This window comes from Haliotis cracherodii, unplaced genomic scaffold (genome assembly GCF_022045235.1).
Source record: "Haliotis cracherodii isolate W230 unplaced genomic scaffold, xgHalCrac1.p SCAF_10, whole genome shotgun sequence".
Classification (NCBI taxonomy): Eukaryota; Metazoa; Mollusca; class Gastropoda; order Lepetellida; family Haliotidae; genus Haliotis; species Haliotis cracherodii.
Genome location: NW_027266265.1, coordinates 8,373,262 through 8,434,209, shown reverse-complemented (window position 1 = coordinate 8,434,209; position 60,948 = coordinate 8,373,262). Strand labels below are relative to the sequence as shown.

The 60,948-nt window shown below is 42.1% G+C and overlaps 1 protein-coding gene across 1 annotated transcript; it reads left to right on the top strand.

The window, feature by feature from the left end:
* The first annotated feature begins 4,287 nt into the window (after positions 1–4,287).
* LOC139454034 (ankyrin repeat domain-containing protein 27-like) lies at positions 4,288–54,802 on the top strand. Its single transcript, XM_071235519.1, has 27 exons — positions 4,288–4,523; positions 6,439–6,590; positions 9,744–9,881; positions 11,679–11,738; positions 12,248–12,338; positions 12,863–12,946; positions 13,787–13,881; positions 14,852–14,911; positions 15,169–15,225; positions 15,832–15,974; positions 16,889–17,019; positions 19,438–19,516; positions 26,904–26,969; positions 27,986–28,073; positions 28,429–28,524; positions 30,523–30,712; positions 33,428–33,567; positions 33,888–33,980; positions 34,764–34,872; positions 37,362–37,516; positions 38,105–38,344; positions 39,310–39,453; positions 42,457–42,651; positions 44,792–44,911; positions 46,267–46,425; positions 49,362–49,461; positions 52,733–54,802. The coding sequence occupies exons 2-27, from the start codon at positions 6,486–6,488 to the stop codon at positions 53,170–53,172; spliced, it is 3,378 nt and encodes a 1,125-aa protein (XP_071091620.1). The 5' UTR covers positions 4,288–4,523; positions 6,439–6,485; the 3' UTR covers positions 53,173–54,802.
* The last annotated feature ends 6,146 nt before the right edge of the window (positions 54,803–60,948 follow it).

Sequence of the window (60,948 nt, the reverse complement as noted above, 5' to 3'; positions counted from 1 at the left end):
TTTTTCTGGCGTTTGGTATTTTGTATTGCGTATACACGATATAGATGTCGTTGTTACACTCTTTTGAAAAATCTAAACTTTCGAAATCCCCCATTTATATTCCGAGTTGGGATAAGCCTTGGAACCTGTTTTGTGTTTCAGTGGTCATCACCTCCCTTATATGACATTTTATTTCCATCCATGTTCATTCTGCTGGAGAAGTTGTCCACTACCATTTGTAACCGAGTCACAGTGAGTGAGTGAGTTAGGTTTAACGCCGCTTTTAACAGTGTTCCAGTTATATCGCGGCGTGTCAGCTTAATGTGGGAGGAAAGCCTGAAGTGATGCAGGTCTAAGACGTTTACCACTTCGGTGAAACCCACGAGCATGGGTATGGTGCTGACAAACCTAGAAACATAATCGGGGCGAACCGGGATTCGAACCCACAATCATAGGTTTCTGGCGTGCCCAAGGGACGCAACTCTGCACAGCGAATCGCGGCGCCTTAGACGACTGTGTGACGAAGTTGTATCTAATTACAGAGTCGGCCTAATTTACAGGTGCGACTACAATACCAATACAATACAATACAATACAATACAATGTAGTTTATTAAAGTCTCACCATTTGTACAGCAGGGGTTTAAATAAAGCATTTTAAATATCTAAAAACTTAAAAGTACAAATGCCACCCAAGGGGGTTACGAGAGACTCTATCTTACACAAATGCAAGAGCTTTATAAAATAATGTAAAATGAGATAAAATTATAATCATAGTCATAATTTAGGAATATAAATATTAAGAATGTAAATGATAAGATAAACAGTTAAATATATTGTTAAATTATGCATAAAATAATTTTCTACGCATAAACATTTTGAAGTACATGCTTCCTAATAGTGGTAAGTTACAATGGTTATTTAAAATGGTGATATCTACAGGTGTAGGATAGAACATATTCTTAAGATAAGATGTACGAATATCGTCATAAAAGGGACAGTGTAAAAGAAAGTGGGTTTCGTCTTCAACTTGGTCTGTACAATATTTACAAAAGCGTTGTGTAGCTGGGATAGGAGGGGAGCAGTATCGGCCCGTTTTAATCTCCAATTTTAGGGAACCACATCTCAGGGAAGCAAGTATCCATCGCCGGTATCTTATCTTGGGAGTCGAGTGTCTTTTTTCTCAGCATTCCTGATGTGTATCATCGTATAATGGTTCATTCTATTATGTCTGTTTGAAGGCGATATCAAAGGCGCCGCCCTGCAGACACAGACAGTGTCGTCCGTTTCGCTTGAACTACCACCCCATTTCCCATTATCCATACACAAATAACTTTGATGCGGTGTCAGTGTGGAAGGAGTTTGAATCACGTCCGTCACTGGCCACAGAAATCCTTAAAGTATAGCAACATTCTAGAAGGCCACTGCCGTTCAAATAACCTAGTGATGCATGCAACTCTCGTCAACAACGGCTGTCAATCTGTCTGCTTCAGCTACTATACAATCCTCCCTGTCACAACTGTCGTTTAACTGTCTTTTTCAAAATTTTAATTGTAAAATCTTCGTTATCATACTGACGTATGTCGTATACAGTCATCTTATTTGATAAAAAACACATGACTAATATTATTGGTCGATCAACTGGATGTTACATTCCTTATATCAGCTAACGGTCCTGTTTGTGAACATATGCTCTAGACATAAGATTTAAGGACTAATAAAATCAATTTTGAGACCGTACAGGCAAAAAATAGAAATACAATATGCTTTTGCATCATCTGTTCTGTTTTAGATGATGGTTATTATATGAAATTTTATAACGTTAGATTAGCAAGGAGATACAAAGTGTTTTATGATACTTGAGATTTTGGAACATGAGCAATAAGATTAAGCAACATAAACATGCATAAAAGGGTATAGTTGGTTGGTTGGTTTGTTGTTTAACGCCGCACTCAGCAATATTCCAGCTATATGACGGCGGTCTGTAAATAATCGAGTCTGGACCAGACAATCCAGTTATTAATGTCATGAGCATCGATCCACGCAATTGGGATCGATGACATGCATCAACCAAGTCAGCGAACCTGACCACCCGATCCCGTTAGTCGCCTTTTACGACAAGCATAGTCACCTTTTACGGCAAGCATGGGTTGCTGAAGACCTATTCTATCCCGGAATCTTCACGGGTCATAAAAGGGTATAGAGAAAATGGGGGAAACAAATTGAAATAGATCTTAATAAAAGAAATATTGTACTTAACAACTTGCCTGTGCACAATCGGTTCCCAAAGATAGGATATTGCATAGACAACACAAACATGTTGGACTATTTTGAGTTGTTGTAGACTGACGAATAGCAAGTGTTATGCATATGCTTCATATCCACATTACAAATTCAGGTACACCACCTGTGTGAAGCATTATGAAGCTGGGAACTGAGATGCCAAGTATTATCTGCATTCACACACGGAAGCAATATAATTCTTGTGTGTATGTCCTTTCCTCTGAACAATGCAACACTCAAGTATTTTAAATTGTAGTAAATATAGTCATGAATAAAACTTGGTAACTCAACGTTACTTGGGTTGTCTCCGATAGATATGATTTTCAGTTTATTAACAGCTTTGATTTATAGGGATTATGTAATGTAGTCACTTTAGAATTGTATATTCTGATTATTTACTAATATATGTTATGGAACTATTTGTGGCGAAAATATTTTAACAACTGTTAAATCTTGGAACTATTTTGACAGCAGTTCTCATCGTAAAACATTCCATTCCCTTACTCAGCTATAATATATGTATTTTATTCTCAGGGTCTAGAATCTGAATCACACATAAAAAGCACACGTCAATATACCAAAATTAGTAAACTACGCCACTTTCTTTCAGCGTTTATATCACGCGATAAACGGTCTCATTTCAACGGTCACCGTGGACGTTTTCACAATCGGGATGTACATTTTAGTACGTTTCAGTTCAGTCTATTATTATTAGAAATGCTCAACATGAGTGTAAATAGTTACTGAAGGATTTGTGTCAAATTCATACAACGTAGTGACTCTTGGTCACTGAACAATCTCATTAAAATCAGATCTTAATTATCCCTATCGCTAAATAAAGATCTGAGGACATCCCATTACGGGCACGTCAGAACGACCTTTCATCCAACCAATCAGAGCGTCTCTTACCAGATCATGAAAGTGACAGTCGTAATGTGTTTTCTAATCATGCAACCACGAAATATTTAACAGAGTGTATTCCGAACGACAGTTACCAGTTTTATGATTATATTCATACAATTTAGGCCATCTAGGGATAAGCCATTCCAGAATGTTCTTTTTATCAGTTTTAAAATTATTAATCGAGAATACGTCAAAATATGTTTCGAAGCGTAGTCGTCAGTTTGAAACTAGTGTCGTAAAGCTCGAGAAAGCTGCCTTCTGATTGGCTAATGTCGATTTCTGGTCAGTCATTTCATTGATCGTTCGCGAAAGGTTGTTCTGGCGTGAACCCTAATGGGATATCCTCAGATCTTTGTTTAGCGGTAGCGAAAACTAAGATCTGATTTTAATGAGATTGGGTCATTGAATGCCTTACATGCAAATTGAGCTGGGCCTCAGGCCATTTTCGGGTAGCTGGAAACGAAATGTTGATACCGTTTATCAACGGTTTATCAAAATACTAAAACATCCTGTCTGTTTTACTGACGACAGTGAAAAATACAAATGCATATTCAAAATGTGATTACATTTGGAATACAAATGATTGAGTTATGGCCACAAGAAATTTGGTTGAATACGGTTGAAGTGCAAAGGTCGAATCAAAGTCGAAATTTAATATTTTGCAAAAAAAACCGGAACATATGTGATTTGGAATAAAAAAACTTCAAATTGTATTTTCCCGTTGAACTATCAAGAGTTTCCCTTGATTTGTCAAACACATTCAAACACATTAATATCTTTTTACATTTATTTGTTTATCTATTTGTTCATTTGACGCTATATGGCTGAAAATAATGACGATGCGACGTTAAGTTTTAATTCACTTACCATTCATTTATTTATCGACACAAAAATATCTTTATTGTGGTACACATGCATAACCAACAATAAGAGTAACTTCCCTTTGAAAATAATGCTCAGCGCGTGACTCTTTCGCAGACTGGTTTGCCTGTCCTAGAGCGCTTACGCTTATCGCCGCTCTGTGCAGTCTCTATTAGGACAAGGGCACCAGTTGAGATTCTTTGGTTACCCTCCGCTGTGAGGAGCTTGATATTGGGACAAAGTTCAGATACTGTTTTATTTTCAGTAACCTCCCTTTGGTAATGATATAAAGATACCGCTTAGGCGAGTTGGACCAGAGTTGCACGAGTCAAGCAACTGGCGATGTAAACATGGAAGAGGGTGTTAGTGCTTTCCGTTAGCAGTTTCCGGGTGGATGTGTCAGAACATCTCGTCAGCGAACACCACAACAACAGACAAATCGATGTATAGGAACAAGACCGAATACTCAATCTATGTGGAACGTTGCCAAGAAGTTTAGTGCGTAGTTTACGTAGTTATACGGTGCCAATTTCCTCCCTAACTTACTAATCCGGATAACTTGTCAGGTGTAACCATTAATTAATTCAATCTAGTTCATTTAAAATATACATCGAAATATAACAGGCGGAGTTTCACTTGTAAGTCAGTCTTAGTATTAACTACTTTGCGATGTTTCAGTCGTATCACATATCCGAATTTTTGCAGTTATTCAGGGTTTCAATTTTTTTTAACTTTGAGAACGGTTTATTGCCCTGAGTCTTTATTTAAATTATAATTATTTGATCCGAGGTAGAATAGGTCTTCAGCAACCCATGCTTGCTGTAAAAGGCGACTATACTTGTCGTAAAAGGCGACTAACGGGATCGGGTGGTCAGACTCGCTGACTTCGTTGATGCATGTTATCGTATCCCATTTGCTTGGATCAATGCTCATCAAGTCAGTCACTTGATTATCTGGTCCAGAATCGATTATTTACAGACAGCCGTTACATAGCTGGACTATTGCGGCGTTAAACAACAAATAAACAAACAAACAAACTTTATCGATGTCCACTGTACGTTCAGTTTCAAGTTCAGTTAGGCGCAGTTAAATCTACAGTTAACACAACAAACAAACAAACAGAATTTCAATCTTGACTCTCAACCAACAAATTTGGTGAGAAAACGTTAAGGTATAGATCTACCTCAAAATGAAACATTTTGGCTTCGGACAAGTGTGCAACAAGACCAATATTGTAGAGACTATTTCCGCATATAGGAATAAGAGCAGCTATAGAAATCGGCACTAGTCCTACAGTCATGCTGTAACCGATTCAACAACAAGCATGGCGGCTCCATAGAATGTTTACTACGTCATCAGATTTGGTACATGCGTGTTACATGATCACTTCTGTACATGTGTATGGTGTCACAGTTGACGGCACAGTTAACCCTTTATCTTACATGTCCCTTCTGATGAAAGTCAAAGTGTTGTTTTAGCTACTCTTAATTTATTACTGTAATACAGTTGCTAAGGTAAGCAGTTTGTGTATTTACGGTTACTTAGTCAGTGATCTTTGACAATATAGATTGGTTTTTTTATCTTTTATACATGTAGTCGCCCATTGATAACCTGTGAACCTATTACCATGTTTTCATTATTACATTGTTCTTGTGTTATGAAACCCCTGATCATTGGAGCACAGCTCCGTGACAGTGCAGTTGTGTTAGGGAAGTATAACTATTGTTGGGACTGCCTCCGTGGTCTAGTAGGAGAGTGTCCGCCCGGAGAGTGGAAGGTCCGGGGTTCGATCCCCTGCTGTATCATACTAAAAGATGGTACTTGTTGTTACCCTGTCTGGCGTTCTGCATTAAGGGGCTAAAACAAGCACTGGTCGGCTTGAAGTCAATATACTGTGTCTGCATGGGGTATTCATGTTAAACTGCGGCATGGTATCTCAGTGGGCTAACACTATAAATCGGCATCATTCTGGACTAATAGAAGCAACCACACACATGTGCATGAACATTGCTATATTATATAAGTGCAATAATGCTGGACACACTGTTAAACCCCATTTCACCTCACCTCACTTCACCACCATTGTTGATGAGTGTAGGAAATAGATTATTAATTAACGGACATTATTTTTTTATTCAACACAGACAACAAAATACATGATCTTTAACTAGCTAACCCCGAATATTCTGACTACTTCGAAAATAATATTAACTGTTGAGTAATATGGTTCATGAATAAAAAGCTTGCTCAGGAGAGCCTCATTGCTCCAGTTTTATGTCAGTGAATAAAGACGAGCTTCAGAACCTGTGGTTCTCTGGTTTTATTACTATTGGTGTTAGATTGATTTTTCATCATGGAATTTAAATATGGGAATCGAGGAACATGTTCCTCTAAACCACTGATGTTGTTACAGATTCAAGTTATTCAACATGAGCGCTATGACAACTCGGACCTGCCAGTATGAGTGACAAGTATGATGAAGATCTGTACGAGAATCCTTTCTTCAATGCCCTCCAACGTCAGTTCCCAGACATCCTCAACAAAGCAGCTGCGGATGATTGGCTGGTAAATATAGAGGGGCCATATAACTACTTAAAGGGTGAAAATATCAATTCTGAAAAACACAGTTTTGTTTGTAACCTGCCTCCCTCGAAGGTTTGTTCAGCAGGTTTAGGGGCAAGTTACAGTCAGTTTGTTGGAACTGATTTTGGCATTCACACAGCATCAAGTTGCATACATTTTGGATCTTTGAGATCTCTGACTATTGTTTGGAATTAGTGATTAAGCAGCCTTATGTATGGACTTTGACCATGGCATCATTTCTTTTTGAAACCATGTTTTTGGAAATCTCAAGGATATCATATCATGTATATCTCCAGGAATTATTTTTTACACATGGCCATGGGTCAAGGTCATCTTCAAGGTCATAGCATTTACTGACTAACTTGGGAAGAATTTACTGTAGGTCAATGAACTTGGTTCATGTCTTCCTTTGGCATTTTGGGTCAGGGCCAAGATCAGAAAAGGTCCTGGGTGACCTGTCTTTAAGGTGAAGGTCACAGTGAAGGTCATTCATCATGTATGTTTGCCACTCTGTTTCACTCTGCTTTTTTTCTGTACCATAAAGTGAACTAGTCAATGTAGTCAAGGAAAATATCTGTGTGTAATCTGTTGTATCTTTGCCACTACATGTTATACACCATTTGAAAGGTCTAATCCTTCTGTTTATACATATGAAAGTTATGCTTATCACATTATTTAAATAATGCATTTTAAAGTTAGTTGTAAATAAATAAATGTAAGCTAATACATTCATAACATCCAGATTAAGGACTAAGGAAGCGAAAATCAGACGATTTTCGGCAAATATAAGATGTCATAAAATCCACTTCCCTATTTCTTTTTTATTTTCATTGTTTACGTAATCGGAAAATTATTATTAAAAGAAGTATTTCATAGTATCTGTCATCACCAATTTCCCGATAACAGCTGCTTTCCGCTCAGCAACATGAAGTAATACCTCCGTTTTTAAATCTTCATATGAATAACACGTAGGTCAAAGACTGCCTTGTGACACACCAGTAGAAAGCTTCTTCCTTTTTGTCTACACGATAATAACTTTGTCTGGAATCTTTTCGTAGCTGTAACATGCAATTTTATTGGATGAAAATTGGTTTCTAATGATGCTTTCTTGCCAAAATCTAATGCAAGGTTCGTGATAGGTCAAATTTTTGTCACGTGACCTAAGACAAGCCAATCAAAATACAGCAATTTTACCATCCTCATGTATGATGAATTTCATATTTTGACTAAAGGTTTTTATTAAATCGTGTTAGTATGAACATTATTTTATTTTGCTCTTTGATATATTTGATATGGACTTGTCGAAGTGTGTGTCCGAGAATTTTATTTTCAATAACATTGCGCAAAATAGTGAATTATTTTTTAGTCTATCGATAAAAAATGATAAATTAAAATGGAATACGTATTTCAGACATTGTGAAATTTGATAGATTTGATAATGATGAATGATCTGACAGGTAGGGTCATAAAATTATATACTATTTTGACGTGTCTATGAGTCGTTTATTTCTTATATGAGATATCAGTTGATAAAATGTACAAGCTGTAAAAATATTAACCCCTATTTAAATAATGATGACGCCCGCGATAGAATCCGACTTCGGTAATGTTGGACAAGTCCATTTTATGCAGAGGTGGGTATTTTGGTTATATTCTCACAATCTTCACCTGTACCTTTCTCCCAATAACCTGTCAAACATACAACGTCATCAAGTTGCGAGCGCATGTTCAAATTTCCAGAAATGACATCATGATAGAACAATGTTTTATCATGAAATAAACCACGCTTCGCTGTTAATTGTTCTTTTCGATTTATCTCGTAGTTAGCTTATATCAATTCTTAAGCCATCCCTGACAAGTAGAGCATGATTTTATAGTCAACCATGCATTTCAAAATTATTTTACTCAGGTTAAGTGTGGGTGCTTAGCATGAGTTCTGTTTGTATGTGGCCATACCTTGGGAGTGATCCCGCTTACCCGCAATTACCATTTTTTTTACCAGTAAAATTAGGTTTGGACCCGTAATTCATGTGACTGCCAGCCCTTGTGGACTTGCAAATAAAGTACCTTATAAATCAGCGATATCCATATTTTTAGTGCAAGGAAATAACATTTTACTTTGCTTCAAGGTTAAATATATATATTTGTTGCCACTTAATCTCGAAATATTCAAAAACAAGAGAAAATTGTTGCTGAAGTTTGTGTGAATGACGTGTAGATCTCACTAAGTTACTTCAGCATGTGTTCAGAGATGATGTCATTGCATTGAACACGATGTTCAAAAAATTACAACAAGGTAATTTTGACATTTTTTTTATTTGTTGAAAGTTGAGAAAAAATTAGAGGAGACTGGTAATTTTTAGAGTTGCCAGTCCACCAGGACTGCCAGTTTCAAAAGCCAGCAGGAACACTGCCTTGGTCTGCAGCTCTGAGCTAGAGAACTTGAGAAAGAAGAGGTTACGCCGGAGTTTAAAAGTCTAACATTGTTGAAACTGAAATAATGTTCAAAATTGGGTTAAGACAAACTCACCAACTTACTCTGTAGTAGGGGTGTCACGATAAATCGAAATATCGATATATTGCTATTGGTAAGCACTTAAAGTCAATAAATCGATTGTTAAATAATTTCCCGATCAATAGTATCGATTTCAGTTGGGAATATCGATAGTTTTGATTGTATTTACCATATCAATAAAATACATGCAATGCTGATCAAATTTGTTTTTCTTTTGATCATGAGTGGTAGTAATTTACACATGGTAATGTGGAAGTTTCTTTTTCCTAAATTATTAGGCTAAAGAAAAAACAAATCAGTTAATCTCAAACTTTATTTTTATTTGTTGTTATGGTTATCACATTCAAAGGAAACTTCAGTTCAAAGGTTTAATTCAACTCTAAAATCCATCTAAAATGATACACTGAAAACTATCAATATTTATCGCAATAGTTGCTTGCAATATCAATAGTCATCGCAATATTTTCTTTCAATATCAATAGTTATCGCAATAGTGATTTCCAGACCAATAGTCACCCCTACTCTGTAGAGTAGGACATTCTCATTTCTGTTTTGCTGACAGTGTTCTCTCAACGAAGGCAGGTTTTATCCTCCTCCCTGTAAGTCAAGTTGTGTTCTAGGTGTGCATCCCACAGTTCAAGAGTGTGCCGAAGCAGCCAGTGAACCCGGCCGATGTCGAGGACCACGTCCTGGTCCCCCGGGGCGGGGCGGAGGAGGCTGAAGATGCGCGCCAGCTGTACCAGTCCTTGTCCTCTAAGGTGGTTACTGTTTCTCAGTATGGGTTAGGCTATGTGTCTAACACGCTGTTTCTTGTTATACGGTGTGACTAAATTGGATGGGATGGACTGTATGAAGGAAGAGAATGTATGGATGTCAACTTCCTTTTTATGAGGAACACAGTGTTTCGGAGTATATGCTTAACAGTAAATTAGCGCTGGTAGTTGATAGCAATGGACAACTGGAAGCCAGGCCTTATTCACCTGATGAAGGAGTTTATACTGCAAAACGGTCTTTTCCTCATTATAAAGAAGTTGACATCCATAAATTCTCTTCCGTAAGTGTATCAATTCTAAATGCCTTTCAAAGACATATCTTTATATCTCTAGGAATTTCTTTAACACATTGACCTGTCATGTCTAGGGTCAAGGTCATTCTAGGGGTCATGGCCTGAAGAAAGGTTTGTATAAACTATAACTCAGGAGGCATTTACTTCATGTCAGTAAAAAAAACCAGGTACATGTAATCCTTTGGGCAGGCCTGATGAGGTTATGAGTGACCTACATATAAGGTGAAGGCCACAGAAAAGTTGACTCATGACATGTGTTGGGCAGGTCTGATGAGGTTATGAGTGACCTACATATAAGGTGAAGGCCACAGAAAAGCTTTTTATTTCTGTCATGTTTATTTTGATTGAGTATGACAAGTGATGACCATCTTTTGATATCAGAAGTAGGTCTCAGTGACCTACTTTCATTGAGTAGCAGATGCAGAGTAATTTTTAAAAACTATCCTGTGGATACAGTCTGTCTGGCCGCGTCATATCAAATGAGGTTAGAAAATGGCACTTGCTGATACCCTGCCTGGTGCTTGACATTCTGTGATATAACAAAGGACTGTGTGGCTTGGAGGCAGTAGACTGTGTCTGAGTGGGGTATCCATGTCCAACTGCGGCATGGTATCTCAGTGGGCTAGCACTATAAAATAAGTCTGGACTGGAATTATATAAGTGAAATCATCTTGAACACAGAGTTAAACCCCATTTCACCTCACCTCTTTTTTAAACCATGTAGTGCTTGGATATTTCACTGATGTCATATCAAGTATATCATCTTAATAACCCATGGAAATTATTTAGGAACTTTGATATGTCAAGGTCATCTTCAAGGTGGTCTAGTGGTAGAGCGTCCGCCCAGAGAGCGGAAGGTCCGGGGTGTGACCCCCGTGTCATACCAAAAGACGTTAAAAGATGGTACCTGTTGCTACCCTGTCTGGCGCTTGGCATTATGGGGCTAAAACAAGTGGACTAGCACTATAAATCGGCATCATTCTGGACTAGTACAAGCAGCCACTAACACACACGTGCATGCAGGTCACAATATAAGTAAAATACTGTTTGACTAAACATTAAACCCCATTTCACCTCACATTCGGCATCAGTCCGGATTAGTACAAGTAGCCACACACACACACACACATGTTTATGCATGTCGCTATATAAGTGCATTAATCTTGGACGCAACATTAAACCCCATTTCACCTCACCTTCGATGTTAGTTAAATATGATGAAATTTAAAGTTTGTTTACTGCCTAACTCAAGAAAGGTTTACTTCAGGTCAATGAAACTTGGTACATGACATCCTTAGGTTAGGACCAAGATCGGAAAGGTTGAGAGTGTAAGGTCAAGGTCACAGTGAAGGTCATATGTATAGTATCTTTGCTGTTTTCACTTAAATGCCGTTTTCTACAGACTTCTCTTAGTATTTTCTTTATATTTCATTCCAGGACTGAGATTATGAAGGGCATGTTCTGTTATTCTCTTCTTCTTTCATTCTAGGACTGTGAGATTGTGAAGGGCAAGATAGTCACAAAGCAAGGATATGAAGTTTCACAGGAGGTAAAGAATATGTGTCCAGATATGTTTGTATGTATCTTTGTTGTTTAATGCCACACTCAGCAATATTCCAGCTATATTGATGGCAGTCTGTAAATAATCATGTCTGGACCAGACAGTCCAGTGATTGACATCTTGAGCATCGATCAAAACAATTGGGATACGATGACATGCAGCAACCAAGTCAGTGAGTCTGATCTGATCCTGTTAGTCGCCTCTTACGTCAAGCATGGGTTGCTGAAGACTAATCATAACCCAGATCTTCACGGGTCGTCCAGATACATATCCCGTTGAAATTGATGCCATAAAGCAAGCAAAAGCTACCTTCTGATTGGCTAATGTAAACTTCTTGTTAGTCATTCCATTGTTCGGTCAAAGTTCGCGCAAGGTTGGTCTGATGTGACCCGTAATGGGGTGGTCTCAGATCTTTGTTCAACGGTAGCGAGAACTAAGATCTTGATTTTAATGAGATTGAGTTTATATGTGTGTCAAACTGTTACTTTTAACTTCAGGTGGTGATTCTGTTCGAGGAGACGTTTCACACAGACAATGATGAGAGCTACAGGGTGGTGTGTGTTGACAGATATCTCAACTCCAAAACCGGTAAATGAAACTCACTGATGTATATTGTCTTGTGATGTTGGAACATGAGAAAGTTGATAATATTTCATACACTGTAGATGCTCCTATGCTTGTTGTAAGAGACAACCTTATGTCTCAGGGGTCATGTTGGTTAACTACATGGGTGGGGTGAGGTAGCATCGTGGTTGAGGCGTTCCCTCGTTACGCCGAAGTCCCGGATTGAATTCCCCACGTGGGTACAATGTGTAAAGCTCTTTTCTGGCATAAACCCATACTCAACAACTCACTGATAACATTAATCATTTACCCCCCATTAACCCCCTCATTCTAGGTACGAAAAACCCGCCTTATACACAGCGATATATGGTACTCATTTCGTTCATTCATTTACTGACACGTCAGATTGTTGGAATATAGTTGAGCTGGTATTAAACAACAAAAAGACAAAACAAAGATGCCATAACCATTTTAATGTTAACAAAACCCGAAGATATTATGTTTTTTATTCAGATTTTTTTACAAATATTTTGTTCTGACTGTTGTAGATGCAGCTCCTCCAGAAGAGGGCAGCACCATCAAGCGACCTACGTCGTACGAGCAGTGCATTGACCTTCTGTGGAACCATACTGGTACGTTATTCAAGATTACCACGTGATGGTTGAAAACTCTGAGCAGTCCCCTCTGTATTCCGTGACCAAAAGATCAACATTCTGTGGTCAATTTTTGTAAATTCTGCAACCAAATTTTTATAATTCTGCACACATTCTGCGAGCATTGATCACCTGTTTGACATTTTTATGATAAGCTATAATAGCTTATTGAAGTGAATCTGCAAATCACTAGTGTAAACATAGAGACATGCCCATTCAGGAAGCAATGATACAAGCGTCAACTTCACCTCAAAACAAAATATATCCCCCTTTACACATTTAAGACCAGCTATCGACTCACATGTGAAAATTCTGCAGTGTATTTGATGAATTCTGCCGCAGATAATTGCAACCCTTGTTAATCAAGGATGACATCCATATGTACTTCTTAACTTAATTTGACTCACTCACTCACTCACTCACTCACTCACTCACTCACTCACTCACTCACTCACTCACTCACTCACTCACTCTGTAAACAATCGAGTCTGGACCAGACAGTCCAGTGATTGACATCCTGTACATCAATCTACAAAATTGGTATACGATGACATGCATCAACCGAGTCAGCAAGTCTGACCACCTGATCCCCTTAGTCGCCTCTTACAAAAAGCGTAGTCGCCTCTTATGGCAAGCATTGTTTGCTGAAGACCTATTCTACCCCAGATCTTCATGGGTCTGTATCCCAATGACATGGATCATTTCCCATAATACGAATCACTAGATTGCCTGGTTCAGACTCTATCATTTAGCTGGAACGCTGCTGAGTGCAGTGGTTAACAGACAAACAAACTAATGCTATGTTATCTTCTGCTCCAGGAGGCTGGAAGGCCAGAGACAACATTGACAAGATGCTCAGCACCTTCTCCATGGCCTTTGACCAACTGGAAGGTCAAGGTCTCCGCAGCATCATGGTCAGTGACAGTGAAAATAAAATAGAAAAAAAATAGTTTGATAATTTCAAAGGGCTACTCACATTAGTGCAAGGATGCATTACATGCTTTGCATAGACACCGACATTAATTTGGTGATGCATTAATTTCATGGTTTACAGTGTATAGTTTATCATTTAAGACATAAACGACTTGTGGTTGTTGTTTATCGTACAATAAACTTTGAGGGACGTGCACAGTGTTTTATTGTACGATAAACGAGAACCTTGAGGCGTTTATTTCGTATGAGATATCAACATTATGTACAGGCTCTTTAAGAATGTTGATAAAATGTACAAGCTTTCAAAATATTTATCCAGATTTTGATAAAGATGACGCCCTTAATAAAACTCTGACCTCGGAAATGTCATGGGTGGCCCAGTCGTCTAAGGCGCCACGATTCGCTGTGCAGAGTTGCTTCCCTTTGGGCACGCCAGAAACTGATTGTGGGTTCGTATCCCGGTTCACCCCAATTATGTTTCTAGGTTTGTCAGCACCATACCTATGCTCGTGGGTTTCACCGAAGTGGTAAATGTCTGAGGCCTGCATCACTTCGGGCTTTCCTCCCACATTAAGCTGACACGCCGTGATATAACTGGAATAATGTTAAAAGCGGCATTAAACCCAACTTACTCACTCACTCCCATATTATATCACAATCCTTACGACGATTATCTACCTTTTCTCCTAACACCGATTGTCATATCTCTCCCACATTTGGATGCGATCATTAAGGCCACTGGAAAGCCCAGCTACATCTCAGGAGAACAACTTACTAGACACTTCTCTCTCAAAAAAAACGTTATCCAATATATGATGTCATCAAGTTGCAGCGCATATTCCAATCTCTAAAAATGACATCATGAAGAACATGATGGTGAAACAAAGCATGCTTCGTTCTTCATTGTTCTTTGCGGTTTATTGTGTTGCTATCTTATATTATCTCCTACAGGATGCAGCAAATGCACAGTTCACCAAGGTCATGCAGTATGTGCTGAAGGATTCTGTGTTGGTGAGATCCCCTTTTATTCAGTACTGGTTCCCTGGCGTGACTATTTGGGGAATTTAAAGTGAAAGAACACAAGGACGTGTTGTTGTTGAATAGTTAAGACCAAGACACCGAACGCATTGTGAAATTCATGTTGTCCTAGGATAAGACATTTCCTTGTGCCCATAAGTGATGCATCATTTTAAACTTGGTTAAATTTTGTCTTAATTTTAATGATAAATTTTAGCATTATCATCCAGATTCATCCATTTTGTTTTCAGAAAAGAACAGCCCGCCATGATACTCACTATATGGAAAACATAAAAATTGCAGTTGAGGTGAGAAACATATGTTTATGTCCTTACTTTTGTGGAGTTATCAAGATAATATCACCTAACTCTCGGCCTTGTTCTGAAAGTATCATGTCATTATACCTCTTCCTTATTTGTTGGTATACACAGCCATTTGGGGTTTTTTTGCACTGTGCTGTGTGGATTCCAGTAAGTGGCAAGTGAATGGATCGGGTGGTCAGACTGTGTGACTTGGTGGGTTGCGTGTCATCATACCACAACAGCATGGAACGTTTCTAGTACTATCAAACACTGGATTGTCTGGTACAGGCTCGATTCTTGTAACGCCATCACCAAGTCATTGATCCATTAAGAAGGGTACCGGTGGGACAAGCATGGGTTGAGGGGCCCAATTATAACTGGGAATTCCCCGATGATGATGATGAAGATGATGATGATGATGATGATGATGATGATGATGATGATGATTTTGGAGTACAATTAAATCTCATTAGTCTTGACCATGACAGTCTGGAAAGCTGCCTTCCAAATGATCCTGTGAGGAATGTATGTATATTCATTCATCTGGAAAGATATTAATATAACCAGGGTATTTACTTGGGACAGTAAAGTAATGCCTATATCCGGTTTCAGACATACTACATGCATGCAGTGTTTAGGAAATTGTTCCGTGTAGTGACTGCATGCATGGGTTCGGAGGATGCAGATGTCAACAAACTGACCCGCAACCTGACCGAACTGACCCTGCAGGACCTTGGCATCAAGAAGGTTTTCAGGTGGGTTGGACATGTGATCTGAGTTAACTTGCAAATGGTTCTGTCATTAGGGAAAAAAATATCACCATTTACTGTTGGATCCTCTCCTCCTTTTTCTGAGACACCTGGGATCTGTTCTACATACTGATTATAGCGCTAAGATGACCGTAACTCCCATACTTTAACATTGACTTGCGACTGTTGTAGCTCAATGATATCGTTGTGGACCGGGGCTGCTGTGTCCACCCCTGTGTCCATCCCTGTGTCCATCCCTGTGTCCACCCCTGTGTCCATCCATGTGTCCACCCCTGTGTCCATCCATGTGTCCACCCTGTGTCCACCCTGTGTCCATCCCTGTGTCCATCCCTGTGTCCTTCCCTGTGTCACCCCTGTGTCCGTCCTTGTGTCCACCCCTGTGTCTACCCGTGTGTCTACCTGTGTGTCCATCCCTGTGTCCATCCCTGTGTCCATCCCTGTGTCCATCCCTGTGTCCACCCCTGTGTCCACCTGTGTGTCCATCCCTGTGTCATGTGACATCTCCCTTTTTCAACATCCTGCCTCTGCAAATGAGTCTCAGGCAGTTTAGGGGCTGACCATTTGATATTGGGGCCTGGGACATGCTCAAAAAGACAAATCTGTTCCTGATAATGCTGTGGTAAAAGCAATTGGCTCAAAGGTTTTGCAAAACAAAAGGTGTTCTCTGGACATGCAGGATAGTGTGTTGAAGGTGAAGGAGACTGTCTGGCTTCTCCTTTTAGAGGAAGTGTTTGTTTGTTTGTTTTGAAGAACTGAGTGAAAACATATTCTCTCACTAACAAACCCGCCACCCACTTTGTTTTAAGGGCAGATATTTGAGAGGAAAATGAGATCCCTGGTGGCCGTTATCCAGTTAAGGATGATAATTGTGAGAGATGTATCTGATTTGTTTATTTCAGTAAGAATGTGTCCTTGGCAAAGGTTGAACTGTCTCGGTTGAACAACTTCACAACTCCTGTGGGCCGACTGTTCTGTGTGAAGAGAGTGGTGGCTGCTCTCACCAAGCCAAGGAAGGGATCAGGACCCACAGGTCAGTGTTAGCTAGATGGAGACACACAGGTCAGTGTTAACTAGATGGAGACACACAGGTCAGTGTTAACTAGATGGAGACATACAGGTCAGTGTTAGCTAGATGGAGACACACAGGTCAGTGTTAGCTAGATGGAGACACACAGGTCAGTGTTAACTAGATGGAGACATACAGGTCAGTGTTAGCTAGATGGAGACATACAGGTCAGTGTTAACTAGATGGAGACATACAGGTCAGTGTTAGCTTGATGGAGACACACAGGTCAGTGTTAGCTAGATGGAGACACACAGGTCAGTGTTAACTAGATGGAGACATACAGGTCAGTGTTAGCTAGATGGAGACACACAGGTCAGTGTTAGCTTGATGGAGACATACAGGTCAGTGTTAGCTAGATGGAGACACACAGGTCAGTGTTAGCTAGATGGAGACATACAGGTCAGTGTTAGCTTGATGGAGACATACAGGTCAGTGTTAACTTGATGGAGACATACAGGTCAGTGTTAGCTAGATGGAGACATACAGGTCAGTGTTAGCTTGATGGAGACATACAGGTCAGTGTTAGCTTGATGGAGACATACAGGACAGTGTTAGCTTGATGGAGACATACAGGTCAGTGTTAGCTTGATGGAGACATACAGGTCAGTGTTAGCTAGATGGAGACACACAGGTCAGTGTTAGCTTGATGGAGACATACAGGTCGGTGTTAGCTAGATGGAGACACACAGGTCAGTGTTAGCTTGATGGAGACATACAGGACAGTGTTAGCTTGATGGAGACATACAGGTCAGTGTTAGCTTGATGGAGACATACAGGTCAGTGTTAGCTTGATGGAGACATACAGGACAGTGTTAGCTTGATGGAGACATACAGGTCAGTGTTAGCTTGATGGAGACATACAGGTCAGTGTTAGCTTGATGGAGACATACAGGACAGTGTTAGCTTGATGGAGATGTACAGGTCAGTGTTAGCTTGATGGAGACATACTGGTCAGTGTTAACTTGATGGAGACATACAGGTCAGTGTTAGCTTGATGGAGACACACAGGTCAGTGTTAGCTTGATGGAGACACACAGGTCAGTGTTAGCTTGATGGAGACATACAGGTCAGTGTTAGCTTGATGGAGACACACAGGTGAGTGTTAGCTTGATGGAGACACACAGGTCAGTGTTAGCTTGATGGAGACATACAGGTCAGTGTTAGCTAGATGGAGACACAGGTCAGTGTTAGCTTGATGGAGACATACAGGTCAGTGTTAGCTAGATGGAGACACACAGGTCAGTGTTAGCTTGATGGAGACATACAGGTCAGTGTTAGCTTGAAGGAGACACACAGGTCAGTGTTAGCTTGATGGAGACATACAGGTCAGTGTTAGCTTGAAGGAGACATACACGTCAGTGTTAGCTTGAAGGAGACATACAGGTCAGTGTTAGCTTGATGGAGACATACAGGTCAGTGTTAGCTTGATGGAGACATACAGGTCAGTGTTAGCTTGATGGAGACATACAGGTCAGTGTTAGCTTGATGGAGACATACAGGACAGTGTTAGCTTGATGGAGACATACAGCTCAGTGTTAGCTTGATGGAGACATACAGGTCAGTGTTAGCTTGATGGAGACATACAGGACAGTGTTAGCTTGATGGAGACATACAGGTCAGTGTTAGCTTGATGGAGACATACAGGTCAGTGTTAGCTTGATGGAGACATACAGGACAGTGTTAGCTTGATGGAGACATACAGGTCAGTGTTAGCTTGATGGAGACATACAGGTCAGTGTTAGCTTGATGGAGACATACAGGTCAGTGTTAGCTAGATGGAGACATACAGGTCAGTGTTAGCTTGATGGAGACATACAGGTCAGTGTTAGCTTGATGGAGACATACAGGACAGTGTTAGCTTGATGGAGACACACAGGTCAGTGTTAGCTTGATGGAGACAGACAGGTCAGTGTTAGCTTGATGGAGACATACAGGACAGTGTTAGCTTGATGGAGACATACAGGTCAGTGTTAGCTTGATGGAGACATACAGGTCAGTGTTAGCTTGATGGAGACGTACAGGTCAGTGTTAGCTTGATGGAGACATACTGGTCAGTGTTAACTTGATGGAGACATACAGGACAGTGTTAGCTTGATGGAGACACACAGGTCAGTTGACATTGCACTATGGTCACACCAATGAGTGAACGCCATGGTCACACCATAGATAAGTGAACGCCATGGTCACACCGTGGATGAGTGAACGCCATGGTCAAACTGTGGATGAGTGAACGCCATGGTCAAACTGTGGATGAGTGAACACTGTGGTCAAACTGTGGATCTACAGAAAACAACTTTTCATGAGTCTCCGACAAACGGACCCTGCAAGGATTTGTGAAATTACAACCTTGTATTTTAAATTGCTGTTTTTGTTTTTTTCTAGGGCCAGAAGACATGATGACAACAGATGACTTTCTTCCAATTTTGATATACCTCATTGTGAAGTCTGAAATACCAAATTGGTGAGTCACCCAATCAACATCCTCTGGCATCACTGTCAGCAAATGCTGCCTGACTTTACCTGTGAATGACCAGTTATACTTTATAGGTTATTATCAGAATATTGGCAGTGGGAGTGTCCAAGAGCAACTCAAAGACCATTCAATATTTCTTGTTCTAAATTTACACAGATATCACCCTAGCCCATCTTCTGGAGGCAAGGGTGTTAACCGACTATAAAAGTCCAGTTTCCACCCTTGCCGAACTAGGCTGGAATTCCGTTGGCTAACGAGTCTATGCATGGTCCAATCAAAATCTGAAAACGAACTAAACATCCGGTTCGTAAACAACATGGATTTCAACATTCAGGTTTTGGTCAACTGCAGGATTTGCAAAGCATGTTATATTTTGCACTTCTTTTCATGTGATATGAGAGATGGACTCTATTACATTAAGTAATACGTTACCACTGTTATACCGAGGCTGTTGTCCCCCACAACTGCTCTTATAGCGAAATCTTCCACAGAAATCTCAATTACCTCATGCAGCACGTGCGTAGCCACCTAGCTGCCATGTGACACCCTTCACTCTTGTCTCTTCGCTTGTCTTCGCAAGACGTATCCATAGACTGCTCTGCATTCTACCAGCCTCCTCCTTGGTGATATTTATTACTGTTTCTTAGTCCTAAGAAAACTGTAATTTACGGGGCGTTCGTTATACGGCGCTTAGAAAATTTTCCCGCCTAAATTTTCCCGCCTTTTCTTTTTTTCGCTACTTACGGGGTGTGGCGGCGGCACTTTGTGTTTTCCGTCTACCTTTAGTGGTATTTTGTGGGGTGTTTTTTTGCATCACCTATGAATATATATATATCTATAATATATGTATTTTTTGTATTCGCTATTATCGTTTGTTTTTCTTCGGAAAATCTACGTTTGTGAATATGTTTGGTGTGTGTGTTGTAACCATGTTTTGCTTTTTGTTCAAAGAACAATGTCTGACATGGAATTGGATTTCTCCAGCACCCCGACTACTCCTGCTGCTAGGCGCTGCGGCGCTTGTCAGAAGTTTTTGTCGTCCCGGGATCCCCACGATCGATGCCCGCGGTGCCGGGTCCCTTGCGAGGACACCCGGTGCACCCTGTGCGAGGGTCTGGGGCCTGAGGATTTTGCGCGATACAGGCGCTACGTGCGTTCTGCTATCACCCCTGAGCATGGCCGGTTCGTCCGGTCGGGCGCCCGTTGCGGGCACTACCTCCTCGGCGGCGGATCCCTTGGCAGCCCTTGGGCTGTCCGGGGATTCCGTCGCGGCTTTGTTGTCGCAATTGGTGGACTCCAAACTGGCGGCCTTATCTCAGGATAAGGCCCTGGTTGTTCCGTCCCCGGCCCCTTCGGTGGCTGCGGGTTCGGACGCGGGGTCTACGGGTACGGCGGCGGCTACCGTAGTCACCGGTCCTTCCCCCGAGCCGATACTCCCGTTATCGACTAAGGACCGTGTGGCCATGGTGTATGACCTCTTTGAGGACATGCCATGGCCCCAGCCGGTACCCCGGGGAATCCACGGCTCGGTGGGTTCCTCCGAGGTTTTCGACGAGTCCGCCGACAAGGCTTTTCCTGCGTCAACTTTGTTGCGCGGGATCAAGCGGTCTCTGGAGAAAGCCTTCGCGGCGGCCTCCGGTCGGGGACTCCCGTTACCTCCTCCGTCGTGGAGAAAGGGTTCGTTCCCGGTGCATGACTTGGCCTTCCCGGAGTCAAGTCCCACCGCGGAGGCCCATGTGGAGAGGTTGGGTGTCCGTGCCTCACCTGCTGCTACAGTCACTCAAGCGACTTTACAGCAGATGGACACCCTCTCTCAGCACTCCATGCTCGCTATGTCACATGGCGACACTTACTTGGCGGCGGCGGCCAGTCTGGTCGAAGGTTCCCCCACGGACCGAGACCAGCGCATTTACAACTGTTTGATCGGTTTGAATGCGATCCTTGAGTACGTTGCCGGGGCTTCGGCCTTTCTTTCCGGCACGTGCCATTTTTTGAGGCGGCAAGCGTACCTTGCCTCCTCTGGGTTGGACGCCGCCAACCAGGAGGTGTTACTTTCGCAGCCTTGGTCTGCGCAGACCCTTTTTAATAATCGGATCCCTGGTGTTCTAAAAGAACAGCAGTCTGCTTCATCTGCCGCGGCTTCGCAGCATACGTTGGATCTGGTTGGGTCTCTGCACAGACGCCTGGGTTGTGCCCCTAAACGGAGTGCCCCTCAGGATGCTGCGGTCGGGAAGTCCAAGGGGTCGGTGTCTTCTTCCTCCGGGAAGAGGTCCCGCTCTGAGGGCCCCGGTAAGGGCAACCTGCCGCCCTTTCGGGGGAAGAAGGGACACTGGGGGAAGCCTAAGCCGTCTCGTGACGGTAAGGGCTCCTCCAAATGACTCTCTCTTGCAGGGTTCGTGTGCCAACAGCGCCAGCTTCAGTTGGCCCGTAGGCGAACCCGAGTCATTCAGCCCTGGACAGTTGCGTCTGCCGCAGCCTGTCAGGCCTCCCTTCCCTTCCCCTGTCGGAGCCAGACTCCAGACTTACTGGGAGAATTGGGAACAAGTGTTCGACGACCCGTGGGTGATCAACACGATTCGGTACGGCTATCGGCTAGATCTCAAAGCGGATCCGCCGCTCACCGTCGCCCCATTGGAAGGTTTCTATTCGGAAGCCGATCTTCCCATCCTCGCCGATGCCATCGGCAGTTTGGTGGAGAAGAGGGCGGTGCGGGAGTTAGTCCTACCAGAATTAACTCCGGGGTTTTACTCAAGGATATTTCTTGTTCCCAAGAAAGACAGTGCCGAACTCAGAATGATTCACAATCTGAAATCGTTCAACGAGTTTTACCTGCACAAGCGCCCAAGTTCAGAATGTTGACCTTGGCGGACCTGAAAGCTATGATCATGCCGGCCGACTGGCTCGCTTCGATCGACCTGAAGGATGCTTATCTGCATGTTCTCAGGTTTGTCTTTCAAGGCAGGCACTACGAGTGGGTTGTACTCCCATTCGGTCTTTCATCCGCTCCCTGGCTGTTCACCCGGTTAACCACCCCCATAGTGGGGTTCCTCCACAAGAGGGGTGTCAGGTACTTCGCGTACCTGGACAACTCGCTAGTGGCCAATCGAATGACGGACGCCCAATCACGCCATCTCGATTTCGCACGTCGGCTCTTGGAGCAATTGGGGTGGATTATCAATCTCCCCAAGAGCGAGTTAACCCCCTCACAGAACTTGCAGTTCATCGGAGGTCGGTTCGACACGGTGACCCATCGCCTCTTTGTCCCCCCAGACCGGTGGCACAAGATTCAGGCGATGATTGCCAAAGTCTTAGCGGTGCAACAGACTGTTCACTTTTGGGAACAGCTGTTAGGGCTACTTGTGTCAGCCCAGGACTGCACCGAACGGGGTCGTCTCCAACTCCGCCCGCTGCAACGGTTTCTAATCCAGTTGTTAGCACAGGAGGAGAACAGTGCGACCGTCGCCCTCCCGGATCGGCTCCGACCGCATCTGGAGTGGTGGACGGTCCCTTGCAACGTCTTATCAGGTGTCTCTATGCGGCCCTTCCGCGCCACGTTGAACCTGTATACAGACGCCTCTCTAGTGGGCTGGGGCGCCCATCTAGAGGGGGAGGGGAGCTCGGGGCTGTGGTGCGTAGACGAACAAGGTCTTCACATCAATTGCCTCGAGTTCAAGGCAGTGATAAACGCAGTCAATCACTGGAAGCATCGTCTCGTCGACGCCCGGCTCATGCTGGCGACCGACAACACGACGGTAGTGTCCTATGTGAACAAACTGGGGGGAACCCACAGTCGCTCGCTACTCGATCTCGCGTTCGAGTTTTACGCTCTGGTGGACAGTGTCCCGTGCCAGGTACGCGCCCGTCACATCCCAGGTGTGCGGAACGTACTGGCCGACGCTCTATCGAGGCCTCGGGATCCGAGCCCCACGGAGTGGATGCTAAACCCAGTGGTGTTTCAGTGGCTGTGCGAACGTTTGGGTCGTCCGATGGTCGACCTGTTCGCAACCAGGTTCAAAAATCAACTCCCGTTGTTTGTATCACCAGTCCCGGACCCGAGGGCCATCGATCACGATGCTCTCGCGTTAGACTGGACGGGCATGGACGCTTATGCTTACCTGCCGACGGCGTTAATACCACTCATTCTCAGCCGGCTCCGAGGAGTTTGCTGTCGAATGTTACTGATCGCGCCCATGTGGCCGAACAGATCGTGGTACCCCCGACTTGCTGGCCCAGGCCACGCAGTCGCCACTTCCACTGCCTGTGAGACCGGATCTGCTGATCCACCCTCACACCCGTCAGCTTCATCCAAACGCAGGGCAGTTCAATCTGCACGCGTGGATGTTGTCACCGAGCGTCTGAGGAGTAAAGGTTTTTCTCGTCGGGCGTCTCGGGCATACGTTAGTATGCATCGTGATTCTACCCAGAAGGTGTATAATGCACGTTGGGCTATTTTCACGAAGTGGTGTTGCAAACATCACATTCATTCGCCAGATAAGGTATCTGTGCAGGATATTGCTCGTTTCATGTCTCACTTACGAGAGACCCGGAAACTCTCCGGGGGTTCCGTTGCTACGGTACGGGACGTTGCTATGGGTACCAGTCTCTCAAAAGAGCCGGTGATTCGGGGTATTATCAAGGGTTTCAAACAGCAAGATCTTAAAAAGGGCCGCCTTCGGGCACCGGCCTGGGATCTCTCCTTAGTGTTACAATCACTAACGGAGGCTCCGTATGAACCCTTGGGTAGTGCTTCGTTCCGGCATGTGACTTGGAAAACAGCATTTCTTCTCTCCTTTGCCACGGCGGCACGAGTGTCGGAAATACACGCACTCGATGTCACCAAAGTACGATTCGATAGGGGCGACGAAGGAGCGGTCCGCCTGGGCTTGCTCATGGGCTTCGTCGCTAAGAATCAGAAATTTGGCCAAACGGAGAGAGAATTCACTGTAAGATCCCTCAAAGAAATCTTACCTCCTGCTGATACCGAGGACAGATCGCTGTGTCCGGTTAGGGCCCTTAAGTATTATCTTAAGGCTTCGAATGAACGCAGACAAGGGCGTGACCGTCTGTTCATATCGTGTAACCCTAATCGCACGGTTGACATAACTCGCAACTCGATTGCGTTATGGCTTCGTTCTGTCATCAATCTGGCGTACCGGTCTCGGGGGTTACCGGTAGCGGGGTCAAACCCGCGCGAGATTAGGGCGCTAGCGGCAACATTTGCCCTACACTCCAATATATCTGTTCACAGAATATTGCGGGGTTGTTACTGGCGTTCTGACTCGGTTTTTGCCAATCATTACCTCAGACAGGTCTCTGATGAAGACGTGGAGGGTGTGCACCGTCTTGGGCCGCTGATCGTGGCACAAGCGGTCATCTAAGGGGTGTGCCCGTCGCAATTCCGAACTCCTCAGGCTTCAGACCTTGCACGGTGGTCAATCTGGGTCTACTCCAACGTTCCCACAGCCGTGGGTACGGGAGTGGGGGTCCCACAAGCCAGCGCGCTCATCCACAGGTGAGTGCGGCTTTCTGTGTGTTTCTTTATTTGGATTTGACAATTATTAACCTAATTGTCTGTCGTGTATTGCAACCTTGTAATACATGCTTTCCAATATTGAATTTAGGTCACGCACCTATTACACACGCTTAAGTAGGCTTGTTCTCGGGATATACGGTCCGAATGAAATTAATTTCCCTCTTTTCGACTGTTTAACCTGATCTAAGATTTAGCTCACACGGATACTGTGTTCTCATCCACTGCGGCGATGAAATACCTATCCAGTGGGGCCGTTTGGAGTCACCAATCGTTTTGGCAATGACGATTGAGCCTTACGGTATGCGCTTAACAGTGCTTTGGTATCCCTATATGGTAACGCCAAGCTGGTAGCATGCGCATCGAGTGCATCCGCCTTGTTGTTTACTTCCGCTGGCCGGAAGGAACACGAGCAGTCAGGTTTCGGGTTGTAGGTGCTCCCCACCGCCTACTGTGGTAGTCAGCCTCGGTATAACAGTGGTAACGTATTACTTAATGTAATTTGTAGAATTTTCCTATTCGGAATATTCTATAAGTAATACGTTACCACTAGGCTGCTGCCCGCCCGCCCATCCGTCCCCCGAGCACTTGCTCTCGCAAGAGACAAGAGTGAAGGGTGTCACATGGCAGCTAGGTGGCTACACACGTGCTGCATGAGGTAATTGAGATTTCTGTGGAAGATTTCGCTATAAGAGCAGTTGTGGGGGACAACAGCCTCGGTATAACAGTGGTAACGTATTACTTATAGAATATTCCGAATAGGAAAATTCTACAAGATTGGTCAATAGGAGGGACATAGAAGTGACATAAATGGTTATAGCCACTTGTGGCGCTACGTTCGAACCTAGAAATTCCATTCTAGTTCAGCAAGGGTGGAAACTTGACTTTTACAATCAGTTAACTCCCTTGCCTCGGGGGGAGCACGGATTGCCCAGTCGTCTTAGGCACCGCGATTCGCGTCCTCTAATGGGCCACGATTTGCTGTGCAGAGTTGCGTCCCTTGGGCACACCAGAAACCTATGATTGTGGGTTCAAATCCCTCCCACATTAGGCTGACACGCCGCAATAAAACTCTTAAAAGCGCCGTTAAACCCAACTCACTCACTCACCCCTTCCCTCGGGAAGATGCCCTAGCCATGAACTGGTGCCTTTTGCTCTTTAGGACATTTTTGAAATATATATAATTCTTTCGAATCCCCTTTCTCTATTACATCATAGCCATAAATTCCTAGTTTTTTTTACAACAGTTGGACTTATGTTGAAATGAGGGGAGAATTTGTTTCTGGAGCATAACTCAAAGACCATTCAGTACTTTGTGATCAAACTCTGCACATGTCAGTTTTGCCATGATCTGGCAATTTGCTATTTATGAAATTTAGAGAATTTCTCTTTTCCAGTTTCTTTGACAACCAATTCCAATGAGTGGAGTGTTAATTTCCATAGCAGAACCCATAAATCATTTGTTGCAAGAAGCAAAGTATTAGTCGGTTGGTTTGTTGTTTAACGCCGCACTCAGCAATATTGCAGCTATATGACGGCGGTCTGTAAATAATCGAATCTGGACCTGACAATCCAGTTATTAATATCATGAGCATCGATCCACGCAATTGGGATTGATGACATGCATCAACATGCGTCAGCAAGCCTGACCACCCGATTCCATTAGTCACCTCTTACGACAAGCATAGTCGCATTTTACAGCAAGCATGGGTTTCTGAAGACATATTCTACCCCGGATCTTCACGGATCAGCAAAGTATTTAGAAAAAATAATAACATCATTATTATTCCCAGATTCCCCCTCTGTTATTACAGTTCATCATAAAGATCATCTTGATGTTTTCAGGACAGCTAACCTTGCTTTCATGACACACTTCCATTTTGCAAAGTGTTCAGAAGATGCTGAATTTGGGTAGGTCAAAAGATGATCTCCCTTTGGGGTTTCAAGTTTCTTTTTTGTTTGTTTGTTTGTTGTTTAACGCCGTGCTCAGCAGTACTCCAGCTATAAGATACACGGGTCTGGACAAGACAATCCAGTGACTGACATCATTGATCTACGCATTTGGGACACGATGACATGCATCAACCGAGTCAGCGAGTCTGACCACCCGATCCTGTTAGTCGCCTCTTACAACAAGAACGGGTTGCTGAAGACCAATTCGAACCCCGGTGTTTGTTGTTGTATTAGCTGACTAATGGGTGGTCATGATGTGTGACCTGACCTGTGAGTTAAAACCGCTGGATAAAACAATATTTCATTCATGCAATAGACAAGCTATCGATTTCAGTAAGTATTCAGTGATGTGTCATAAGTCATTTAAGAATCGACATTCATATTTTTAGCGTTTGTGAAAGTTAGAAGCTTTAGAAACAGTGTGCGTACTGTGTAAATCCAAGTGACTGACTTTTGTAAAGTTTGCTCACTGTTTTTTACATTTGTTTGTTTGCTTGTTTGTTGTTTAATGCCACACTCTGCAATCTTCCAGCGATATGACAACAGTCTGTGAATAATCAAACCTGGTCCAGAAAATCCAGTGATTGATATCATGAGCATCGATCTGCTCAACTGAGATATGATGACATGCATCAACCAAGTCAGTTAGTCTGACCACTCGATCCCATTAGTCACCTCTTACGACAAGCATAATAGCCATTATGATACGTCAACAATAATAACTTCACTGACTGAATTGCAAAACCAATGTGCAAACCGTATAAATCTGACAAAAGATTGTATATCAGTTTTTTTATTCATACCTCGATGAACTGGATTTTTGACAATGAAAACGTGTTATCAGCAATAGACTGGTTAGGTGTTATGTAGGACATGTATGTGACATGTAGTTGAATTAGTGTACCCCAGAATGTGTTGAAGTTAGGTGTTAACTGTTTTTGGTGTCGATGACGGTAAATGATTTTGGCATCTAGGTTCTACTTGGCCTCCATCGAAGCAGCTCTGGAGCACATCAAGAGTGGGAAGATGAAGGATGAGGTCTTCAGCAGGGACATGATCAAGGTAACAGAGGTCCCCATATCTGGTACCCACTTATTGCTTGGTAAACAGGAACATGAAGGTAACAGAGGTTCCCTACCTGGTACCCATTTATTGCTTGGTCAAAGGGAACATGAAGGTTACAGAGGTCCCCTACCTGGTACCCATTTATTGCTTGGTGAACAAGAACATGATCAAGGTAGCAGAATTTGCACCTTCTAGATACCCACTTGTTGCTGGTTAACCATGGACATGATCTTAATAAGAGAGATCTCCATACACAGCAGACTTATTTCATATCAAGTTTTATCTTGAACCATGGCAACATATTAATATATTTGATAGGTGGTCATCTATTTAAGATGTCTGTTTCCCACAGGACCACAACTGGCAAGGAGTGAACGGTGTGATGGATGACGGGATGCAGAGACAGTCAAGTGGCCCCAACCTGCCGGTTGTGGAGGAGTTCTTCCAGGTCAGTTCCCACAGCACACAGCATCATCCATCCTTGATCACCCGGTGTATCGTATCTTCATTCTAGCATGATATATTCCATAGCTGTATTTTAGAATTGATGCCTCCTCCTACCCTACCTTTGTCAGTAACTGACTGTCTCCTTGCTCTAGAGAGCGGAAGGTCAGGGGTTCGAGCCCCGTCCGCTTCATACCAAAAGACATTAAAAGATGGTACTTGTAGTTACCCTGCCTGGGGCTCGGCATTAAGGGGTTAAAACAAGGACTGGTTGGCTCGGAGTCAGTTTACTGTGTCTGAGTGGGGTTTTCATGTTAAACTGAGGCATGGTATCTCAGTGGGCTAGCGCTATGAACTCGGCATAAGTCTTGTCCAGTACAAGTAGCCACACATACACAAACACATGTGCATGCATGTCGCTAAATAGTGAAATAATCTTGACCGCAACATTAAACTCACCTCACCTCACCTCACCTCACCTCACCTCACCTCACCTCACCTCACCTCACCTCACCTGAGCACAAAATTTCTCTTGGTCAACAACCCATCAAAATTTTGCTTCTAAACACTTTCAGTATGTTTCCAGGTTTGTTAGCACCAAAACCGTGTTTGTAGGTTCCTCCAAAGTGGTAAACGTCTATGACATGTATCAATTTAGAGCTTTCATCCAAAGCTGAGACTCTATGGTCTTGTTGAAATACTGTCCATACCTGCGTTATAACCAGACTCACTCACTCACTCCTATGTGTGACTTGGCTCATCGTATATCATGAGGCCCAGTCAGTGTTGATGGTATCTTTAATCTGGCCAGGAACGTTACTGACGGTCATTCACACACTCTGTGTTCTTATTGATACTTATTTATCTCTTTTTTTTGTTGCTCTTTTTATCCCCCGGCATATAATGTGGGGAAAATAGTCATCATCTGGTCTGTGTGGCCGGCCGGCCGTCCTTTTATCCATATATCGTTTCTAGAGCATAAAATATTTTCATTCAAACATGGTATATGTATTAACCAGGGCCTGAAGTGGTGCCTTTTGCTATTGCGGGAGCCGGCAGGAGTTGTCATCTTCTGATGACTCTTGTTTTGTAGATCATGTATAATGTTACTTTGGTCCCCAAGTTTAATGTTTAATCTCATTAAAATCTGATCTTAGTTCTCGCTACCGGGGGGCACGGGTGGCTCAGTCGTCCAAGGCGCCGCGATTCGCTGTGCAGAGTTGCATCCCTTGGGCACGCCAGAAACCTATGATTGTGGGTTTGAATCCCGGTTCGCACCATGATGGACCCGTGCTCCTGGTTTTCACCGAAGCGGTAAACGTCCAAGACCTGCATCACTTTGAGCTTTCCTCCCACATTAAGCTGACACGCCTTGATATGTTAAAATAATGTTAAAAGAGGTGTTAAACCCAACTCACTCACTCACTCACTCACTCTCGCTCCGGCTAAACAAAGATCTGAGAACACCCCATTAGGGGTCACGTCAGACTGACCTTGCCCGAACTTTGACCAACCAAAGGAATGACTGACAAGAAGTCGACATCAGCAGCTTTCTCGTGCTTTACGGCACTAATTTCAAATTGGTGACTATGCTTCGAAACATATTTTGTCAAATTCTCTAATAATAGTTTGAACTTTCATGATCTGGTAAGCAATGCTCTGATTGGTCGGATGTAAGGTCGTTCTGATGTGACCCCCCTAATGGGATGTCCTCAGATCTTTGTTAAGCTGTAACGAGAACTAACATCGGATTTTAATGAGATTGGTGCATACCTAAGGTTAATAATCCAGTTCCTTATGTTCATCCCCACTGGTTTGTAATCCCCTTCATTTAATAAATTGTAGCTGTATTATTGTATTGCTCGTACAGAAAAGACAAAATATGCAATTATTCTGCCATAAAATACAAGTTAGTGGATACAGGAGAATGCTCAATTAACTCCACCATCATGGATCCTTCAAGAGCTGCACTGTAAAGTGGAATGTCCCTGATATGTTGCAGCAAGTACAGAACGGGGATGAGGCTCTGGTGCAGGAGATGCTGGAGCAGCCAAAGAAGGCATCAGACGAGCTGGTCAGCAGACTGTGCCATCCTTTGTGTTCCTGTGACAGGTGTGAGAAGATCCAGGCTCAGATCCGCTCCAACTCAAATCTTGTCACCGCCTACACCAGGGATACACGAGGATACACAGGTACTCACTTGGGTCATTTATCACAGGTACTCACTCGAGTCATGTATCAGTGGTACACTCTCAGGTCATGTATCACCAGTACACTCTCAGATCATGTATCACCAGTACACTCTCAGATCATGTATCACCAGTACACTCTCAGATCATGTATCACCGGTACACTCTCAGATCATGTATCACCAGTACACTCTCAGATCATGTATCACCGGTACACTCTCAGATCATGTATCACCCATACACTCTCAGATCATGTATCACCAGTACACTCTCAGATCATGTATCACCGGTACACTCTCAGATCATGTATCACCGGTACACTCTCAGATCATGTATCACCGGTACACTCTCAGATCATGTATCACCAGTACACTCTCAGATCATGTATCACCAGTACACTCTCAGATCATGTATCACCGGTACACTCTCAGATCATGTATCACCGGTACACTCTCAGATCATGTATCACCAGTACACTCTCAGATCATGTATCACCAGTACACTCTCAGATCATGTATCACCAGTACACTCTCAGATCATGTATCACCAGTACACTCTCAGATCATGTATCACCGGTACACTCTCAGATCATGTATCACCAGTACACTCTCAGATCATGTATCACCGGTACACTCTCAGATCATGTATCACTGGTACACTCTCAGATCATGTATCACCGGTACACTCTCAGATCATGTATCACCGGTACACTCTCAGATCATGTATCACCGGTACACTCTCAGATCATGTATCACCGGTACACTCTCAGATCATGTATCACCAGTACACTCTCAGGTCATGTGATACAGCTACACTCAGATCATGTGACACAGGTCAATGTCTGTGTTTCAGCATTACACATATCAATCAAACACATCCTTTGTCTGTTTCAGCATTGCACATATCAATCAAACACATCCTTTGTCTGTTTCAGCATTGCACATATTGATCAAACACATCCTTTGTCTGTGTTCCAGCATTACACATATTGATCAAACACATACTTTGTCTGTTTCAGCATTGCACATATTGATCAAACACATCCTTTGTCTGTGTTCCAGCAATACACAGATTGATCAAACACATCCTTTGTCTGTTCCAGCATTACACTGATTGATCAAACACATCCTTTGTCTGTTTCAGCACTGCACATATTGATCAAACACATCCTTTGTCTGTGTTCCAGCAATACACGGATTGATCAAACACATCCTTTGTCTGTGTTCCAGCATTACACATATTGATCAAACACATCCTTTGTCTGTTTCAGCACTGCACATATTGATCAAACACATCCTTTGTCTGTGTTCCAGCAATACACAGATTGATCAAACACATCCTTTGTCTGTTCAAGCATTACACTGATTGATCAAACACATCCTTTGTCTGTTTCAGCACTGCACATATTGATCAAACACATCCTTTGTCTGTGTTCCAGCTTTACACATATTGATCAAACACATCCTTTGTCTGTGTTCCAGCAATACACGGATTGATCAAAAACATCCTTTGTCTGTGTTCCAGCATTACACATATTGATCAAACACATCATTTGTCTGTGTTCCAGCAATACACAGATTGATCAAACACATCCTTTGTCTGTGTTCCAGCATTACACAGATTGATAGCATTAAACATATTGATCAAACACATCTTTTGTCTGTGTTCCAGCAATACACGGATTGATCAAACACATCCTTTGTCTGTGTTCCAACATTACACGGATTGATAGCATTACACATATTGATCAAACACATCTTTTGTCTGTGTTCCAGCAATACACGGATTGATAGAACACATCCTTTGTCTGTGTTCCAGCAATTCACAGATTGATAGCATTACACGGATTGATCAAACACATCTTTTGTCTGTGTTCCAGCAATACACAGATTGATCAAACACATCCTTTGTCTGTTTCAGCATTGCACATATCAATCAAACACATCCTTTGTCTGTTTCAGCATTGCACATATTGATCAAACACATCCTTTGTCTGTGTTCCAGCATTACACATATTGATCAAACACATACTTTGTCTGTTTCAGCATTGCACATATTGATCAAACACATCCTTTGTCTGTGTTCCAGCAATACACAGATTGATCAAACACATCCTTTGTCTGTTCCAGCATTACACTGATTGATCAAACACATCCTTTGTCTGTGTTTCAGCATTACACATATTGATCAAACACATCCTTTGTCTGTGTTTCAGCATTACACATATTGATCAAACACATCCTTTGTCTGTGTTCCAGCATTACACGGATTGATAGCATTACACATATTGATCAAACACATCCTTTGTCTGTGTTCCAGCATTACACATATTGATCAAACGCATCCTTTGTCTGTGTTCCAGCATTACACGGATTGATAGCATTACACATATTCATCAAACACATCATTTGTCTGTGTTCCAGCAATACACGGATTGATCAAACACATCCTTTGTCTGTGTTTCAGCATTGCACATGTTGATCAAACACATCATTTGTCTATGTTTCAGCATTGCACATGCTGATCAAACACATCCTTTGTCTGTGTTCCAGCATTACACATGTTGATCAAACACATCCTTTGTGTTTCAGCATTGCACATGTTGATCAAACACATCCTTTGTCTGTGTTTCAGCATTGCACATGCTGATCAAACACATCCTTTGTCTGTGTTCCAGCATTGCACATGTTGATCAAACATCCTTTGTCTGTGTTTCAGCATTACACATAGCAGCTTCGTGTGGCCAGGCCCAGCTGATTGACGTGCTGGTGAAACACGGGGCTGTGGTGGATGCTGCCGACTACCTGGGCCTCACACCGCTACACTTGGCCTGCCAAAAGGGCTTCCAGAGCGCCATGGTAAAGGGCCTGACATACTATTGTCTGGTTTGGAGATTACTGCTTCAAAACCATCACTGATTCTCTGGAAGGAGAAACCAATAAAAATGGGGGCAAATAATAATTTTCTCTTTTTTCTTAAAGAAAATCTTTTTAAAAAAAATTATATCATGTCAACACGCCTGAAAGTCATGGATTGTTGCTCATAACATTGATCACTGGATATTCTGCATCACTTCGGGCTTTCCTCCCACATTAAGCTGACACTCCGTGATATAACTGGAATACTCACTCACTCACTCACTCACTCACTCACTCACTCACTCACTCACTCTTTTCAGCTGTTGCTGCTTCACTTCCATGCCAGCATCACAGCCGTGGACAGCGACGGCAACACACCTCTACACCTCTGTGCCGCAAATGGACATGATGATGTAAGTGGGGTTGTCCAGTCTTCAAATTTGTGATGGCAACTGAAATTTCCAAATGGCGAGCAGTGTTTTTAAGCAGTTGTCATTTGAACACACAATGCCATTTAGAAAGTGGTCAAATGTAACAAATGTTATATTTGGGAGAACACTTTCTTAGTAAAGTACAGATTCTCATACTTTTTTGGGTTGAGTCCAATCCTGGATTCGAACCCACACTGCAAGTGTGCGGCACCTGGTATTAGTACAAGAATCTGTTCTTTACAGATCAGAGAGTTTACAAGAGTAAATGTCCCAAATATAACATTTCTTACAGTTGCCATTTGTCCACTTGGAAAAATCAAATATCACTAAATGTATGAAATTATACATAAACAGATCGGGTGGCACTGAAACTATCTGTCAGAGTTCAAATCCCAGATAAACCATGAAACTTGGTTTGTCAGCACCACACAGGAGTACATGGGTTTCTCAAGGGAAGTAAGCTTTTATTAGTTTTGGCTCGTCATGCATAAAGTTGGAGTACATGTAGCACTTGGTACGGAATATGCCTCTGTTCACCCAGCAGTGAATGGGTACCTGGTAGGATGTGGTAGATGGCAATGTGACTGTTAACCTTCTTGGCAGATTAGGTTGTATACTCCCAAAGGAGATGAGAATGATAATCGAGTGGACATTGGTCCATTGACCTTGGAAATAATGTAGTGCTATGGCATTCACTTGGTTAGTGGAATTTGGTGCGTAATAAATGGGTTTAATGTTATTTATTTATTTTATTTTTTTCTTCAGTGTGTGAAGGCTCTCATATTTTTTGACAACAATGCCAGAAGAATCTGCATCAACGCCTTGAATGATATCGGAAACACTCCACTCCACCTCGCCTCCAAGTGGGGATATGGTATGTACATTGTGTGTCATTGTACCCTGATGGTATTTGACATTGCTCATAATGTCAACCACTGGTTTGTAAAACTGAGACTCAATTATTCTCAGCCTGCCTTGATATAGCTTGAGTCTTTCAGAAATTGGTCTGGGTTAGAAATTATTTTATGTTTTCACTAGTCAGCAGTAATGATATTCTACAGAGTTGCCATCTGCCTATTGGTAACAGTGGTAGTCCACAAGGAAATGTCACTAGTCCTTCCTGAATATTACTAGTCTCAGACTATCAGACTTACCGTTTTAATGAGTATTTTAATATAATCAAGGATGATACTTGTAGTACGTACATATCAGGGATGATACTTGTATACATCGACCCGAGATGATCCGGTGTAGAATAGGTCTTCAGCAACCCATTCTTGCTGTAAAAGGCAACTATGCATGTCCTAAGAGACAACTAACTGGATTGGGTGGTCAGGCTCACTGACTTGATTGATGTATGCCATCGTTGCGTGGATTGATGCTCATGATGTCATTCACTGGATTGTCTGGCCCAGACTCAATTATTTACAGACCGCCGTCATATAGCTTGAATATTGCTGAGTGCGGCGTTAATCAACAAACAAAACATACAAACTTGTACATATCAAGTTGGGAAAGTCCCCACAGCTTTAAGTACAGTAGATTCTTTATATCAAGATGCTGATTACAGTTTCACAACATGCTGTTTCATGGTCACAAAAAATCCCATTACTCCCATATACTATATAATATCTTGTACTCGAGTGTCAATGGCATAATGTCACAGTTAAAAAGCACCTTCTGCAATCAGTCTTGTTCCAACAATAATACCCTTCAAATATGTTCCTTGTGTGAACTAGACAAATACATAGTAGGGCATATTATCAATATCAATATCAAGCAATATCACTGAAGCATCTTCCTGAGGCAAGGGCGTTAACTGACTTTAAAAGTCCAGTTTCCACCCTTGCCGAATGGAGTTATATCTTGGCTGGACTAACGAGTCTATGCATAGTCCAGTCAAAATCGTGTAACGAAATCGGCATTCGGTTCATCAACTGCCGTGCAGATTTCGGTCAATTGCAGGATTTGAAAACCATGTGTACCACCAACTCACTCGGGGTCAACAGATATTTTCCAAATGTTTTAAATCATGTTTACATGTTTTAAATCTAGGTGCTTATGGGATTTGATGCACTTCATGAGGTTAGAACCGGGTTTTTTTCACAACATAAATCTTGATTACCAATCTGATCGTCTTGACTGGGTGCCACCATTTTGTTTGAAGCAAATGCAAGTGATATGAGAGATGGAATATGATTGGTCAACAGGAGGGACATAGAAGGGACATAACTTGTGGCGCTATGATCGAGGCCAGAAATTCCAGTTTAGTTCAGCAAGGGGGGAAACTGGACTTTTACAGTCAGTTAAAGCCCTTGCCTCAAGAAGATGCACAGTAGTGGATAAAACATATTCTTCTTGTTGGCATTCCTGAACATCTTAATAAGTGCCCATGGCACAATTAGATATCCCTGTGTTATAGGATTTCCAGAGCTCCAGATAACTTTTTGAGCAATTGAGTTTTTACTCTTGGGTTTCTATTTTAATTGGGTTATTACATTCTTCATTGGGTAACTATGGTAACCAATATATTGTCACTCCTCTATTCATCACTCTATTGGGTCTTCCCAAAATTAGTGAACATTTTAAGATTTGAAGAAAATCAAATAATGTTTCAGATGTATATAACTGTTCTAAATATATAGGCTTGACTCGGAAAGTAAATTGGCTAGTAATTGTGCGCATGCTGAAAAAGCTTCTTTGGGTATTTACGTGTGCTGTTTTATACATTTGAGTTTCTCATTTAATGCATGTGTTTCTGTACGCAAGTAAATTGAAAGTAATTAGGTTTTGAATATTTTGAGGGGGTATTTTATGCAAATACACAGCTTATCTGTAGCTCTGGATTTCTATCCCTGTACTCTTGCCAGATGTAATTAGAACCTACTGAACTAAGGATTGTGTGGTGGATCATTGTTAGCTAATTGTGTGTCATCGTATCCGATGGAGTGGATCATTGTTAGCTGATTGTGTGTCATCGTATCCGATGGAGTGGATCATTGTTAGCTGATTCTGTGTCATCGTATCCGATGGAGTAGATCGTTGTTAGTTGATTGTGTGTCATCGTATCCGATGGAGTGGATCATTGTTAGCTGATTGTGTGTCATCATATCCGATGGAGTGGATCGTTGTAGACTGATTGTGTGTCATCGTATCCGATGGAGTGGATCCTTGTTAGCTGATTGTGTGTCATCATATCCAATGGAGTGGATCATTGCACATTCTATTTTACACTAGTTTGCCTGTACAAGGTGCTGTCAAAAATCTGGAATATTGCTGACTGTAGCATAAACCAACATTCATTTAATTAAGTCGGTTCAGCTGTTTTTTTAAGTGTGTCTAACTATAGTGTATGCATTGCAGAGACCATCGTGAAGGTATTGCTCGAGAATAACGCGGACCCCAACATCCGGAACCGGAAGAAGCAGACGCCCCTTAGCCTGACGCAGAACGTGAATGTCCAGCGCCTGCTGACACTGAGTGGGCGTGGCATCATGATTCTTCCTACAAACAGTCAAGTGAGCATGTACACATTGGTTCATAACAGGACTGAGATGTAGCAGATGTTGAGATGTGATGCTGAAGAAGATGGTATTTTAGGGAGCATCCATTTATTAGGAGGACAATACAATATTTTTCAGTGTAATTTCTTGTTTTGAGTCAAGAGGCAAAGCTGAAATTATTAAATGTTCCAAATGCTGCTTGTGGGTATATTTAACAAAAATAAAACGAGAAATTGAGAAAACATTATTTCACTAGAACCCAGAAATTTTATTTATCTAGTTTTAAAATATTTGGGTAGTCCCATCTCTAATATACGAAAATCTATTTTTTGAGCCTAAAAAAATATTTTTCTGATTGTCCAACTCTGATTTGTTTCCAAAAGTTTTTCTATGTTAAAGTCAATCAGAAATATTCATGACTATTAGCTGTTTTATACATCAAGGGATTATAAGAAAAGTCTTTCCAACAGGTTTGTGCACTGGAGCACAAGCTCCACAGCATTTATAACACCATCACCAGTAACACAGATATGTTATTTTGCATGACAATGTTCCCATTATTATGATCGTATCAGTCAGTGTTACATTTTTCCACCCACACAGCCAATAATGCCGACGGTGAAGCCATCTGTCATCTCCCCGACATCTCCCATCAGCCCAACAGGGATGTCCCGGGTGCAGCGTGTCAACAGCATCATCAGCACCACCAGCACCAGCAGCTCCGCATCAGCTGACACCACCTTCAAGTTCGAGACCGCCACCCTTGATGACAATGTCAATGAGAAAATCAAGAAGAAGCTGGACAAACTCTTCAGGGCCATCATTGATGGAGATACACAACTAGTAAGATGGAGTCTCTCTCTCTCTTAAAACAACATTTATGAACATTTTTATCTTTTAAACATACTTTCCATGAACCTTAGGAAACGGGCACAAAATATCTGTTGCTGGCGTATGGTACTTGAAAAAGACATCCTTAAAAGCGTTGTGATTTATCAGCACCTCTGTAGCCTAGTGGTACACTCACTAGGCTACAGATACGAAGGTTACATTTTGGCTGGACCAACGAGTCCATGCATAGTCCAATCAAAATTGCGCAAGAAATCGAAATCCGGTTAGTAAACTGCCATGAAGATTTCGGTCGATTGCAAGATTTGCAAAGCATGTGCATCGCAACTCGTTGTCAATAGAAATTTTCCAAGTCTTTTCATGTTTTTGATCAAGGTGCTCATGTGATTTGATGCACTTCGCGATGGAAGACCCGTTTTATCACAATATAGATCTTGATTATTGATCAGATTGTCTTGACTAAGCGCCGCTATTTTGTTTGAAACAAATGTAAGTGATATGAGAGTTTGAATCTGATTGGTCTATAGGAGAGGCCTAGAAGTGACATAACTCGTAATATCCACTTGTGACGCTACGATTGAGCCCAGGAATTCCAGCCTAGTTCGGCAAGGGTGGAAACTGGACATTTAAAGTCAGTTAACTCCCTTGCCTCAGGAAGATGGCTAAATCTCTGATACAAGCAGCTCTTCAATGAAATGTTTTTACTGACCGTTGTCTTTGATAGGAAATTCTATGTCACTGACTTTGTCATTTTGTTGTTATCTTCAGACATTCATCCCACCTTGTGTTGTGTAAAGATCATGATAATATAGACATGGAGTCCTCTATGATCTTACTAGGCATTCACCTGATGAAGGAGCAAGAAGTAGCTCTGACACGTCGTACAAGGAATAAATAGAAGTTGTTACCCATAACTAAGTGTCATGTATTCATGCTGATTGTTGTTTATGATATTTCAGGTGAAGTTCTACCTTGGTTTTGACTCCCCGACGGATGACTTTGATGACTTTGAAGACAACAGTGATGTAATGGACAGTGCTGACCAGTCCGGTGACCTCTGCCACCCTCTCTGTCAGTGCTCCAAGTGTCGCAACAACTTCAAAGTAAGAAGCATCTCTGGTTTGGTTGTGGTAGATGTGAATATATCACATATATCCCACATTTGTATCCCACACTTGTGTCCCTCACTTGTGTCCCACATTTGTATCCCTCACTTGTGTCCCTCACTTGTGTCCCTCACTTGTGTCCCTCACTTGTGTCCCACATTTGTGTCCCTCATTTGTGTCCCTCACTTGTGTCCCTCACTTGTGTCCCACATTTGTGTCCCTCACTTGTGTCCCACATTTGTATCCCTCACTTGTGTCCCTCACTTGTGTCCCTCACTTGTGTCCCACATTTGTGTCCCTCACTTGTGTCCCTCACTTGTGTCCCTCACTTGTGTCCCACACTTGTGTCCCTCACTTGTGTCCCTCATTTGTGTCCCTCACTTGTGTCCCTCACTTGTGTCCCTCACTTGTGTCCCTCATTTGTATCCCTCACTTGTGTCCCTCACTTGTGTCCCTCACTTGTATCCCACATTTGTGTCCCTCACTTGTGTCCCTCACTTGTATCCCACATTTGTGTCCCTCACTTGTGTCCCTCACTTGTGTCCCTCACTTGTATCCCAAAATTGTATCCCTCACTTGTGTCCCACATATGTATCCCGCTCTTGTATTCCACCATTTTTCCCACCCTTACACGCCACACTTGTACTCCACCCTTGTACTCGACCCTTACACTCCACCCTTGTACTCCACCCTTGTACTCCACTCTTGTACTCAACTCTTGTACTCCACACTTATACTCCACACTTGTACTCCACCCTTGTACTCCACTCTTGTACTCAACTCTTGTACTCCACCCTTGTACTCCACCCTTGTACTCCACTCTTGTACTCAACTCTTGTACTCCACACTTACACTCCACACTTGTACTCCACACTTACACTCCACACTTGTACTCCACACTTGTACTCCTCCCTTGTACTCGACCCTTACACTCCACCCTTGTACTCCACCCTTGTACTCCACTCTTGTACTCAACTCTTGTACTCCACACTTACACTCCACACTTGTACTCCACCCTTGTACTCCACTCTTGTACTCAACTCTTGTACTCCACCCTTGTACTCCACTCTTGTACTCAACTCTTGTACTCCACACTTGTACTCCACACTTGTACTCCTCCCTTGTACTCCACCCTTACACTCCACCCTTGTACTTCACACTTGTACTCCACTCTTGTACTCCACACTTACGCTCCACACTTCTACTCCACACTTGTACTCCACCCTTGTACTCCACCCTTACACTCCACCCTTGTACTCCACCCTTATACTCCACCCTTGTACTCCACCCTTGTACTCCACCCTTTTTCCCACCCTTACAATCCACCCTTGTACTCCACCCTTGTACTCCACCCTTGTACTCCACCCTTCTACTCCACACTTACACTCAACCCTTACAGTCCACCCTTACTCTCCACCCTTGTACTCCACCCTTGTACTCCACACTTACACTCCACCCTTACACTCAACCCTTGTACTCCACCCTTGTACTCCACCCTTGTACTCCACACTTACACTCCACCCTTACACTCCACCCTTGTACTCCACCCTTCTACTCCACACTTACACTCCACCCTTACGCTCCACCCTTGTACTCCACCCTTGTACTCCACCCTTGTACTCCACCCTTGTACTCCACCCTTTTTCCCACCCTTACAATCCACCCTTGTACTCCACCCTTGTACTCCACCCTTTTTCCCACCCTTACAATCCACCCTTGTACTCCACCCTTATACTCCACCCTTGTACTCCACCCTTGTACTCCACCCTTTTTCCCACCCTTACAATCCACCCTTGTACTCCACCCTTGTACTCCACCCTTGTACTCCACCCTTCTACTCCACACTTACACTCAACCCTTACAGTCCACCCTTACTCTCCACCCTTACACTCCACCCTTGTACTCCACCCTTATACTCCACCCTTTTTCCCACCATTACAATCCACCCTTGTACTCCACCTTGTGCTTAGCTTGTACCAATGCTCATGCTAACAGCCACCTGTTTGTCCAACCCAGACTTTTGTACGGGCCACCAGGATATAGGTTTAATAAGGCTGTCTTTAGGGTACAACTTTCAGTCACACAGTGTGTATGATCTCAGAGGTGATTAGGATTTGGATTGGCTCATCACAGTTACTGGTGACAGTAAATTGTGCTTGAATGTTGCAGACCCCTGCTCTTACCATGATTGCTGTGTGTACTGATCATCACTAGTTTTCCCCCCAGCATATAATGCATCATCGTCTTTGTCTGTCCATCCATCCATCCATCCATCGGTCCCATCATATTTTGTTTCCAGCGCATTACTTGCAAACCCTGATGTATTTTTTCATCTAGACTTGGTACATGTATTAACCAGGGATGAAGTTGTGCCTTTTGCTATTGGGGAAACAGATTCACTCACATGGCTAAATTGATAGATGTTTTAAACAAATATTGAAGTGTTTGTTGAAGTTTAGTCAACACCAAGAGAAAGGGACCTCATGTGTGCCAGGAAACTATTGTGCTGTGACATCATTGAGATGTTTGACGTCAACTTCAGTAAAAATCACCATGAGTGCGGACTATACAAAAATATCTTTTTTTCTCTCATTAGTTTGTAATGTTTTAAAAACATTATTTCAAAACCTTCCTGCATTTATCATGTTTTTATTTCAATTAATCAGATATTATATCTAAAAACTGTAATTTTTTCATAGACAGTTATAAGTCAGAAAATAAGTCCAACTGTTTGATGCCATATATCTCGGTAATAAGTATGAATTGAAGCTAGTGGTTTGTATTTTTGTGTTCTTAAGATACTGTAGTTTTAAAATATAATGAGAAGTAACACCAATAAGGTCCCTTATCTCACGGTTGGTCACATTTAATAATATTGAAGCTCTTTTCATAGTAAAATAGACTGAAAGAGATGTGCATTAATATAGCAATTTATTTGCTTCAACCAGTACAGAAAACATGTTTTCTATCCAACTTGACCTTTGTAAACTTTGGTTCCAGAGTAGCCCCCGGTCATCCAGCGAGTTGTCTGTGAACACGCAGTCCACCAATGGCTATTCTCCCCTCCACATGGCCGTGCTGCACCAGCAAACTGACCTGATCAGCCTCTTCCTGCTTCGGGGGGCGGTGGTCAACGTGCACAACCAGAAGCTGACCACCTCCGTCCACATGGCTATCTGTGTGCAGAGTGAGAAGGTGATCACACGTCTTTGATAGGCATTAACAAGTTGTTAGAAAATATAAAGCCATTAACCTTTTGTGGATAACCACTGCTTTATTGTTTCATTCGATGAGGGGGCACGGGTGGCCCAGTCGTCTAAGGCGCCGTGATTCGCTGTGCAGAGTTGTGTCCCTTGGGCACGCCAGAAACCTATGATTGTGGGTTCGAAATCACGGTTGGCCCCAATTATGTTTCTAGGTTTGTCATCACCATACCCGTGCTCTTGGGTTTCACCGAAGTGGTAAACGTCTGAGACCTGCATCACTTCGGGCTTTCCTCCCACATTAAGCTGACACGCCGTGATGTAACTGGAATACTGTTAAAAGCAGCGTTAAACCCAACTCACTCACTCATTCATTCGATGAAGTGACAAGAAGTAGCCCTGCAACATGACAAACACAAAAGAGGGTGTTATTCGTGACAGATTCTAGTCTTCAAATTCATATATGATATCTCCCTTTTAAACAAATTGTATAGGTATTATATACAGGGCCCCGTTCCACAAAGCAATCTTAGCGCTAAGGTCATCGTAACTCCCATACGTTAACACTGGCTTACGATAGTCGGAGTGCTAAGATCACTTTGGGGAACGGTGCCTGGGTTTAAATTTCTTAAATCGCTTGTTATCTTATTACTTTTTATATCACTCTTATATATATCTTTTATTCCAAATAATATCTCCCTTTTAAATAAATCTTAAAGTTATTATATACTTATATACAGGTTTTTGTTTGTGGTGCCCCGTGCTTCTTAAATCATTCGTATTTTCTTTTATAAAAATATAACTCTTACAATTAAGTTTTCTATTTCATGTTTACTATCTTACATCTTAGCATCTATGATGTGTACTTTATGCGTTTAATTAATTTAAGTATCCATCGCGAGTTCATGTCTAGTGTATGTACCTTAACTGTTTTATGCATACTTGTCACGTGTTGTTTGTGTTAAAATGATATTGTCATGATCTTTGATGTATGTCAATTTCCTGAAAAGGTAATAAAGAATTATTCTCTGATTTAGTTCATGCATGTCATCATATCCCAATTGTGTGCGCATGATGTCAATCACTGGCTTGTCTGGTCCAGACTCGATTATTTACAGACTGCCATCATATAGCTGGAATATGGCTGAAAGTCTTGTTGACATTTTACAATTGTACTAAATATTCTAAATTATAAAAAAATTATCTAAAAAGGATCTGTTTTCTTGATCCAAATGTAAATGAAGTTGTTCCTTTGATGAAATCGGTCAATACAAATATTGATAGAAAATATCAATGTATATTTATCATGCCATGTCAAAAAGAAAGTAATTTGTATGTAGTTGTTTGTTTGTTGTTTAACGCCACACTCAGCAATATCACAGCTTTATGATGGCGGTCTGTAAATAATTTTGTCTGAACCAGACAGTTAAGCGGTTGATAACATGAGCATCGATCGACGCATTTGGGATAAGATGACATGCATCAACCAAGTCAGCGAGCCTGACCACCCGATACCGTTAGTCGCCTTTTACGACAAGCATGGTCACCTATTACAGCAAGCATGGGTTACCCCGGATCTTCACGGTTATAATTTGTATGTACAGCCTCTCAATCCGCTTATACATTGTGATACATGTACTATTGGCCTGTGTCCTGTCTGTGTTGAGAGACCGCCTCCGTGGTCTAATGGTAGAGTGTCCGCCCGGAGAACGGAAGGTCCGGGGTTCGATCCCCAGCCGCGTCATACCAAAAGACGTTAAAAGATGATACTTGTTGTTACCCTGTCTGGCGCTCGTCATTAAGGGGCTAAAACAAGGACTGGTCAGCTCGGAGTCAGTATACTGTGTCTGAGTGGAGTATTCATGTTAAACTGCGGCATGGTATCTCAGTGTGATAGCACTATAAATCGGCATCAGTCCGGACTAGTACAAGCAGCCACACACACACACATACACGTGCATGCACGTCGCTATATAAGTGCAATAATCTTGGACACGTTGTTAAACCCCATTTCACCTCACCTCTGTGTTGAAAATAAAACATTGATTGACTGATTGCATTATTAATATTCATATATTGTTATAGTTTCTAGTTTCTGTGCATTGAAGGATTATCTCCCCTTCTGTTTTCAGATCCTGAAGACCTTGCTGGATGCAGGGGGGTCAGTGGGTGTACAAGACATCAACGGGGACACCCCACTTCACATCAGCTGTGCAAAGGGCTTTGCTGCAGGTGTTAATATGCTACTCCAGGTACAGTTCACAGTTTTGTCTGTAGACTTACATTTAGTGTCCTTGGGCCCACAACTCATGCTCATGATGTCAATCACAGGTTTGTCTGGCCAGACTCGATTATTTACAGACTGACATCATGTAGCGGAGAACAGTGTAAATTTGTAAACTAACAAATGTCAAAGTCAAGGTCACTAGATAAAAGCTGGTGAATAAAGTTTGTGGTCACATTGTAAGCTCACCTTAACTGAAAGCCATGCCATCTGTATAGCCAGCATGTATCACTGTGTAATTTAGTAAATGTTGTCAGGTTATCTGTTGAGTGGAATTTTGTTTTGATATTTTGCGTATATTCCTATGACCTTGTATTTGACCTTTCTGAGCTAATATAATATTTGGTTTGGTTTGTTTGTTGTTTAACGCCGCACTCAGCAATCTTCCAGCTATATGGCGGCGGTCTGTAAATAATTGAATCTGGACCAGACAATCAAGTGATTGACATCAAGAACACCAATCCATGCAAATTTGGATACGATGATATGCATCAACTAAATCAGCGAGCCTGACCACCGGATCCCTTTAGTCGAATCTTACAATGAGGATAGTCGCCTTTTACGGCAAGCATTGGTTGCTGAAGACCTATTCTACCCCGGATCTTCATGGGTCACTAATATAAAAATGCAAGGGGCCGAAAGCCCTTCAAAGAAGGGTCTCTTTCTTGCAACGGACACACTTTAAAAGACTCCCAGAAACCTTTGCACTTTTTCCTTGATATTTATTATCTTCTCTGAAACTGCTTGGGGGCTGTTGGGTAGCCTAGTGGTTAAAGCGTTTGTTCATCACGCCGAAGACCCGGGTTTGATTCCCGACATGGGTACAATGTGTGAAGCCCATAACTGGTGTCCCCCGCGGTGATATCGCTGGAATATTGCTATAAGTGGCGTAAAACTATACTCACTCACTCACTCATACTGCTTCACTGATGAAATTGAAATTTGACATTCCTGTTACTTCTTATGAATGCATCTTATTCTATTCAAAGCTTTGTCAAAATATCTTTTTAACAAATTTAAACCTTATTCTAAAATATCACAAGGCACAGAAACTTTAACTTTGTGGGACAAATAATGGCTATCAGAAAAGTCATAGTAGCTCAAGGATGGCTGTCAACTTCAGAGCCGTAGACTATGTTGCAAGAAAGAAGAGTCCCTTTATCCAATTATCACAATTGATCTTTGTCACCATTATTAGTTTGAAGCATCTTAAAATTATTCCTCCATTTCAGGTCAGCAACAGTGTCTTGTGGCTCTGTGTTTGAAGGGATTCTGTGGAAATAATAGTTGTTTGTGACATTCCTATGAATGTTTTCATTCCAGCATCGGGCCAGTGTTATGACCCAGAACAGGAGAGGTAACACCCCACTACATTTAGCAACGGAACGAAACCATCCAGGTATTGTACAGATTCTTATCAACCATGGTGCTGACGTGAGAGTGAAAAATATACACGGGATGATACCTACAGATCTCACACAGGTAGGCTGGCTGGGTTTGTGTAGGTTCATATTCCAGAAGGTCTTGAAGTCTTTAATCAGGAATTGGACATCCATCTTCCCAAGGCAAGAACGTTGACTGAAGTCAACTATATAAGTCCAGTTTCCACCCTTGCCGAACTATGCTGGAATTTCTGCACTTGATCGTAGTGCCACCAGTGGCTATTACAGGTTATGTCCCTTCTATGTCCCTCTTATTGACCAATAAGATACCACCTCTCATATCACTTGCATTTGCTGCAAACAACATTGTGCCGCCCGGTCAAGACGATCTTTTCGATAATCAAGATCTATGTTGTAATTAAAGGGTCCTACCCTGCAAAGTGCATCAAATCATTTGAGCACCTTCATTAAAACATGGAAAGAATTGGACAAAAATCTGTAGATGCCCAGTTGACAGTACACATGCTTTGCAGTCGACCAAATCTGCACATTGAAATGCATGCTGTTTACGAACCAGATGTCTAGTTCGTTACATGATTTTGATTGGACTATGCATAGACTCTTTAGTCCAGCCAGAATTCCAGCCTAATTTGGCAAGAGTGGAAACTGCACTTTCATAGTCACTTAACTCCTTTGCCTTGGGAAGATGTCAAACATCAGGTTTAAATGGTCCAACTGTCAATGTTGATTGAAGGTAGCCTGTGTTATGCTTTAATATGTCCAATCACTGTTAGCATATATACTCTGGTTTATGTATATTGACAAATCATTTCATGGTTGTCTTATGTTGTGACTCTGAATGGAGTACAAGGGGAACTTGATGACCTGTCCCAGAACCTGGCTGATTCAATACAGCTGTCTGTACTATTGGCATTGGTTTAACAGTGTGTGGAATTAACTGTGTGAAGACCACGTTTGTGATGACACATGTCCCAGTAGTTGCAAACTTTGACTTATCGTTTGTTCTCCAACCAGTGATAATAGACCGTTTTTATTGCGTATGTTTCCACACCACAACCGGGCATGCACAAAGTGCAGTTATTACCCCGGTCACTGGATCAGTGTGCACTCAGTCATTCTCATCTCCCTGAGGAGTATACAACCCAAACTAGGTTAACAACCACATTGCCATCTCATCCTACTGGGTACCCGGTCACTGCTGGTTGAACAGAGGCACATTTCGAACAAAGTCACCTTCCCGAGGAGACACCACGTGTGTTACATGTGCTTCAGTTTGGGGACCAAGAAACTGTCAGAAGTCAAGCTGCTGAATGCAGTCACCCATCCAACTACTCTCTGTGACCAATGTTGCATAATCTCACTTGATTAGTGACCTGTGCGACCCGTGAAGATTCCGGGGTAGAATAGGTCTTCAACAACCCATGCTTGCCGTAAAAGGTGACTATGCATGTCGTAAGAGGCGACTAAAGGGATCGGATGGTCAGGTTCGCTGACTTGGTTGATACATGTCATCAATCCCAATTCCGTGGATCGAAGCTCATGATAACAATCACTGGATGGTCTGGTCCAGACTCGATTATTTACAGACCGCCGTCATATAGCTGGAATATTGCTGAGTGCGGCGTTTAACAACCAACCAACCAACCAACCCTGTGCACTGTGCAGAGGACCAGGTGCAACCGATACTCAAACTACATTCATTGCATGAAGGCTAATGTGGCATTAAGAAATAATCACATCCATTACTATTGTATTTTATTGACATCCTTGATTACTCTGTGTAGTATTTCTCCTTCCTATTGGGATAAATATCCTGGACCCACAAGCCACCACAGCTTTATTTCGAGTTTGTTTGAATGACACAACTCTGAAAATAGCCACCAAATCATATGACTCTGTGCTTCAACATTTAACCTGGGCCCTGTTCCACAAAGCCATCTTTGCGCTTAGGTGATCGTAACTTCCATCTTTTAACACTGGCTTTTAATAGTCGTAGCGCTAAGATCGCTTTTTGGAACGGTGCCCAGGTCATCAATACAATAGTACTTGACTCTTCCTGTTGCATACCATCTCTAATACAACTGGGAATGCCTGATAGCATGAGGACTTCCTCCTTTAACTTAAAAATCCGGAAATCGTGGATTCTAGGGTAGAATGGGTCCCCAAAAACCTATGCTTTTCAGGAGAGGCGACTAAATGGGACGGGTGGTCCGACCCAGTGACTTGGTTGATGCATGTCATTGTATCCCTTTACGTGGATCGATGCTCATGATGTCAATCACTGGATTGTCCTATCCAGACTTATTTACACACTTCTTACATATGGCTGGAATATTGATGGGTGCTGTGTTAAACAGCAAACAAACATATAATACTCAGGAAAACAGGATTATTAAGGGCTAACTCTTACAAGGCCACAATTTTGAAATTTGATCACGGACTAAATATCATATCAAGAGTCATTTGGACTGGTTGTTGGCTTCAAGCTCATAATCATGACAAGTTTTAGTTCTATGTTGGGTCACCTCAATCTGGAAACATTCTTTTAGAGGCTTTAGAGTCAAGGCTATTTTTCGTAAAGGAATCGAGATATATTACTCTGGAAAGTCAAGGATGATCTAATGATGACAATCGATGTTACTCACAATATCTGTGGTCGAGCAGCCCAGTGGTGAAAGAGTTCACTCATCACTCCGAAGACCTGGGTTCGATTCCCGACATGGGTACAATGTGTGAAGCCCATTTCTGGTGTCCCCCACCACTGAAAGCCGCTAAAAAACACTCACTCACTCACTCACTCACTCACTCACTCACTCACTCACTCACTCACTCACTCACTCACTCACTCACTCACTCACTCACTCTTACGAATTTAATTTCCATTTCATGTTTTCACAGATATATGTCACAAAGAATACCAGGGCAAAGCTAGATGGCTATAGGCTGAATGTAGACATTTTGTTACAGTGTTGATAATAGTATCCTAAAAACTGATAATGTAACATTATTTTTAAGAACTCTGCAATGAAGCGTCTCCTGGAGAGTCAGAGGCCTAAGTCACAGTCAGAACCCAGCAGTTCTGGTAATGGTGGGGCTGCTGCATGCAAGGGTCCAGGTAAGTCACATTCCTAATGATCCAACACATCGGCTCTCCACAAGTTACTCTGGTTTACATGAGTGTGAGTGTTTAACTGCTTGAAACTTGTATTGTTGGACACATGTTGTGTAACAACTACAGGCATCTGTATGCTTCATTGTACATCCAACTTCTTTAGACAGCCTGATTTATCGACAAATAAGCCCAAAACTTCCTTGTTTGACAAAACTAGAGTGATGATGCAATTCATTTTCTTTATCTTTCATAATGTTTATAGAATGTTAGTTTTGTTTGCCATAGAGGAACATCTTGTTATTAGTGTGTTAAGAGTTTCCTCCCTTGTCAAATAAAGGTAAATGATAATATAGGGAAAAAGATTACCGTATTTGACCCATTAAGCACCCAAGGCGCTTAAAAAAAGACAGAAAGGGTGGGCGCTTATTGGGGACAATTCAGGTCAAATTGGCGTAAATTCATCAGTAAGCCTTACCGTATTTTCTTGAGAATAGTGCGCACTTTTTTTCCAAAAAGCAAAGCTGTGTAGAATTAATGAGTTTTGATGTGTTTTCCCCCATGGAAAGACATTACTGTGAGCACGTAACACCGGAAATACCATGTCAACAAATCCATACTGAAGTTCGCAAATTATTCATGTAATTACACTGTCTGGCTATAAAAAGTGTTCTTTGTATATCTGGACTTTTGATCACGCGATCACGTGCACGGGAGCCTTGACGGTGAGTGGTCAGACTGGTTCCATGTAAAAAATAATACCCGGCAATAGCGATCAGCTGCTTCGCTTAGGTTTATTATTATTTTAAATATGTTTAGTAAAAGCTGCATCTAAATTAACAAGATATTGGAATATATATTCCTGATAAAAAAAATAGTTTCAGATACAACTTTTGCCGATCCTTGCATTTAAAATCCTGTAAAGTTATATCATTGGGTGGGTCTTGACCGACTCAAGGGTAGATTCCAAGAAAACGTGTGTACAGCTGATTGCTGTGTCCGGCTTAGTTTACGAGAAAATGCACAAGGTAATATTAATCCCTGAATATAAAACGATGCCTAGCTGAACAAAAAATACAATATAAACGGTAAATCAACATGTCTGGTGATTTTTTTATCTCAAATTTCGAATTTGTTTACTGACGAAGTTTCTCATCACCCGTTCGTTTGCCGGACTTCGCTGAAGGGGTACGGTGTAATTTTTTTCTGCGCATAATATTCAAAGTCACAAATATCTCAAATAAACACAATACAGTCATGCCCCGCTTATACGGACTTCAAATATCCGGAAACTATGGTTCCCAGACAATTTTCATTTAAAACAAAATAATTACTATATAAATTTTTGGAAGTGGGGGGGGCGCTTAATGGGTCGAATACAGTATACTATATTCTACATTAGTACCTGCCTAGGTGAATAAATTTACATGTTCATGCAATATATTTTTTTAACAAATCACTGCTCTATGGCAGAAATATTGCTAATGATACATAAGGCTTGCAAAAAAAAATAAAAAAATTCTCAGAAAATGGCTTTTGAATTATAGTGTGGGCAGGTGGTGTTTTGGGTTTTTTTTCTTTGTTTTGTTTGGTTGTTCAAACTAATATGTAAACAAATAAACAGTTGTGTAATCAAATAAACAGTTGTGTAACCAAATAAACAGTTGTGTAAAATCAACCTGGGAAAGGACCTCCCAGCATAAATGTATTCCTTGATACAGTATTTGACTACCGTTGAACTTGGAATATTTAAGGATTTGGGTTGAGTTTTTTAAAATGGAAATAAAAATGAAACATGCGGCAAACTCTATGAAGATGCAGGCGGTGCCTGAAAACCAAGACCATTATTTAGGCTACAGTTGCAGCTCAATTTTTAAAACAAAGGCCTCACAGAAATAAACGCTCTTGCTACATGTTCAGACTGGTTCATCAGTATTTCTTTATGAATGTATCATGAAAATGTTCAACAATAAAAACAATCATCAGTTGTCTACACTACCACTAGCATCAACAGTAATTCCATCCGGCCATTCGCCACCATTCGCTTCTTTTCAAGTAGCCTCACCAGCTCAATCTCTTAAATCACTAACTTAGCCCAGAATTTCTCTCGTTAAAAATCAACAACCAGTCACATCACCTCTTCTGAACCTCAGTTTGGCACAGATGTATGTTCAAAATCCCAGCTTTGTCCGAGCAACCCATGTGATATATTTAAATGAATCAGTAAGAAATGCGGGGGCACGGGTGGCCCAGTCGTCTAAGGCGCCGCGATTCGCTGTGCAGAGTTGCGTCCCTTGGGCACGCCAGAAACCTATGATTGTGGGTTCGAATCCCAGTTCACCCTGATTATGTTTCTAGGTTTGTTAGCACCATACCCGTGCTCGTGGGCTTCACCGAAGTGGTAAACGTCTTGAGACCTGCATCACTTCGGCTTTCCTCCCACATTAAGCTGACACGCTGTGATATAACTGTAATACTGTTAAAAGCAACGTTAGAAATGCTGTTATAAATGAATCTTTAGCTGGAAAAGTTTCCATTGTATTTTAGATGTTCAGGCAGGATTTGAGACAGCGTGCAAAAGTAAGGCAGGGACTATTGATATCACGTCTTGTTTCAGTTGTGTAATTTGATTGGATGTATGATGTTGGCATCAAGTTATTCATACTTGGACCGCCTCCGTGGTCTAATGTAGAGTGTTCGCCTGTAGAGCAGACTGTCCGGGGTTCCATCTCTGGCCGCGTCATACCAAAAGACGTCAAAAGATGGTCCTTGTTGTTTCTCTGCCTTATGCTCAGCATTAAGGGGTAAAAACAAATACTGGTTAGTTCGGAGTCACTAGACTGTGTCTGAATGGGGTATTCATATTAAAGTGCTGTATGGTATCTCAGTGGGCTAGCACAAAATCAGCATCAGTCCAGACTAGTACAAGCAGTCACACAAAAACACACACTGTGTGGACTGTTGTACATCCTGCAGTTGATATAATGTTTCTTAAGTTAAAGGGTCGGTCGGGTAGCCTAGTGGTTAAAGCATTAGCTCATCACACCGAAGACACGGGTTCGATTCCCGACATGGGTACAATGTGCCCATTTCTAGTGTCCCCTGCCGTGATTTTGCTGGAATATTGCTAAAAGCGGCGTAAAACCATACTTACTCGCTCACTAACTCTTAAGTTAAACTTAATGAACTTAATACTAGCTGTTGAACTCAAATTTACAGAACTGTACGTGTTTGTATGTGGAATAGATGTTTACATGTAATTCCATTTCCATCCCAGATAACCCAAAGCGTCAAGTTGGCATCCAAGACCTGTTTGCAGCATTTGAGGAGTCAGACCTTCACACCTTAAAAAATCTTACATCAGCCATCCGGTCCTTTGACGGGCGTCACAGCTTGAGGAGGACAAGCACTCGGGACCTCAGTGCACCCCGGCTAGATGCAGCTGTAGCCAGGAATCTATCCATCCGAAACTTTGATCACAATCGACTCCGACACACAGACTCGGTGAACAAGTGTGAGCCCCTGTACATCTATAAGCTGGCCATGCAGGGGCAGCAGGTCAGCGGGGTGTCGGCAGAGGACTTTGTGCAGGGGCAAGTGATACCCTCGGACAGTGATTCGGATGATGATTTGTTCAGAAAGACCAAACCCGTAGAGGCTCCACAGAAAGTGTTGTCGGAATCGGAACTGACAGATCTCATTGATGTTGAACTGTGATAACATTCCATGATCAAATAGGGGTGTTATGTTTGATAATTCCAAATCATCAAAGTCAGATCTTTCACTCTGATGTGATCTCTCTACGTTTAAAGGCCTGACAACCCATCTTTAGAAAGTTGTGCCAGTGAAACTTAAGCAAACTCTGATCACCACATCTAAATGAAGGATGCTTGGGTTCTTGAGCCAATCAGTCGTCTGCACTATGAGATGATTTGACTTTATTTTGTTATCTCGATTTGGAAAATTCGATTTTAACAAAATCAAATCTCCTTACACTACAAATATACCTTCAATGGTGCTACCTTTCTTGTGTGGAGTCATGGTGCTCAGAAACAACAGGGTGTATAAAATATCAACAACAATACGATGGTGATGCCTTTATTATTATCCTTCAGAACTGGTCAACTAAGTTTGTTTTCAGGATACAGAAAAACAGATATGTTGCTGTGAATGCTTTGATCACTGGTACCAAGAATTTTGAAACCTCTATGCTGAGTGCCTGATTAGAAAGTCCACCCTACGCGACCTTCAATGATCTTAATGAGAGCCGTTGTAATCGACATCGATAAATTAAATGATTGAGTATATAAAAAATCACACGGCTTTGACCTGTGTGGATTCCAGAACCTAGAAAGCCTGGTGGTCCTGAAACTTGAGTGAAATGTGGATGTGATGATCACAATGACTGGTGGCATAAGTGGTACTTGTGGTGACCATCAGGGGAGAGAACTCTGTCCTGACCTGGCAGCTTGTTTCACAACCTCGTGCCATTGATCATTGCTCACACTACCACACACAGTCTTGTTTCATTCAGACCTGATCTCTCTGCTGGTGTAAATCTGTTTTTGTGTTCACTTGGTGAATGGAAGCTGGTCCAGACTCAATTATTTACTGACCGCGGTCATATAGCTGGAATATTGCTTACTGCGGCATTAAACAACGAACAAAAAACATTTATTTATTGATCAAACATATTCAAGCATCAGTAAGAACAGTAAGGCATATATGTTTGCAGAATCTTCAACATGAGACATATTATGAAGTAGATATTGCAATCTCATTAAAATCAGATCTTAGTTCTCGCTACTGCTAAACAAAGATCTGAGGACATCCTATTAAGGGTCACGTCAGAACGACCTTGCGCGAACTTTGACCGACCAATGGAATGACCAATCAGAAGGCAGCTTTCTCGAGAAGAACTTTACGGCACAAATTTCAAATTGGCGACTACGCTTCGAAACATATTTTGACAAATTCTCGATTACAAATTTGAAACCTGAACAAAAAACATTCTGGAATGGCTAATAGATGGCCTAGATTGTAAGGATTCAGCCATTAAACCTGTAACTATCGTTTGGAATACCCCATGTTAAAGTTTTCGAGATTGTATGATTAGAAAATTACATTCCAACTGTCACTTTCATAATCTGGTAAGCGACGCACTGATTGGACGGATGAAAGGTCGTTTTGACGTGACCCTGAATGGGATGTCTTCAGATCTTTGTTTAGTCATAGCGAGAACTAAGGTCTGATTTTTATGAGATTGTAGATATTGTGTATTGAGGGTAGCAATGTTCAATTGTTACACCCCAACAAACCACAGTGTAATCATGATGATTGCGGGGCGGTCGGGTATCCTAGTGGTTAAAGCGTTCGCTCGTCACGCCGAAGACCCGGGTGCGATTCCCGACATGGGAACAATGTGTGAAGCCCATTTCTGGTGTCCCCCGCCGTGATATTGCTGGAATATTGCTAAAAGCGGCGTAAAACCATACTCACTCACTCACTCACTCACTCACTCATTATGATCGGGAAAAGTCATATTGCACGATTGAAGTAATTTATTCCTCATTCCATTCACAGCACAGAATGAAAGATGTCACTTTATCATGACTAATAATAAACATATTGCTTATAAACTACATTATAAAATATTTAGTTGATATGAATGTGTATTGATTGTACATATAAATGCCACATACAAGGAAAGAATGGGAATTAGTTGTATAATGAAAAGGTTCATATGATGAAAGATTGCGATGAGACTGCATTAAAATGGTAAAAGGCGACTATGCTTGTCGTAAGAGGCGACAAACGGGATCGGGTGGTCAGGCTCTTAATGTGGCAATCCATGTAAGAACTGAGATTTAACATCAGTTGGGCTTGAATAATTGAGGGACACCTCAGTTGCAATTACTAGTCAAGTGACCAGTAAGTTTAAGTGCCTTCACATTCCCCAGTATTGTTTGTCACACATTCACAGATATGACAGTGATATACTTATTATTATGTTATATTATTATATATAATGTTTATATTGTGTAACATCTGGCGTGAGAAGCTGTAGGTGATGCTTTACCAAACATTAAAATCAGACTTTTTACTCCCATATACCTCTCTGCATGAATATGGGACAACCCCCTCCATAGAAGGTCGTGCACGGTGGACCCTGAGATAACTGACCACCCATTCTAAATGAAGCATGTGTGCGTTCTTAAGTTAATCATATGTCAGCTTTTTATTATAATTCACCAACTGGATTCAAGAATTTTGATTGTATTATTCGCATTCGGAAATGGCTGATTAATTTCGTTTTCAAGATACATAAATCAGTAATGCTAATCTGAATGCTTTGCTCACTTGTAACAAGAACTTAGAAGTCTGAAGTTGAATAGATGATAAGAAAGCTAACCTGACGCGATGACGTCCTGCGGAGGTGTCCTTGGATCTCTATGCAGAGGTTCATAACAGAGTAAAAGATCTGAATTTAAATACATTGTTTAAGCTGAAAATATGTGATTGTTTTGATTCCTGGTTTGAAAGGTTTTGAATCAGTTTCAAATTAGTTTGCGGTGAATGATCATGGGAGAAGACTATTTGTCTGGAGTAAATTGAATCTTTAAAGAGTGCATTTCCATGAGGGTTATTTAACTTGAGCTTCGAGTTGTATGTATCTTCAAAATAATAAAAGTTCATTGCATTAAGGCTCATTCACCATTTCTTCAAGCTGCCCAGGGGCGGTCGGTTAGCCTAGTGGTTAAAGTGTTCACTCGTCACGCTGAAGACCCGGTTTCGATTCCCGACATGGGTAGGGTACAATGTGTGGTTAGATATAGCGGTGTGTGTCTGTCTGTCTGTGTGTGCACTTGTACTAGTGATTAGTGATTATTACCAATTTTATAGTGCTAACCCACTGAGACACCATGCCACGGTTTAGCATGGCATTGAATATCCCACTCAGACACATCTCAATGCCAAGGGCACGACCTCCCGCCCTCCGGGCAGACGCTTTATCCACTAGACCACGGAGGCGGTCACTGCCGATGAGGATGCTGAGGAAGAGGTATACACTATCCCATCCTCCTACATTGTAACCTACTGTACCAACAAAATACTTTGTTGTCTGGTCTTAGTTTATGGTTGCATGGATGGCACAGTCGTCAAAGGCACCGCAATTCTTTGACAGAGTCGCGTCTCTTGAGCGTGCAAAAAACCTATGGTCGTGGGTTCGAACCATATTTTAGGTGTGTCTGCACCGGTGCTCGTGGGTACACGTGTAAGACCTACATCACTTCTGGTTTTCTTCCTACATCATGTTGGAATATTGCTGAGTGCGGCGTAAAACAACAAAACAACCAACCGACATCATGTTGATATGCCATGATAACTGATGTCTGTTCAAAGCGGCTTTACACTTACTCGCTTACTCGCTCACCCCCTCACTCTGAATCTGCTTTCGTAGTTGTAAAAAGTATGTAAAGATGAAGTGTGGCATGTACGTATTTCTGTGAAAGTGTGATTGAATTGTAGACATGGATATCTATGGATCGATGCTCCCTTATTGTTTCTGACACTGTTAAAACAAAAGTAGTAAAGAAACGCTCTGAAACCTCGTCAGAAACGATGATTTTTTTAAATGTTTCACATCTTCACGTTCTAGCAAATCCTAAAGGCCAGTGAAGACTTCGTTAGGATTGTGTTTTTGAAGTTTGTTAGTTTCTTGTTAAACGCCGCATTCAGGAATAGCCCAGCTGTCTGAAGGCAGTCTGTAAATAACCTGGTCAGAACAGAACAGAATGTATTATCTTTATGCTGACCATAAGGCTTTGGCCCGTGAAGATCCGAGGTAGAAAAGGTCTTCAGCAACCCATGTTTGTCATAAAAGGCGACTATGCTTGTCGTAAAAGGCGACAAACGGGATCGGATGGTCAGGCTCGCTTACTTGGTTGATGCATGTCATCGATCCCAAGTGGGTGAGTCGATGCTCATGGTATCAATCACTGGATTGTCTGGTCCAGACTCGATTATTTACAGACCGTCGTCATATAGCTGGAATATTGCTGAGTGCGGCGTAAAACAACCAGCCAAGCAACCAACCATAAGGCCACTATTACAGATGATCAGACAGTTTGAGAACAGGTTGTGAACAGAGCGCCTTCATGTTACTCTGATTGTCTTTGACCATCACAAAAAAGATCTTATCTTTACAGATAACCACCATTGTTAATTGAGACCAGAGATAAACACTCTAACACGGTAAGATATTCATAATAATAAACCGTTATAAATCGTGAAGGTAAATTGCTATAAGTTGGACATATTAAAAGCACATGGTATTCAGCAACAAACCCCTAGCCACAAAAATTGCATAAAGTGTCTGTCAAATCAAGCTCGCCAGAGCGTCTACAGACGCTAATCACCCTTAATCCATTGGGCACATCTAAATTTGCTAAGAGCTCTTTTAAAATTTAAAGCTCGTGTTTAGAGAGGGGGGGGAGGTTGTAATGTGTGTGTGTGTGACGGAAGCTGTAATAGGTGTGTGGATGAGGGTGATAGTAAATGTGTGAAACATTATATATATATATATATATATGTGTGTGTGTCAATCAATATTGTAGAACAGAACCACACCCTATGAAAACTGATCGGGGTGGGAAGCTAATCTTCCCTTGATTATAGTGACACGATCTTGAGACGAGGACGAAACGGACACATAATGAGTGGTCGTTGTCTAATTAAAGAGGCCGATCAATTTCTGCACGATGTCCAGTGTCGTTGTATTGGCTGAGATAAAAGGAATCTGGTGAGATAATTGTGGATGTTATCAGTTGCGATATATAGATGGGCAACATGTTAATTGGTACACATGCACTAATACGGATTACCATAACCTTTGCTGACAGGATCATCCTCCTCCTCCTCGCTCTTTCCTCTCTCTTTGCCCCTCTCTTTGCCCTCTCTCTTTGCCCTCTCTCTTTATCCTCTCTTTTCCCTCTCTCTTTGTCCCTCTCTCTTTACTCTCTCTTTTCCCCTCTCTTTATCCTCTCTCTTTGTCCCTCTCTCTTTACTCTCTCTTTTCCCCTCTCTTTATCCTCTCTCTTTGCCCCTCTCTCTCTCTCTCTCTCTCTCTCTCTCTCTCTCTCTCTCTCTCGTCCGCAACAATTGTTCTGGATGTCAGTACTAGGCTACTTCTTCAAACGAAAACGAAAGTGGAGTGGTTTCGTCGGACTGCCATCTTGTTTTACAATACAGGTACCAATTTTGGTTTCCGATCTGGAATCCCCCATTGGCTATGGATAACGGAGACACTCTCTCGTGTGTGTGTGTGTGTGTGTGTGTGTGTGTGTGAGCGTGCATGCCTGCGTGTGTGTTTGTGCTACTCCACACTAATCCCCCTGTATAATACTATCCCACTGAGATACCGTGCCGCAGTTTAACATGGATACCCCACTCAGACACAGTATACTGACTCCGTGCTGACCAGTCACTTCCGAGCGCCATCTTTAAACGTCTTTTGGTATAAGGCGGCCGGGGTTCGAAACACCGACCTTCCATTCTCCAGGCAGGCGCTCTATCCACTACACCACTGAGGTATTTAGACACACGGTTTCAGTTGACAGTGACGCCATCTAAGTACTCGACACGACAAAACAGGTTTCCCATTTTATCCGCAATATGTTTTCTCCTCCAACCGGGAAATGGCTTCTAACATTTAAACGTATTTTAATAACAAGGAACATTAAATAACAGTGTCCACTTCGTGAAGATATCCTGTTTAATGCTGTGCATATAATACCACACTTTGCACACTCGCTACACGGAGAAGGTCAGTATAATTATATCTTCCATGTGTATCTCATCACTTAAGTTCATCGTTAGAAATTGGCACTTGTCCTCTAGTCCTTGCGAAACTGTCCAGTAGTTAAGGTATCCTAAGGACTGGTAGAAATTTGCCATTTTTACGGGGTTCGTTAAGTAGTATAGGTAATAGGGGTTCTGGCTCACTTCCACTGGAGCTGGATTTATATACCTATACTGCTACTACAGGGGGAATTTTTTATGCCAAAATGATTATGCGATTCAACGATAGTCATGATTTGTATTAAACGAAACATCAATATTAATTAATAATGAATAAAATTTACTATAGCCCACGAGGATATTGGAAAGGTGTAGGAGCAATAAAAAAATTAGCCACCGCTGCTAAGGTATCTAAAGATGTGGCCAAGGATTGGTTAAAGAAACAAGCGATGTGGCAAATATATTTACCGGCACCGCATTATATACCGAGAAAGAAGTTTGATATTTCTACAACGAATGAAGTTCATCAGGCTGACCTCTTGTTTCTTCCTCACGATAAGGTAAAACGCAAAACGTATAAATACGCTTTAACAGTAGTGGATGTGGCTAGTCGATACAAAGAGGCTGAACCATTAACCTCGAAAGATTCAACAGAAGTAGCTAATGCACTGAGTCGCATATATAAACGCGGACCGCTAAAATGGCCTAAGCTATTTCAAGTAGATCCCGGTCGAGAGTTTATGGGATCGGTAACTAAACTTTTAACGAAGCACGATGTCAAAATCGTCCGTGGTGAAAGAGAGGCCCACCGCAGTCAAGCTATCGTCGAAAGATTTAACCGGACTCTAGCGGAACGTTTGTTTGGCTATCAGTATGGGATCGAAATGAAATCCGAGCGATTGAGATCAACCGAATGGGTGACACGATTATCAGCCGTTGTATCAGCGCTGAATAATGAAGTAACGAGATTAATAGGGAAGAAACCATCCGATGCGATTAAAATGAAATCCGTGACTTCCGAATCTTCAGCACCGAGGAGAGGCAAAGAACAAAAACTTCCGGATAGAGTAAGGGTAAGATATTTATACCAGCCCGGTGAACTCGAAGGAGGCCTACGTCGCGCAACCGATCCCATATGGTCCCTTAAGACGTATAACATTAGTCGATTGGTTACGAAAGAAGGAGAGCCTATTCTTTATTATCTTCAAGATGGACCGGGCAGGGCATTTGTACGAGAAGAGTTGTTCATAGTTCCCGACGGTACGGTATTACCACCATAACCATAAGCATAGGTAGTTACTCCATCATTATCAATCCATCTCTTTGTATCTAAGGGGGATAATGATGTCTTGTTCATTCTTAATCCATATATCCTATGATCATAACTTCTTAAAGAGTTCATCTCGTGTTTGAACGTTCTACCATTGAATAATGATTCTTTATACTGTTCGTGTTTGATATGCTTTTTTACAACATACTTCTTAACACCCTTAGCTTTTCTTATCTCTCCATTATCGGACTTTTTTATAGAATACATCTTAGGTCTTAATCCTACATACTCCGCTATAGGAGTCCCAGCACATTCATCCTTCATCTTACCTAACACCTTTTTATTTACTACGCTGTGCAGTGGATTATCTTTTGGGTAATCGCTCGTGTCGTACATATCTATTTTTTCTGCCATATCTTTAT

Bases quoted from the DNA above. Each gene is read 5' to 3' on its own strand.
- LOC139454034 (XM_071235519.1), top strand. From the start codon at position 6,486: ATGAGTGACAAGTATGATGAAGATCTGTACGAGAATCCTTTCTTCAAT. The intron at 12,947-13,786 runs GTACGTTATTCA...CTTCTGCTCCAG, and splicing joins CCTTCTGTGGAACCATACTG to GAGGCTGGAAGGCCAGAGAC. The intron at 38,345-39,309 runs GTAAGATGGAGT...ATGATATTTCAG, and splicing joins TTGATGGAGATACACAACTA to GTGAAGTTCTACCTTGGTTT.